The sequence below is a fragment of the Artemia sp. Qi Xiang Cuo genome, chromosome 13 (assembly GCF_049724085.1).
Source record: "Artemia sp. Qi Xiang Cuo chromosome 13, ASM4972408v1, whole genome shotgun sequence".
Classification (NCBI taxonomy): Eukaryota; Metazoa; Arthropoda; class Branchiopoda; order Anostraca; family Artemiidae; genus Artemia; species Artemia sp. Qi Xiang Cuo.
In genome coordinates, this window is record NC_142806.1 from 12,332,956 (window position 1) to 12,401,803 (window position 68,848).

At 36.2% G+C, this 68,848-nt stretch overlaps 2 protein-coding genes across 5 annotated transcripts in view; both read left to right on the plus strand.

The window, feature by feature from the left end:
* ced-6 (PTB domain-containing adapter protein ced-6) overlaps nucleotides 1-8,757 on the plus strand; it is a 123,578-nt gene extending 114,821 nt beyond the window's left edge. For both annotated transcript variants that reach the window (XM_089099630.1, XM_089099631.1), the window contains exons 8-9: nucleotides 1,814-1,974; nucleotides 8,295-8,757. In XM_089099630.1, the coding sequence (XP_088955756.1) occupies nucleotides 1,814-1,974; nucleotides 8,295-8,348 (215 nt within the window). In that variant the 3' untranslated portion in view covers nucleotides 8,349-8,757. The remainder of the gene's footprint in view (nucleotides 1-1,813; nucleotides 1,975-8,294) is intronic.
* Nucleotides 8,758-17,681: 8,924 nt separating this feature from the next.
* On the plus strand, nucleotides 17,682-60,432 carry LOC148944964 (heparan-sulfate 6-O-sulfotransferase 3-like). Of its 3 annotated transcripts, none has more exons than XM_089099416.1 (6): nucleotides 17,682-17,725; nucleotides 38,472-38,738; nucleotides 45,074-45,243; nucleotides 50,215-50,439; nucleotides 53,853-54,001; nucleotides 59,135-60,432. In XM_089099416.1, the coding sequence occupies exons 2-6, from the start codon at nucleotides 38,613-38,615 to the stop codon at nucleotides 59,647-59,649; spliced, it is 1,185 nt and encodes a 394-aa protein (XP_088955542.1). In that variant the 5' UTR covers nucleotides 17,682-17,725; nucleotides 38,472-38,612; the 3' UTR covers nucleotides 59,650-60,432. The 3 variants fall into 3 exon arrangements, with proteins under 3 accessions (XP_088955542.1, XP_088955541.1, XP_088955543.1); XM_089099415.1 differs by having other exon boundaries at nucleotides 17,691-17,780; XM_089099417.1 differs by lacking the exon at nucleotides 17,682-17,725 and adding an exon at nucleotides 25,585-25,938.
* Nucleotides 60,433-68,848: the final 8,416 nt, after the last annotated feature.

Sequence of the window (68,848 nt, forward strand, 5' to 3'; positions counted from 1 at the left end):
AAGTAAAGAGTGACCCTTGTCAATAGAAACCAAAACTCTAAAGAAAATAATTTTCTGTGTAATATATGTTGTTTCTAGTATTTAATATCTTGACTTAAACCAAAATTTTGTCGTAGGAAAATTCTCCTGCGTCTCCCCCCTCTCATCCGCTCATATTCCTTTGCGCAAACTCAGAATTTTAGGTTTTCTAAGCATTTCTCTGGGGTTTCTCTGGATATTTCTTGATTCTTGTTAAATAAGATTCAAAAGAAACGGTGCTAGTCCTGCAAAAGACCCTGTTTGGTGCAGACCCATTCATAATATTAAAGTAGTACTTTTCTTGTTAAATAAGTTTTAATTCCAGCTGTACCGATAACTCAGAGATCCTATAGAAATGTTGCTAGTCCTGCAAAAGACCTGTTTGGTGCAAATCCATTCTTAATATTAATATTAAAATAGTACTTTTCTTGTTAAAAAAGTATTATTTACACCTGGACCGGTAACTCAGAGATCCTAAAGAAATGTAGCTAGTCGTTCAAATGACATGTTTGGTGCAGATCCGTTCTTAATATTAATATTAAAATAGTGCTTGTCTTGTTAAATAAGTATTAATTCCAGCTGTACCGATAACTCAGAGATCCATAGAAATTGTGCTAGTCCTGCAAAAGCTGTTTGCAACCATTCTTAATATTAATATTAAAATAGTACTTTTCTTGTTAAAAAAGTATTGTTTCCAGCTGTACCGGTAACTCAGAGATCCTAAAGAAATTGAGCTAGTCGTGCAAAAGACCAGTTTGGTGCAGATCCATTCTTAATATTAAAATTAAATTAGTAATTGTCTTGTTAAATAAGTTTTATTTACAGCTGGAACGGTAACTCTGAGATCCTATAGAAATGTTGCTAGTCCTTCAAATGACCTGTTTGGTGCAAATCCGTTCTTAATATTAATAATAAAATAGTACTTTTCTTGTTAAATAAGTATTAATTCCAGCTGTACCGGTAACTCAGAGATCCTATAGAAATTGTGCTAGTCCTGCAAAAGACCTGTTTGGTGCAAATCCATTCTTAATATTAATATTAAAATAGTATTTTTCTTGTTAAATAAGTATTAATTCCAGCTGTACCGGTAACTCAGAGATCCTATAGAAATGGTGCTAGTCCTGCAAAAGACCTGTTTGGTGCAGATCCATTCTTAATATTAATATTAAAATTTTGGTACATTTGTGCTTAATGGTACACAGCGCTATAGATTATCGAAGGAATGCAGTGATGGAGACCCGTAAAGCGGGTAATTGCTATCTAAATTGATCGAAGAGCGTGGTTTCTCATTGAATTTACAATATTTAAACTGTTGTTTTTTGGAATTTAGGAGGGGGAAAGGTACCTAGGTTAGGTTAGGCTACGTATTTAATATATGCTATGCTTTACCCCCCCCCCCTAATGTGCAAATATATAGCCCTAATTTGTTTCTAAATTATTATATATTCATCCTATTTTTTTTATTGGCATTAACCAAACTTGACTTCTTTCGTGTGTACCATTAAGCGCAACAGTACCATTTTTTTCTTGTTAAATAAGTATTAATTCCAGCTGCACCGATAACTCAGAGATCCTCGAGAAACGGTGCTAGTCCTGTAAAAGACCCTGTTTGGTGCAAACCAATTCATAATCTTAAAATAGTATTTTTCTTGTTATATAAGTATTAATTCCAGCTGCACCGATAACTCAGAGATCCTCGAGAAACGGTGCTAGTCCTGTAAAAGACCCTGTTTGGTGCAAACCAATTCATAATCTTAAAATAGTATTTTTCTTGTTATATAAGTATTAATTCCAGCTGCACCGATAACTCAGAGATCCTCAAGAAATGGTGCTAGTCCTGCAAAAGACCCGTTTGGTGCAGACCCATTCTTTGCTGGTAGTTTTGAAAAACAGGTTGATATATTTGGTATGAATAATTTCGGCTCTGAAGCAAAGCTGTCAAAGAAAGATGTGCCGGTAAGATAATGATTTTATTTTTTTTCTGGAAAAAAAAACTAAAATTCTGCGTCCGTGATTTTTATGCATTTTCAGAACATAATCTGCACTTTAAAATGAAAACAAAATACATTTTAAATGTTTTCTATTTTACTTAAATAAATAAAAATTATCAGTACTTTACGGAATAAATATCAGTATATGTATGTTAAACTGACGATCCACGGTTATTTTTTTTCAGTAAAGTGAAACTTATGTTCTTGTCTTGAGAAGATTGGGGGGTTTCTAGCCCTAATAATGTTAATTTTCGCTCTTTTTTAGCTTTAATGGGTTATTTATTTTTATTTCTGTTCGTTTTGGGTTTCATTTATTTATTGATGGTGATTTGGGGTAGTTTTACGGTTGGAAGATTATTTGAATTTATTTTTGCTCAGTTTTGGCTTAATGGAGCTCATTACTTTTCTTTGAAAAACTTGTTTTGTGGAAAAAGTGTATTAAGTTAATCTACGGAAAAACCATTAATTTATTATCTGAACAGGTATCAGATAATACAGCAACGATATTATAATACGGGAGTTGATAAACAGCCGCCAGGCATTGAACTCAGATGGTGTTAATATGTAAACTGGTAACTCATGGTAACTGGTAACTAAGATGTAAATGGTACCTCTTATGATGGCAATCAATGGGGGTAATAGACATTAAGACCTTTGAAACCGATTTTGCCCGGTTGAAACGCCTTATGAACCCTTTGTTGGGGCATGAAAGAAAAGCGGTTGGCTATGACAGAAAAGTGGGGAGTGGGGGTTTGATTGGATCTTCTTATTGGGGGGGGGGAGGGTATCCAGAACCTTGGAAAAGTTTCTTTTCTAGTGTCATATTGCCTTTCATTTCATGAAAGAAAAAGCGCAAAAAAGTTGCAAAAAAATGCAGAAAAGTTGTGTTGGGGTATGGATGTGAAAGTGTCTTCTAAGCTGCCTTTGAGCTTCCTTGATGTTATGCTACCTCCAATACCTTTTACGCTTTTCTTCTGTCCAACTGTATCTAAAATTTGCAAAGATTTAAGGATTGAAAATAAATCACTTAAGCATTAGGGCTATAATCATGAAATCCATTGTCCCACTAGATAGGCCTATTCTTCATCCTCTCGATTTACCTCTGATCGCAACTAGTAAATTTCGTACTAACTTTTCTTGTCGGGTGGTATATTTGGTGTCTAAGAATTTTGTTGGTTTTTTTCTAAATTTTTTGCCTGTTTAGACGTCCAACCTTCCTTCTTAAAGAGATAAAACGACAGGTATTAAAATTTACTTGAAGGATCCGCACAACTTTATTTAAGACTTGTTTTATAAGTGACTTACTTATAAGTGACTAAAAAAGTCCACTGAACGATTTAGGATGTTTTTGTTCTTGCTGTCTTGCGTTGAAAATAGAATTAAATCAATAGGGGCCAAGGGCTAGACTTTTTATGGAAGACAAACGCAATGCTTAATGATACAACACTAGAGTTCATGATTACAATCTTAGGTAATTAAAAGGAACAATTAATAGACAATTTAGATGATTTCTTAGGATTTGTAGATGTATTGCTCCTTCTCCCATTCTTGCATGGAAGCAATACCGTACCCAGGATTACTTTTTGAGGGGTTTTACTGGGAAAAAAAATTCGGGGGGGGGGGTAAACAAAAACCTCAAAAAACGCATACAAAATTTGCTCATATCCATTTTTGTTACGTTTTTACGAGTCAGACAAACATTTCGGGGGGGGGGGTTCAAACCCCCTAAATCCTCCTCTGGGTACGGCCTTGCATGGAAATTTCCTCATCTACTTAAATACATTGGGGAAATAAAATTAGAGCAAGGAGACAGAAGATGCAGATTTTCATAGGAATATGCGAATACCGGGCGTCGTGTTCATTCCACATGACAGTAGCCACATCAGGTTAGAGTTTGATGGGAATATAGTGACGTTGAAGCAGACTTTTTGCAAGACCTCTTGGGACCGCTGTTTTTTCTGGTCAAGGAACTAGTCTATTCAAAGTTTCTAAAGTTGGCAGTTCCTCGAACTGTGCAAATTTCAAGCTTGCTAGTGCTTGGACTGTAAGGTTCAGTGGTTTAATATTTCGTTTGAAAAATCTCTTAGGATTTAGGTACATTTCCACTTTATCTAAAGCTTTTGTCAACAACATCATAGTCTACCTGGCTATTGGCTTGGAAGCTTTAATATCTTATACCCTGGTAGCTTTGCTGTCTCCCACATTGACCCAAAACTATCCTTTTACGGCTTTGACATTTGATAAACTGATGATTCTACTGTATGGTTGCAGAAACAGTGCCTAGCCTCCAAACCCTGCCCCCTTCCAGCATCAACGATACCGTTTAATGACTATCATTACATTTTTAATAATAAGAAATAAGTAGGAATTTAATTTAGCTTTTAAAATATAATAATTATGTATTATGTGTAACTGTGTATTATGTATAAGTGTGTATTATGTATAATTGTGTATTGTGTATAGTTGTGTTTTATGTCTGCAGCAAAAGCCATCATTAAGATACTTTAAAGATTGTATTTAAAGTAAGCATCCTAAAAAACCTAAATAAATTTTTTTTAAATGTGTAAACTTTGATTGTTTCTGTCCGTTTTAAGTCTTAATGTTGCTCTATACTTTCTGGCTTTTGGTTACACTTGAGTGTTGCTCTATAGTTTCAGGCTTTTGGTTACAATTGAGTGTTGCTCTATACTTTCAGGCTTTTGGTTACACTTGAGTGTTGCTCTATACTTTCTGGCTTTTGGTTACAATTGAGTGTTGCTCTGTACTTTCTGGTTTTTGGCTACACTCTAGTGTTGCTCTATACTTTCAGACTTTTGGTTAGAATTGAGTGTCGCTCTATACTTTCTGGCTGTTGGTTACAATTGAGTGTTGCTCTATACTTTCTGGCTTTTGGCTACAATTGAGTGTCGCTCTATAATTTCAGGCTTTTGGTTACAATTGAGTGTTGCTCTATACTTTCAGGCTTTTGGTTACAATTGAGTGTTGTCCTATACTTTCTGGCTTTTGGTTACACTTGAGTGTTGCTCTATACTTTCAGGCTTTTGGTTACACTTGAGTGTTGCTCTATACTTTCAGGCTTTTGGTTACACTTGAGTGTTGCTCTATACTTTCAGGCTTTTGGTTACACTTGAGTGTTGCTCTATACTTTCAGGCTTTTGGTTACAATTGAGTGTTGCTCTATACTTTCGGGCTTTTGGTTACACTTGAGTGTTGCTCTATACTTTCAGGTTTTTGGTTACAATTGAGTGTTGCTCCATACTTTCAGGCTTTTGGTTACGCTTGAGTGTTGCTCTATACTTTCAGGCTTTTGGTTGCAATTGAGTGTTGCTCTATACTTTTTGGCTTTTGGTTACACTTGAGTGTTGCTCTATACTTTCAGGCTTTTGGTTACACTTGAGTGTTGTTCTATACTTTCAGGCTTTTGGTTACACTTGAGTGTTGCTCTATACTTTCAAGCTTGTAGTTACACTTGAGTGTTGCTCTATACTTTCAGGCTTTTGGTTAAAATTGAGTGTTGCTCTATACTTTTTGGCTTTTGGTTACACTTGAGTGTTGCTCTATACTTTCAGGCTTTTGGTTACACTTGAGTGTTGTTCTATACTTTCAGGCTTTTGGTTACACTTGAGTGTAGCTCTATACTTTCAAGCTTTTAGTTACACTTGAGTGTTGCTCTATACTTTCAGGCTTTTGGTTAAAATTGAGTGTTGCTCTATACTTTCTGGCTTTTGGCTACACTTGAGTGTTGCTCTATACTTTCAGGCTTTTGGTTACAATTGAGTGTTGCTCTATACTTTCAGGCTTTTGGTTACACTTGAGTGTTGCTCTATACTTTCAGACTTTTGGTTACAATTGAGTGTTGCTCTATACTTTCAGGCTTTTGGTTACACTCGAGTGTTGCTCTATACTTTCAGGCTTTTGGTTACAATTGAGTGTTGCTCTATACTTTCAGGCTTTTGGTTACACTTGAGTGTTGCTCTATACTTTCAGGCTTTTGGCTACAATTGAGTGTTGCTCTATACTTTCAGGCTTTTGGTTAGAATTGAGTGTTGCTCTATACTTTTTGGCTTTTGGTTACACTTGAGTGTTGCTCTATACTTTCAGGCTTTTGGTTACACTTGAGTGTTGTTCTATACTTTCAGGCTTTTGGTTACACTTGAGTGTTGCTCTATACTTTCAAGCTTTTTGTTACACTTGAGTGTTGCTCTATACTTTCAGGCTTTTGGTTACAATTGAGTGTTGCTCTATACTTTTTGGCTTTTGGTTACACTTGAGTGTTGCTCTATACTTTCAGGCTTTTGGTTACACTTGAGTGTTGTTCTATACTTTCAAGCTTTTAGTTACACTTGAGTGTTGCTCTATACTTTCAGGCTTTTGGTTACACTTGAGTGTTGCTCTATACTTTCAGGTTTTTGGTTACAATTGAGTGTTGCTCCATACTTTCAGGCTTTTGGTTACACTTGAGTGTTGCTCTATACTTTCAGGCTTTTGGTTGAAATTGAGTGTTGCTCTATACTTTTTGGCTTTTGGTTACACTTGAGTGTTGCTCTATACTTTCAGGCTTTTGGTTACACTTGAGTGTTGATCTATACTTTCAGGCTTTTTGTTACACTTGAGTGTTGCTCTATACTTTCAAGCTTTTAGTTACACTTGAGTGTTGCTCTATACTTTCAGGCTTTTGGTTAAAATTGAGTGTTGCTCTATACTTTCTGGCTTTTGGATACACTTGAGTGTTGCTCTATACTTTCAGGCTTTTGGTTACAATTGAGTGTTGCTCTATACTTTCAGGCTTTTGGTTACACTTGAGTGTTGCTCTATACTTTCAGGCTTTTGGTTACAATTGAGTGTTGCTCTATACTTTCAGGATTTTGGTTACACTCGAGTGTTGCTCTATACTTTCAGGCTTTTGGTTACAATTGAGTGTTGCTCTATACTTTCAGGCTTTTGGCTACACTTGAGTGTTGCTCTATACTTTCAGTCTTTTGGTTACAATTGAGTGTTGCTCTATACTTTCAGGCTTTTGGTTAGACTTGAGTGTTGCTCTATACTTTCAGGCTTTTGGTTACAATTGAGTGTTGCTCTATACTTTCAGGCTTTTGGCTACACTTGAGTGTTGTTCTATACTTTCAGGCTTTTGGTTACAATTGAGTGTTGCTCTATACTTTCAGGATTTTGGTTAGACTTGAGTGGTGCTCTATACTTTCAGGTTTTTGGTTACAATTGAGTGTTGCTCTATACTTTCAGGCTTTTGGCTACACTTGAGTGTTGCTCTATACTTTCAGGCTTTTGGTTACAATTGAGTGTCGCTCTATACTTTCAGGCTTTTGGTTACGCTTGAGTGTTGCTCTATACTTTCTGGCTTTTGGTTACACTTGAGTGTTGCTCTATACTTTCAGGCTTTTGGTTACAATTGAGTGTTGCTCTATACTTTCAGGCTTTTGGTTACACTTGAGTGTTGCTCTATACTTTCAGGCTTTTGGTTACACTTGAGTGTTGCTCTATAATTTCAGGCTTTTGGTTACAATTGAGTGTTGCTCTATACTTTCAGGCTTTTGGTTACAATTGAGTGTTGCTCTATACTTTCAGGCTTTTGGTTACACTTCAGTGTTGCTCTATACTTTCAGGCTTTTGGTTACAATTGAGTGTTGCTCTATACTTTCAGGCTTTTGGTTACACTTGAGTGTTGCTCTATACTTTCAGTCTTTTGGTTAGAATTGAGTGTTGCTCTATACTTTCAGGTTTTTGGTTACACTTGAGTGTTGCTCTATACTTTCAGGCTTTTGGTTACAATTGAGTGTTGCTCTATACTTTCTGGCTTTTGGTTACACTTGAGTGTTGCTCTATACTTTCAGGCTTTTGGGTACACTTGAGTGTTGCTCTATACTTTCAGGCTTTTGGTTACAATTGAGTAAAAACAAATGTTTTAAAAATGCTGAAGAGGCAGTGATATTGCATAAAAGAAACTTAGTTCATAGTTCAGTCACTCCTCTAAATCCCAGCTCAGAAAATTTAGATGGTAATTAGCACACATGAATATCACAATATTCACTAGAAAAACTTTACTGTGTACTTTCAATTCGTGGTTGTATTTGTGAACTTGATTTAAATATTTTTTAAATATTTAAATATTTAATATTTAAATATTTTTTTAATAATATTTAAATTTATTATATTAAAATATTATTTAAATATAATATATTAATAATATTTAATATATAAAGTTTTTTTAAATATTTAAATAACTTGATTTAAATATTTAAATGCTTTTAAATATTTTTTTCTTTTTAGAAACCTTCAGTAAAGGACTTTTCACTAGACTCGTTGGATCCACTTAAGGCGTGAAAACGGTTTCTACCTTATTTTTATTTGCTGAATTTAAATCGGAGTTGCACCATTGTGCGCGTTATTTTTTGTGGTTTCGTTGTAGCAGCTCTACCATCAAGAGACGTGATTTTTGGAAGTATCAAAGATGTTGACTTAGTATATGTTTATTCTATTAGTTTTATCTGAATACCTTCTAAGAAAGCTACGGAAAGTGCTCTAGACTGTTACTTATCTTGACTTTGGCAAATTTGTTAAGAGATCTAAAGCCAAACTGGCCAGTCATGACGAGAGAAAAATATCTCAAGATGAAGGAAACAAACGGACTAGGGCCAGTAGAATGAAAAGACGAACTAAAATGACGCGGATATTTCGCCTGTATTGAACAAGGCGTCCTCAACGCTAAGAACAAAGATAAAATCTAAAATAATCTAAAACCTAAAATTAAGTAAAATCTAAAGCTAAAAAATTAAAGAAAGCAATATGCCAGCGATGCCACTGTGGCTGAGCAGCACAGAAGCTAAACAGAGTTAGTTCAATGAGAACAATGAAGCGACTCTACTGGCCCCTTCATCTTTAGATTTTTTTTTTCTCTCTTGGTTTTTGAAAATGTTTTGTATAAGAAAATTTATTTAAGAGAAGTTTCAAAAACTTTTACCAAAATAATCTAAATCAAAAGCTAAAAGAGTTATCTTTTTTATCTTGAAGTGTATTTTTAAAATAGTCTTATTTCTTATGTACATTGTTGGGGAGGTTTTAAAGAAAATCTGAAACATTCTTTTTAAAATTCAGTTTTTGATTGCAGTTTTATCTTTCAGGAGAGGGAGGGGGGTTGGTAAGTACCTTGGAAATTCAAATTTCATGGAATTGGTCGCAGTTTTTGGGGTTTAATCTCCCTTGCCTTTTACAATATCCTATTTTGACATTGCGTTTGTTTTAACTTTGTGGATCCCAGGATTTCGGCGATACTTATGTTTCATAGAATTAAATGAGTGAAATGGATTTATGGAATGTTGTCATGCATTTTAACAATAAATATGATTTTTATTTATTAAGACTTCGTTTTCGTTTTAATTAAGGGTAAGATATTTCTTTATTTGAAAACAACAGAAACTTGTCATTTAGCAAAATGAAATGTGCATCCTGATGGTGACACACCTAATGTGATGTCCAAGTTTATATTTGTACCCCATCTATGACTTGGTGTGGTCATTAAGTATCCAAGGATTCAAATTAACTTGGTAATTTTGGGGGATTTTACTCCGAGCTTCATGTATCCAACTTTCAGTAGGGTGTATTTCCGGGGGGGGTGTTTTTCAGGGGGTATTTCCCGCGGGTGGGGGGTATTGTCCCAGGGGGAGGGTGTCTTCCGGTTGGGGTATTTTCTGGGGTTAGGATTTTTCCGTGGTGTTGGGGGTATTTTCCAAGGAGAAGGGGGGGGGGTAGTTTTTTTCGGGGTGTTAGATGCCCAGAAGTCACAGCTTCCAACTTGAAAGTTCCATAGCCCAGTCTTTTTCCTGCAACGACTTATATCCAAATTCTTAGGATAGTAGTTCATTATATAGTATGCCCTATAACGGAAACTTGGTAAAGACTTATAGCCTCTGGTTTTTTTCTGGTCTCATTAGATTGTAATGTTATGATATAGCCCCCTTTTTCAGCGGTACAAAGCATTTAGGGTGCACAATGGCTATTTTTTCACTCTTCATCTCCCAGGGCCCTGCAAGATATCAGACTGGCATTTTAAAATAATTTTTAAGTAGATTATTTGTAAAGCCTCAAAAATACCTCTAGTTGTTACATAATTCTTGCAGTGCTGGGGACAAGATTATCAAGTATTTGTACCCCGTATTTGTGAAATAAGGTTACATAGACACAGCAAGCTCTGCAGAAAAGTGTAGACTTAGTGAAATGTAGTGCCTCTACATTTTCTCTCATTTTTAACAAATTAAAGTAAAAATTTTGGAAGGAGCTAGTTTGATAACAAAATCTGAACCCTAGACTCTTTAAGAGAGCTGACGTCTTCATAATTTTAAGAGAGCTGCATCTTCATAGTTTCGATTTGCTTATCTGGACACCTTTCTGGTTTCTGGTGTCTTGCTTGTCGGGACCTTTCTAGACACCTTTCTGAAATCAGAATCATTCTAGGATCAATAATTTTCCCTGCCTATTGGCGAGTGGTAAAACCATAGCCCCTTTTTGGTCAAACTTCTTTTATATATACTTTTTACAGTTCTATCAAACAGTTTATGGTAACGAACTGTAAGTAAGGAGCGACCCGGCTCAATGGTAACTAAAACTCTAAAAAACGGAATTTTTATACCAATAGTTTCATCAAAAGAATCAGATTTTAATTCTTATTTCGAGTATATAAGTTTCATCTAGTTTAATCTTACCTATCAAAAGTTACACGCCTGAGAAAATTTGGCTGATTTTTGAAAAAAGGGGGAAAGACCCCCTAAAAGATATAGAACCTTAATGAAAATCACACCATCATATTCAGCGTATCAGAGAACCCTACTGTAGAGGTTTCAAGCTCCTATCTACAAAAATGTGGAATCTTCCATTTTTTGCCAGAAGAAAGATCAAGGATGCATGTTTTTTTGTTTTTTTTTTGTTTTTTTTCCCAGGGGTGATAGCATCGACCCCGTGGTCCAAGAATGTTGAGTGAGGGCTCATTGGAACGGAAATGAAAAGTTTTAGTGCCCTTTTCAAGTGACGATAAAAATGGAGGGCAACTAGGCCCCCTCCCACGCTCATTTTTTTCCCAAAGTCACCCGATCAAAATTTTGAGATATTCATTTTCTTCAGAATGGTTGAAAATATTATAACTATGTCTTTTAGGATGACTTAATCCCTCGAAGCCCCCAGGAGGAGGGCTGAAAGTTATGAACTTTAGCAAATGTTAACATATAGTATTGGTTATTGGGACCCGGCTCAATGGTAACCGAAACTCTAGAAAACGGTATTTTGATACAAATAGATACATCAAAAGAATCGAATTTTAATGCTGATTTCAAATATATAAGTTGTATCAAGTTCAATCCTACCCATCAAAAGTTACGCGCCTGAGAAAAATTGGCTGATTTTTGAAAAAAGGGGGAAAGACTCCCTAAAAGCTATAGAACCTTAATGAAAATCACACAATCATATTCCGCGTATCAGAAAACCCCACTGTAGATGTTTCAAGCACTTATCTACAAAAATGTGTAATTTTGCATTTTTTTCCAGAAGAAAGATAACGGGTGCGTGTTTATTTATTTTTTTTTCCCAGGGGTAATCCTATCGACCCAGTGGTCCTAGAATATTGAAGGAGGGCTTATTGGAATGAAAATTAAAAGTTCTACTGCCCTTTTAAAGTGACCAAAAAAATGGAGGGCAACTAGGCCCCCTCCCAGGCTCATTGTTTTCCCAAAGTCACCTGATCAACATTTTGAGATAGACATTTTGTTCAGCATGGTCGAAAATAGTATAAGTATGTCTTTTAGGATGACTTCATCCCCCAAAGTTCCCGGGAGGAGTGCTGAAAGTTATGAACTTTACCCAATGTTAACATATAGTATTGGTTCTTGGGAAGTATACAGTACAAACGTTTTCAGGGGAGATTTTTCCTGGTAGTGAGGGGGAAGGGGTCGGGCAGGAGCGTACGCAGGGAGGGGGCCTCCGGGCCCGCTCCCCCCCCCCCGAAATCTCACGATTTTTTTCATTTTCACATAATTTTCTGATTTTTCTCACAGAATAATGGGTTTGAAGGATTTCCCCCCCCCTCGAAAAAAATTCCTGCGCACGTGCCTGGGGTCGGGGGTTATGCAGGAGGATCTTTCCATGAAGGAAGTTTTCATGGGGGAAGGGACATTGCTATGAAGGGGACGCCGGACTTCCAGCATTATTTAAAAAAAGATCAGAAATTAAATATAAAAAAACAAGTTTTTCAACTGCAACAGCAGCAACATCAAAACTTTAAACAAACAGAAAATATTACATATATGATTGGGTTCACCCCCTAGTCAATACCTCACTCTGTAAACCAAAGATGTTTTTGTACTTTCATAAGAGCTATTTATTCCAATTAAAAGCCTTTGTGATTAAGTGGTAATTTTTAAAGAATTGGAACAAAATTCGAACTTTCCCTTAAAGAGCAAGGTATTGACTAGGGGGCGAACCCCCTAATATACGTATTAAAAATATATGAATATAGAAGTTCGTTATGTAAGTTAATTCGTAAGTTACGTATATTTATTACTAATAAAAATGTTCGTAAAAAAAGTTAAACAAGTGTCGAGAAACCCATTGAACCAAATAAAAGTAAATTAATATGAAAATTTTGTTTTAATTATTCATGTACTGTGAACCAAGATCAAAACCTGCATTTATTCAAAAACGTTCAAAAATTAAATAAAAAACAAATTTTTTTAACTTAAAGTAAGGAGCGACATTAAAACTTAAAACGAACAGAAATTATTCCGTATATGAAAGGGCTTGTCCCCTCCTCAACGCCTTTCTCTTTACGCTAAAGTTTGACTTTCTCACAACTCTATTTTTTTAAACAATAAAAACGGAAATTAAAAGTTCTAGTGCCCTTTTTAAGTGACCAAAAAAAATGGAGGGCAACTAGGCCCCCTCCCACGCTCATTTTTTTCCCAAAGTCACCCGATCAAAATTTTGAGATAGCCATTTATTCAGCATGGTCAAAAATATTATAACTATGTCTTTTAGGATGACTTAATCCATCGAAGCCCCCAGGAGGAGGGCTGAAAGTTATGAACTTTACCCAATGTTAACATATAGTATTGGTTATTGGGACCTGGCTCAATGGTAACCGAAACTCTAGAAAATTTTTTGCCAGAAGAAAGATCACGGGTGCGTGTTTATATTTTTTTATTTTCCCAGGGGTGATCGTTTTTACCCAGTGGTCCTAGAATATCGTGGGAGGGCTCATTGGAATGGAAATTAAAAGTTCTAGTGCCTTTTTTAAGTGACCAAAAACAAATGGAGGGCCACTAGGCCCCCTCCCACGCTCATTGTTTTCCCAAAGTCACCTGATCAAAATTTTGAGATAGCCATTTTGTTCAGCATGTTTGAAAATATTATAAGTATGTCTTTTAGGATGACTTAATCCCCAGGAGCTCCCGGGAGGAGGGCTGAAAGTTATGAACTTTACCCAATGTTAACATATAGTATTGGTTATTGGGAAGTATACAGTACAGAAGTTTTCAGGGGAGATTTTTCCTGGTAGTGAGGGGAGGGGGGAGGGGTCGGGCAGGAACGTACGCAGGGAGGGGGCTTCCGGGCCCCCCCGAAATCTCACGATTTTTTTCATTTTCCCATAATTTTCTGATTTTTCTCACAGAATAATGGGTTTGAAGGATTTCCCCCCCCCCCCTCGAAAAAAAATTCCTGCGTACGTGCCTGGGGTCGGGGGTTATGTAGGAGGATCTTTCCATGACCGAAGTTTTCTTGGGGGAAGGGACATTGCTATGAAGGGGATGCCGGACTTCCCAACATTATTTAAAAAAACATCAGAAACTAAACATAAAAAAACAAGTTTTTCAGCTGCAACAGCAGCAACATCAAAACTTTAAACGAACAGAAAATATCACATACATGATTGGGTTCACCCCCTAGTCAATACCTCACTCTTTAAGCCAGAGATTTTTTAGTACTTTCATAAGAGCTATTTATTCTAATTAACGGCCTTTGTGATTAAGCGGTAATTTTTAAAGAATTGGAACACAATTCGAACTTTTGCTTAAAGAGCAAGGTATTGACTAGGGGGCGAACCCCCTAATATATGTATTAAAAATCTTTTAATATAGAAGTTCGTTATGTAAGTTAATTCGTAAGTTACGTATATTGATTACTAATAAAAACGTTAGTAAATAAAATAAACAAGTTTCAAGAAAGCCATTTAACCAAATAAAAGTAAATTAATATGAAAATTTTGTTTTAATTATTCATATACTGTGAGCCAAGATCAAAATCTGCATTTATTCAAAAACATTCAAAAATTAAATTAAAAAAAACAAGTTTTTTTAACTTAAAGTAAGAAGCGACATTAAAACTTAAAACGAACAGAAATTATTCCGTATATGAAAGGGGCTGTCCCCTCCTCAACGCCTTTCTCTTTACGCTAAAGTTTGACTTTCTCACAACTCTATTTTTTTAAACAATAAAAAACTTTAGCTTAATGAGCGAGGCGATGAGGAGGGGACAGCCATACTTCATTCCAGATTATCGCAGGAAAAGGCATATTTTAATTATATTGGCTATTTCCATGTTATATTCTCTTTTGCAGCCAATTATATCCTTATTAAGCTAGAAACGAATAGGAAAAAGAGAAAATAACAAATTTTTGATATTAGTCTTTGTCAAATCTACGCTTAAAAGCTATTGTATCCCTCTGACGTACAAAACTTGCCTCTGGTGCTATGGGGGTTATGCCATCCTTGGAAGCATAGTTATTTGACTTTCCGACTATTTTGAACTATATGGCCCTGCCAAAATTTTGATCAGACGTCTTTGGGGACATTGCATCTAAAAAGGGCATGGAAGGGGGGCTGCTTGTCCTCCCATCTTTTTCAACATCCCCCTCAGAATGAAAGTTTAAGCTTAATATTTTCAGCTGTTCTCGAGATATGGCAAATACAGTCTTTTTGAAAAACTGGATGCACATAGTATCTTTGGATTTCGTTAAACATGCCCCTCAATATTCCCTGAAGTTTCGATTTAATATACATAAGCTTTTTGAGCACAATTAGAATCAGACATTACTCCTTTTCTTAACGACAAGTCTTGTCATTAGAAAAATAATAAATTGTACAATTTACAATCCTTGCCCTGGGGTTTTGGGGGGCATAGTTACTAGACCTTTTGAACGAAATTGCCTATTTTGAACAAAATCACTTTTTCAAAATTGTTATCAGTGTTGACGGGTTCAAAACCCCCTCAACATACCCTGTAAGCTTTAAGTTAATACCCTTAGCTGTTCTTTAAATATTACTGATGCGCCCTTTTGCCTACCAGCATACACATAGAATGTTTCGATTGTGTTCAGCATTCCTCTCCAAAGATGTAAAGGATCATGACATTCCAACGCATATAATTATTTAACCTTTAAACTATTTTGAACAAGATGGCTATTTCAAATTTTGACAATTTTTATTTGGAGATAGGGCAGTCAAATAGAGCATGGGAAGGGGGCTGGAAGCCCTCCAACCACTTCAAAACATCTTTCAGCACGCCCTGAAATTTTCAACTTAATACCCTCAGTCGTTCTTAAAATATTGCAGATCCACTTTTTAATGAAGTAAATGTACATAGTGCCTTTTCATTTAGTTTAAGATACACCTCAACATTCACAAACATTTTACTTAATATCCTTGGCCTTTCCGGATACACCCAGAAGCAAAGCTTTTCCGTTTTCCAAATGATAAATCATGCGTTTAAACAATTTATAAATCGCATAATTTACATTCCCTCCCCAGGGCTGTGGGGGTATGGCATCCCTGGAGGCACAGCTATTACACCTTTTGACTAGTTTGAAGAAAATGTTAGTTACAAAATTTCGACCATTCTTGAAGAGAGGGGGCACACAAAAAGGACAATGAGGGGGGAATCTCTTCAATCTCTTTAAACATCCCCTCAACATGCTTTGTAAATTTCTACCTATTACTCTCAGCTGTTCCTTAGATATTGCTGATATTCCTTTTTCACAACCGGCAAGGAAAAAGTGTGTTTTGATTGTGTTTTGTATCCCTTCCAACATTTCCTTAAAAGTTTCGCCGTAATACTCCAAGTTTTTTGGAGATCCAGGATCAAACATGCCCTCTTTTCTTGATAAAAGACCTTATATATTAACAATGGGCAATTTGCATAACTTACAGCCGTTGCCCCAGAGGCTCTGGGGGGGGGGGGCTCAATCTTGGATTCACATTTTTTTTACCTTTGGGATGTTGTGAACAAAAAAATCTATCTCAAAATTTTGATCGGATGCATTTGGGGGAAAACGGCGTAGAGGGGAGAAGGAGAAGGAAGGATTTATAGTTGCCCTCTGCTCAATTTTTACTCTTAAAAAGGGCGCTAAAATGTTTGATTTCCAATCAAATGGGACCCCTACAAAGTTTTTACGACCCAAAACCTTAAAAACCTCATGTGTTAACGATGAGCAACTAGCATAACATAGCCCTCGCCTTGGGGGCTGGGGGGAGGGTTGTCAATATCTGATGTAGCTATTTAAAATTTTTGATCTGATCCATTTGGGGGAAAGGTGTATGTATGAGAGAGTGCCCTCCAGTCACTTTTTACTCTTAAAAAGAGAACGAGAACTGGCGATTTCCAATCAAATTAATTTCTTTCAAAGTTTATACTACCACCCCTTTTACAAAAACTTATGTGTTAATATGGGCAACTTGGGTAACTTACAACTCTTACTCCAGGGCTATGGGGGGGGGCTCTTTTAACCTCGGAACCATAGTTATTTGAAATTTAGACTATCTTGAACAAAATGGCTATCTCAGAAGTTTGATCGGAGGCATTTGGGAAAAAAGTGCGTTAAGGGGGAGTGGGGCGTGTTGCTCTCTGATTATTTTTGACTCTTAAAAAAGGCACTAGAACCTCCGATTTCCAACTGAATGAGCCCCCTTCAAAGTTGATACGATCTCCCCTCCATATGAAGTGCATCTGGGGAAAAAATAGTAAAACATTGAAGCCTTATGGTTCTTTGCTATTGACAACGCTATAGCGTTACCTCTAAAAGATAGGCAATGCTATAGCATTGCCTCTAGAAGCTAAGAATTATATTTTAAATAGGCCTAGCTATCCAAGGAAAATGTAAGTCAGCCCTTTGAATGTTCTTATTAGCTTCTGGAACTTAATTTAGCCTATTCCAATGCAAAGCCTTTCCTAGGGTTGGTGACAACTGGGGAAAAATTAGTTATAATGCGACTCAAATATAACCGAAAAAAAACAAATCAAAAGGAAAAATTGTATCAAAGTGGGCAAACCCCAACCACTTCCCTTCCAGCAACGGTGACCGGGCAGTTGCCCCCCTCCTTTAAACGGCTCTGTTCCTATTCATATGCTGTTCAAGTATCTCATAAAATTTTTTGCCTTTCAACGGCTTCAGTGAATGACTGCTGTCCTAAGTAAATAAAAGGAACAATTATTAGACAGTATATTTGACTTCTATAGTATTAGTGGAATATAGCACATCTTGCTTAAATTCACAATTCATGGTATTCTAGCTTCTGTCCGTTAAGAAGATACATATTTAAATCCCTTAAGCTGGTTTTGGAGAGTTTTGATTTTTCAACTGACTAGAGAGGCATCTGAGTCATAAACATAGCGATTTTCGCAATCAATTTGAAATAATATTGCAAGCTATCGTTCATATTCATTAAGTAGGCTAGTCCTTATTTTCTGTATAGAGAGCATAGTATCTTAAATGCTTTGAAGGTACAAAAGTTACTATGAGTATTATAAACGGAGTTGGTTATTCTGAAAAAAAAAATTATAAATGTTTTTTTGGCCTAAGGTAAACTAGTCTAGAGGATAGCCTAGGCTATTAGCTACTAAGGCCTAGGCTATTGGCCACTAAGACATAGGCCTAGGTATTGTTTTGGTAGTACTATTTTATGTAGCCTGGGGCATAATCTGCTATGAGACAGGGAGGTAACTACCACTCCCAGACCCAAGTTTGCCTCCCCAGCTGATACTTAGTTTCTTGAAAAATCTTGTCAAAAATATGATAAGCCTGCATGATTCATGTATCCACAGCAACAATTCAGTTTTCTTTAGTATATCTTTTCCTTTATGGCACTATATGGCTAATTTTTCAGTTGTCACTGTCATTTTCAGTTGATTTGGAAAAACTAGCTCTAACCTTGTCCCCCCTGATTTTGATGAAATGATAAATTTTTTGCAAATCATATTATTGACTTACAAATAAAGTAAACATACCAATTGATGCCTTTTTATGCTCTTTCCAAATATAATAGTCATTTTTGTTAGAAATGAATTTTACCCCCACCCCTATATATACCAATTCAGGGTATATATTTGCACATTGGGGGGGGGGGGTAAAGTTTAAACTTACCTCTCATTTACATCAGAAATGAAATTTACCCCCACCCTCCCTAATGTGCAAATATATATGCCCATGTCTTGTTTTGAATTAAATGAATTTGAATTAATAAACAACTATGAAATTTAAACAAAAACATGTATTATTTCTCAAGTTTTATTTGTAGTAGTTAAGGCTTATGAGCTGTAAGTTTGCTGAGTTTCTCAAACTTTTAGTGATCATTGCCATAGGGCTATATCTGGGACCATTAGGGGAGAGGTACATTTCCAGAGTGCTTAATATCACATTTGAAAGAAGTAGCATCTCTTATAGGGCAAGTAGAGCTATCAACAGGATAAAGAGAATCTGATTATCAAATGTCTTTTCTCTCTGCATCTAACTTAAACTTTTTGATAGCAATGTTTTGTTGATTCTGATGTATGTAGCCAAATCATGGCATATTAGTGGAAAGCAAGAGCATTGGATCCTGATGTTTAGAAATGGATGTCTCCAAACAATCCTTAATATACACTGGCAAGATCAAGTCTCAAATGTTGAGATTCAAAAAATGACCAAATAGCCTTTTGTGACAAATATCATCTGCCAATGTTGATGGTGATTTCTTGGCCATGTCATAGAACTCCTAAGGCAATCTTGCAATGGCAACCTGTAGGATCAAGAAAGAAGGGTCATCTCAAGAATATGCTACACCACACTTGCAAGTCAGATCTCCACTCTTGTAACATGTTCCTGCAACCCAAGTGGGAAGATATATTGGTGGCAACAGGATATTGCAAAGAATGGAGACTCCTTGTCAATGCCTTTGGCGCTTATGAAGGCACAGGAGGATCTAAGGTTTACTTAGATCCTCCTACTAAATTATTAAGTTTACTAAGATTTGTTATTAAGATAAGTTTATTATAAGGTAAGAATTGTTATTAAAATACTAAGATTTGTTACTAATATAAGTTATTAAGGTTTACTAAGATTTATTGAAAAAAATGACCATGGATTGTCAGTTTAATTTACATATACTGGTCTTTATTCCTTAAAGTTTTAATAACTTTTTATTTATTGAAGTGAAAAAATTAAAAATGTAATTTGTTTTCAGTAAAGTGCAAACTATTTCCTAGTCTTGAGAAGGCATGGGGGTTATCAGCCCTACTCAAGTTAATTTTTGTTTGTCATGAGTTTGACTTGGCTATTTATTGTAATTTCTGTTTGTTTTAAATTCCATTTATTTATTACTAGTCATTTGTGGTAGTTTTACCCTTGGAAGATTACTTGACTTTATTTTTGCCCATTTTTGGCTTAATGGAGCTCTACTTTTCTTTGTGTTTTGTGGAAAAAGTTTTTTAAATTAATTTCTTCTTGTTTTTATTGACATAAGTTTTTTTCATTGAAGGAAAACTATATTTTATATCTCTTGGGTTTTTTCCCATAAGAATCCTTAGTATGGGTTGCTGTTTGTATGTTGGAGAAAATTTTTTACCCATTTTTAATCCTGACAAGTAGTATTTTTTAATTTAATTTTATACTTCCTCAAGTTGACCTTAAAAATAGACCTTAATATCATGCCCAAAAGATTCTATCTATGCTCTTTGACAACCTGGATACACTTACACTCTTTTTATTTATTTAAATTTTAAAGAGCAGAAGTAGTAATTGTGCTAGCCCCAAAAGTTTCAACTTAACACCCCCAGTTGTTTGTGATATATTGCCAAGGTGTCTTATTGGCAACCATATACACAATGCTTTTTGAATTAGTTTTAAAGCAACATTTATTATTATTATTAGGAGGGGGTGTACCCACAATCAGTGAGTCAAGGCTCAGGCCATCATGGCCCATTGCCTTTACATCCCAAATACTAAGCTCTATTTATGGTTGGGGGAGGGACTTATGATGGGTTCAGCCTCCCCACCATTACCATATATCTTGCCAGTTGTTCAACTTCTCCTTCCCTTACTATGTGCTCTAGCTTAACAATAATATTATGAAAGATCTCAAGCTGGTGTCTAATCCTAGCTGGACATTCTTCTAATAGATGCCTTCTTGTTTCCAAAGTGGCCATCTTGCATTTTTGGCATAAGGCAGATTCACCCCTCCCTATTTGGGAAATATTTTTGATAAAATTCCCAATTCTTGTTATGGCTTCTGAACCATTCTTGTCTTGGACCTTTTCAGTCATAGAAAATGTTTAGTCAAGGTAGGGTAGGGTTGAACTTTACCTTAAATCGCATTGTCCAGTGAAATAAGGAAAGATCCTGTAGAGTCGCTGGTCAGTGATGATGGGGAGTCACTGGTTCGGGGGCGTCCCACTCTGTTTTCCAGGGTTTGGTGGACCAAATCTTATCAATGGCAATCTTGAATGCATTGACAGAGGGAGTAGTGACAGCTGCATTGGGAAGACTGTTCCAGGGGCCCACCACTCTATTGGAGAAGTAGGGGTTGCGGAGTCTGCTGTGAGCTCTCTTCCTGAACAGCTTCTTACTATGCCCTCTTGTCCTGAATGATTCGTCAAGTTGTAAAGGACTCTGAGAAGAGGAATCAGCATGCAGTAGCTTGTAAGCCATAATGACATCGCCCCTCTGCCATCTGTAGACGAGTGTTGGGAGCTGTAGCTTGTTCAGGCGGGATGGATAGTTGAGGTTCTTGCATCCATCAATAGCTTTGGTTGCACGCCTTTGAACAGACTCTATTTTCTGTTGGTCACTTATTCAGAGGCGTGGCAACACACATCCCAAACTCCAGCAATGGTCGCACGAGACCCTTGTACAGCTTCGTCATAACTTTAGATGATCTGCTATGTACTGTACACTTAATTATTCCAAGGGTCTGAGATGCTTTGGCAACTGCTGTTTGGGTGTGTTTGTTGAATTTTAATTCTTCATTGACAACTATTCCCAAATCTCTTTCAGCTACCGAGGAACCAATTGATTGTCTAGAGCCATCCCCCCCACTCATATGGTACTGCCACTTCTCATTCTTTTTCCCGAAATATACCGCCTTGCACTTCTGGATGTTAAACTCAAGCTTCCATCAAGCAACTTTGGGAGTAAATCTTTTGTTTCCTTACACCCCACCTTCTTGTGCCATTTTTTTTCTGCTCTCTCATTGCTCCAACCCCTCAATGTCACCTGTGAGCAAATCTGGAAAATTGGGATGATAGGTTCTGGACCATAATATCTCAGTGAGCCTAAGCTACTTCATCTGCCATCTCATTACTCTTTATTCCAGAGTGCTCTGGGACCCAAATCAGAGTAATTTGGTTTCCTTTGTTTGCAAAGCTAAAAGCAACATTTAGTTTTTAAGTATAATGGACCAATTGCATAATTGTGGGATTTGACATGTCCAATATCCCTAGAGACATAGCTTCTGGACTCTTCTAATATGGTTAACAAATTGACTGTCTAAAATTTTTGACTGGATATGTCTGGAAAATTAACAGGCTTGGGAGAAGGGCTGCCTGCCCTCCAATCTCTTTTTCCTTTTAAAAAGGGCACTAGAACTTTTAATTTTAATTGTATTAGCTCCTTTAAAAGTTTTAATGATATTCCTAGCTATTATAGAGTGGTAGTGCCTATGATATTGCTTAAATCCCATTTTAAAAACATGCATGCATACAATTTTATTGTTCAATTGAAACTCCTTAACATTCTCACCTTAATACCCTTAGCATCATTAGTTAAGCAGTGTTCACAAGCCTGTCTAGCTAGAATCCCATGTGTAGACACATGTCTAGCCAGAATTCAATGTCTAGGCAGTAACCATTCACAAGTAAAATTTGCTGCTTAGATAAAACTACAAATTGTCATTTCTAACCAATCAAGAGAGCTTATGCTGGCAAAACTTTCAAAATTGTAATCCCTATTTTTACTCTCACAAGATACTGGATGAGATAAGCAAAACAGTTGCCTTAGTGTGCTTCACTATTATGTTTGGTGTTGCATATTTGCCTAAAATGAAAAAAACAATTAATGTGAAAACAAAAATTAAATTTCAGTTTAAAAATGTAAACAAAAATGATGAAAATAGTGGAACTTGACACCAATGTCTAGCCAAGCGCCTTGTCTAGCATGTCTAGCTAAGCGCCAAATTTTACTTGTGAACAGTTGTTGCCTAGAAATTGAATTCTGGCTAGACACATGTCTAGACATAGGATTCTAGTTAGACATGCTTGTGAACACTGCTTTACTGGTAAGGGTAGGATTAATACACATAGTGCCTTCTGGCTAATTCAAAATTTGCACCAGTGCCTTCTGGCTAATTCAAAATTTGCACCAGTGCCTTCTGGCTAATTCAAAATTTGCACCAACTAACCCTTAAATGTCTAACTTAATATTGTGAGCAGTGTTTGAGATGTTGCTTTGTCGCCTTTTTGAAAATCCACATGCTCATAGTTTGTTTTGATTTATTTCAACATCCGCCTAAATATTCCTTAAAAGCTTCACCTTAATGTCCTTAGCTTGCACAGTAGCAATAGTTGTAGCAATGTTAGTAGCGGTATGCACATAGCAACTTTGGTTTTTTCAATATTGCCTTAAACACACATTGCAAGTTTCAATTTAATACCATCAGCCATTCCTGAAGCATTTCTGATATTTCCTCTTGACAACCTTTGTGGGCATAGTGTGTTTTGATTTAGTTCTATACAGTTTCAATATGTCCCAAATTTTTGCCTTAATACCATTAGTTTTAATAGCAGTAATAGTAAGAATAGAAATAATAGTTGTAGCCTTAGCTTTAATGGCAGTAGTAGTAGTTCCCACACCAAACGGCTCCTAAGATATTGCTGTTAAGCCCTTTTTTTTACAACCTGCATACAGATGGCGTGTTGTGATTAAGTGTATCTCCCCCCTCAAAATTCCTTGGAAATTTCACCTTTGTATCCTTGGGCATAGTTGTAATAGTAGTCCCAGTAGTAGTATTGATATTACTATTAATAGCAATAGCAGTAGTACTAGTAAAGGTAGTTGTATTAACACATTGACTTTTGGTCAGTAGAACAACCCTCTCATCAAGTCCTGGAAGTTTCAGTTTAGTAGAATTAGCCATTGCTATGACATTGCTGATATATTATTTCAGAAACGCATCCAGGATTTTTGTTTGAGGGGGGGGGGTTTACTAATTTTTTTTTTTGGGGGGGGGGGTGGGGTACACAAAAAACCTCAAAATGCGCATACAAAATTTGTTTATGTCCATTTTTGTTACGTTTTTACGAGTCAAACAAACATTTTGGGGGGGGGGGTTCAAACCGGGTAACCCCCCCCCCCCCTGGATATGACCTTGTATTGTTTTGATGACCTGTATGCTCATATACTTCCTGAAATTTTCATCTCAATGCTCAGCCTTAAAAGTAGTTGCAATAGAAGTAGCAGTAGTAAATGTAGCAGTGATAGTAGTATTAGCGGTAGTGTGCTCATATAGCCTTTTGGTTAGATGATGCTCCCCTTTAGGTATTCTCTGAAAGTTCCAGCTTAAAACCCAAATCAATTCTTGAGATATGCTCTTTTGACAATAAATATGCACATAGCATCTTTTGATTCTCCTCAATATTGTAACTGGAGTAGCGTGGTAGTGGTAGTTGTAGAAGTAGCGGTAGCATGCAAATATTGACTTTTTGATAATCTTGCTTATTATTTCCTGAAAGTTCCAAATTAATATACTCAGTCATTTTTGAGTTATGTCGCTTTTGAAAATCCAACTACACATAACATGTTTTGATATAGCTCAATACTACCCTCAACATTCCCTGAAACGCTCACCTGAATGCCCTTTGTCTTGTTGGAAAGTAAAGTTCAAACATGTATACCTTTCTCAATAACATATAGTATATGTAAACAATGAATGATATTGCCTAACTTATAACCCTTGCCCTGGGGACTGTGGGGAGGTTGACATCCCCAAAGGCACAATTATTGGACCTTTCAATAATGATGAATAAAATAGCCCTCTTACAATTTTGATCAGATGTATTCTGGGGAATTATGGGTATGGGGGGGGGCTGATTGCCCTCCATTCAATTTTGATTCTTTCCCAATTTTGATCAGATGCATTTGGAGAGAAGAAGATGTCAGGGGGGGGGGGGAGGAGGCTAGTTCCTCTTAATCATGTTTGACTTTTAAAAGGGAACTAGAACTGTAGATTTCCAATCAAATCAGCATCCTCGAAAGTTCAAACAGCCACCCCTTCCATAAAAATTATATATAGGGGAAAACTGGGTACCCTGGGACATGTTCAGCTTCAAGATATATATCTCAGGCACTTTTGACTTGATTTTACTGAATCAACCAGCTCTGAATAGCCTAATCATTTGCCATTTTAATATAACTTTTTCATTTTTTATAATTTATAACAGAGCTTGAGCCCATTTGTTTTCTGAATGCACTGGTTTAGTCCCATAGTACCCATGAGCTGGGAACTATGGGACAGTTGCATGGTACTTTGGGACACAGTTGTAGATACAATTTTAGTTTCAGTTATTAAGAAAGATACAAAACATGTAAAAACTTTTCAGTTTCAAATCAGAAAGGTAGGCACTACAGCAACATAATTTTGCCAGTTTATCTCATTCAACCAAATATCTAGATAGATCAATATAAAAAATAATCTTCTTTGAAACGCGTTCATTCCCACCTCAGAGCCTAGGAATTTGAAGACTTAATTTGACCTCTCCAGTATCCACAAAGGCCTCACCTTTTTCACCAGGGAACACAAACTTCCAAGATGGGAGTTGCCTTTTCAGGAAGTTGACAAAGTGACCATAACCTAGTTCTTCTGGGACCTCATCAGTATAAAATTTTGAACACTTCTTGCCTTTGTACTCTACAAAAACGAAACCACCAGGTTTTATTGCATCTATTTTGTTTTGCTCCATAGCAGCCCTTAGGTCTTCAGATCCGAAATAGTCTTTTGAGTTATTGTCACAAACAGTATCCTGCTCCTCTTCACTTATGTCACTGAGGTTATATATATTTTTGGTCATGCCTTTTTTTTGGCTTGTGTTTTCGATTCTTGCACAAGGATCCTGTCTCCTTTCAGTTTCTGCAGCATGAATAGCATCTTTCACCAGTGTAGATGTAAGTACCTTTGACTGAACAGGTTTTCTGCCTCCCTTCTGATTTGCAGCTTCTCTCTTTGGTAGTGGAGCTATATCTTCTCGTTGAACAAGTAAGGACCTGGATAAATTTTGAAACTGGCAAGACAAGTCACCCAAAACTCTATCAGTCTCTGGCAAATCATCCTCACATGCAATCGACTGTTCCTCTGGTGTAGGAGGAGGTGCTCTACTTTTAGTTTGCAGTGCTGGGAGAGAATCACTTTCTTGCCAGACATCAGTGTCAAAAGGGAAGATACCAGGGTTTGAAAACCCACTGACAATGTTTGTGGGAGTGAATACTTTCCAGAAGGATTTTCCAAGCAACTGACGTATTTCGTACTCAGTCACTGCTCTGCCAGGGTAAGATCTCAGCCACTTCTCAATTGCTTGACACCAGTAAGTTTTTAGAGGGCCATGAGGTTGCAGTTTTGAAGATGTATGTGGTGGAAAGGTAAGTAGATTTATTCCTACTCCTTTAGCATACAACACTGCATCATAACTTGTTTGGCTCTCATGGTTATCATCCATAGAGCTAATGTGTCTATCGCCCTCCTTAAGCTCCTAAATAAATTTAGCGTCCCCCCTTCCCACTCGTTAGGATTACTAACAGCTCGTAAGTATTTGGGTGCCCTATGACACAATGCACTAGACGTGGCCTAAGGTAACGTGAACCAAATGTCTCAGAGTACCCGTTAGGCACTGTTCTAGAAAAAAATTGCTTCTCTACCAGTAGATGTCCAGCGGCGAAATTGAAGAATATACCAACAGAAAGCCAAGAAATCTTAAATAACTTCAAAATCTTGCACACTGAATTTTTTTTTAATGCACAGAAAAACTTCTCACCTGAATAATTCGAAAAAAAATTCATCTAAGAGCCATCATTTTTGTCCAAGGTTTTAGCGATAGATGGCAAACGCAATGCGCCTAGACAACTTTGTTTTATCCCGTATTTTCTGTCGGAAGTGCACATGTTTCAACGTACCCTTGTCCGAACGTACCCACTTCTCCCCTACCCCCAGGGCACAACTTAAAACCCTTACCCCCTGATTCTGGGGGGTTTTGTCAACCCTGAAGGCCTTGTTATATGACCTTTGGACTATTTTTGAACAAATGGTTATCAGAAAATTTCTCTTGGATGCATTTTGGGAAAATATGACGTGGGGAGGGGGTTGCTGCCCTCTGATCACTTTGACTCTTAAAAAGGGCACTAGAACTTCTGACTTCAAATGCAATGAGCCCCCTTTGAATTTTATACAACCACCCATTCTATAAAAACCTTACGCCCACAGGGCTCAACTTACACCCTTTGCCCTGAAGGCTGTGGGGAGAGGGGGGAGGTGTCTTCCTCAAAGGCATAATTTCCAGACCTTTCAACTACGCAAAACAAAATGGCTATCTCAAAATTTTGATTCGGTGTATTTGAAGAAATTATGGGCGTGGGGAAGGAGGGCACTGGTTGCCCTCCAATCACTTTTGACTATTAAAGAGGGCACTAGCCCTTTCAGTTTCCAATCGAATGGTCCCTCTCTGAAGTTTCTACGACAACAAATGGCCATTCCAAATTTCTATCAGATGCATTTTGGGAAAATATGATATGTGTGTCTGTGTTGGGGAGGGTATGTACTCTCCAATTACTTTGACTCTTAAAAAGGGCACTAGAAATTCGTATTACTAATCCAATGAGCCCCCTCCAAAGCTTATACAAACACCCTTTCTATAAGAAAAAACCTTTATGCCCCCAGGGCATAACTTACGACCTTTGCCCTGAGGGCTGTGGGGAGTTGTCCTCTTCAAAGATATAATTTCCGGACCTTTCAACTATGCTGAACAAAATGGCTACCTCAAAATCTTGAATGGATGTGTTTGGGGAAATGATTGGCGGGGGGGGGCTGGTTGCCCTCCAATTACTTATGACTATTAAAAAGCATACTAGAACTTGCAATTTCCAATTGAATGAGCCCCTTTGAAGTTTCTATGTCAACCCCTTCTATGACAATCCCTTCTATACAAAGTGCTTAGGTCTAAACAAAAATATAATAAATATATACATAATACATTGTGCCCATTAGGAAGCGATTTTGTGCTGCCAATGGTATATACCTTTTTGGATTGCCGTTGTTTCTGAAAATAAATAAATACAAATTAAGAAATTGAAAACGGTTCAAAAAAGAAATAAATTTGAAAAATAGCAAAGAAAATGTTCTTAGCGCGCCAGTAGTTGATTGAATACTGATATGGTAGTGCCTGGAGAAATGGGAGCATACTAGTAAAGAGTCCATTGCCTTGTGGGGTGAAACAGCAACTAGGTAGTATTACCCCACTTACCAGGGTAGTATCGTAGGCAGCGCAATAGCGCTGCCTAAGTTAAGAATGATGTTGGCAAAATGTATTATTTTTTTTTTGTTCGTTTTAGACCAGGGTACTTCGTATGGAAGGTGTTGTTGTAGAAACTTGGAAAAGGGCTCATTTCGATTGGAAATTTGAAGGTCTTGTGACCTTTTTAATAGTCAAAAGTGATTGGAAAGCAACTAACAGCCCTACCACGTCCACTATTTACCTAGACACATCCACTCAAAATTTTGAGATAGCCAATCGATTCAATGTAGCTGAAAGATCTAACAATTAAGTATTTTATGAGGACACTCCCCCCACAGTCCTCAGGGCACGGGTTATACTTTATGGCCTGGAAGCATAAAATGGTTTTTATTGAAAGCTTTGTCGTAGAAACTTCAAAAAGGGCTCATTAAATTGGAAATTCAAAGTCCTAGTGCCCTTTCTAATAGTCGAAAGTGATTTGAGGGCAACTAACCCCCCTCTCATGCCCCCCATTTCCCAAAACACTTCCAATCAAAATTTTGAGGTAGCCATTTTGTTTAACGTAGTTGAAAGTTCTGGAAATTAGGTCATTGAGGATGAACCCCCCCTCCCCCTACAGACCTCAGGGCGATGGTTGTAAGTTATGTCCTGGTGGTATATGCGGCTTTTATAGAAAGGGTTGTTGTAAAAACTTCAAAAAGGGATCATTCAATTGAAAATTGAAATGGCTAATGCCCTTTTTAATAGTTGAAAGTGATTGGAGGGCAACTATCCCCCTCTCACGCCCATCATTTCCCCAAACACATGCAATCAAAATTTTGGGATATCGATTTTGTTCAACGCAGTTGAAAATTCTGGAAAGTAGGTCCTTGAGGGTGATAAACCCCTCAGAGCCCTCAGGGCAAGGGTTGTAAGTTATGCCCTGAGGGCATATAAGGTTTTTATAGAAAGTGTTGTCGTAGAAATTTCAAGAAGGACTCATTTGATTGGAAATTGAAAGGGCTTGTGCCCTTTTTAATAGCCGAAAATGATTGGAGGCAGCTACCCCTCTCACACCCACCGTTTCCCAAAGCACATTGAATCAAAATTTCAATACAGCCATTACCTTAAACATATTTGAAAGTATCGTGAAATTGGTCTTTGAAAAATACAGACCCCCAACACCCCTCAGAACTAGTGTTTCAATTTACTTCCTGGGTGCGCGTAAGGTTTTTATAGATAGCGCAACCGTAGAAACTACCAAACGACCTCTTGCGGTTAAAATTTGTAAGGGCTAGTTCCGTTTCTAATAGTCAAAAGTGAATGGAGGGCAACTAACCCCCCTCTCACGCCTAACTATTTCTCCAAACACATGCAATCAAAATTTTGAGATATCCATTTTGTTGAACGCCGTTGAAAGTTTTGGAAATTATGTCTTTGAGGATGACAAACCCCCCGCACCCCTCAGGGCAAGGGTTGTAAGTTATGCCCTTGGGCCATATAAGGTTTTTATAGAAAGCGTTGTTGTAGAAACTTAAAAAAGGTCTCATTCGATTGGAAATTGAAAGGACTAGTGCCCTTTTTAATATTAGAAAGTGACTGGAGGGCAACTAACCTCCCCCCTCACGCCCACCATTTCCCCAAACACATCCAATCAATATTTTGAGATAGTCATTTTTTTCAACGTAGTTGAGAGTTAAAGAAATTAGCTCTTTAGGGATGACGACCTCCCCAGCCCTCAGGGTAAAGGTTGTAAATTATGCACAGGGGGCATATAAAGTTTTTACAGGAAGCAGTGTTGTAGAAACTTAAAAAAGGGCTCATTCGATTGGAAATTGAGAGAGCTAGTGCTCTTTTTAATAGTCGAAAGTAATTGAAGGGCAACAAACCTCCCTCTCATCTCCATTATTTCCCCAAACCCATCCAATCAAAATTTTGAGATAACCATTTTGTTCAACGTAGTTTAAAGTTCTGAAAATTAGGGAATAGATTGCGAGGTGTTAATGTCCCTAGTCAAAATTTGTAATAAGTATTCAATGTATTTTTAGTTCCGTAATTCTTTTTATCTATAAAATTTGGTCTCCTTATGGGGGCACCACTTTTCGGGTTATTAGCGAAGACTTATGTAGAACACCTTGAAAATTGGGCCTCAAATTCATACTTTTTAAAACATGTCTATTGGGGGCGTTACATGGATGACGTAATATCGCTCTGGAATTATGGAGAAAATGAATTCAGGGGCTTTCTAGATCACCTTAATACATATGACCGAAATTTACAATTTACCTTAGAACTCTGAAAATGCAAATAAATTACCGTTTCTGGATGTATTAATTATGCGTAGCATTGATAAACTGGATTTTAGAATTTACAGGAAACCCACACAATATAACAGATATCTACATTTTAAATCTAATCACCCCTACAAGTTAAAAGAGCTGTTGTTACATCTCTTGTCGATCGTACCCTACACATTTGCTCTGAATCTCATATCACAGATTAACTAAATTTTATTAGAGACATACTTTTGGAAACAGTTATCCTATAATACAATTAGCCAAAGATTGGCAAGACACTCCCGTAAAATCAAGGGTCTTTTAACATGTGAAGTTCCCGCCAAGCCCTCATATAATTTACCTTCCATATATTCCAAAAGTCACTACAAGTTTAAAAAAGTGCACACAAAATAATTTTTATGTAGTATTTACTAATAATTTTAAAACCATGAATCTCCTGAACTATGGTAAAGATATTACCTTAAATTACCTTAAATCACAGCTTGGAGTGAAATAAGGACTTTCGATCCTGTTGAATCACTCCTTATAATGACTGTTGTAGTTGGTTAAGTTCTGGTGGAAGATTCTGGTGCTTCCCAGTCAAACTTCCATGGTGTATCTTTCCACTCAGCATCCAGATGGCGTTTGAAAGCATCTGTTGATTCAGCAGCCACAGTGTCCTCCTTGAGGTTATTCCAGAGGTTCTCAATCCGATTCGAGAAGAAATTGCATCTTGCTCCAGTTGTAGCGTGATGTTTGCGGCACTCCGCAAACATCACGATTGGCAAAGATTGGCAAGACACTCCCGTAAAATCAAGGGTCTTTTAACATGTGAAGTTCCCGCCAAGCCCTCATATAATTTACCTTCCATATATTCCAAAAGTCACTACAAGTTTAAAAAAGTGCACACAAAATAATTTTTATGTAGTATTTACTAATAATTTTAAAATCATGAATCTCCTGAACTATGGTAAAGATATTACCTTAAATTACCTTAAATCACAGCTTGGAGTGAAATAAGGACTTTCGATCCTGTTGAATCACTCCTTATGATGACTGTTGTAGTTGGTTAAGTTCTGGTGGAAGATTCTGGTGCTGCCAAACTTCCATGGTGTATCTTTCCACTCAGCATCAAGATGGCGTTTGAAAGCATCTGTTGATTCAGCAGCCACAGTGTCCTCCTTGAGGTTATTCCAGAGGTTCTCAATCCGATTCGAGAAGAAATTGCATCTTGCTCCAGTTGTAGCGTGATGTTTGCGGATTCGTCTAAGGTGTCCTCGTGTTTTGTGGGAGGTGTCGATCTCCAGGATCTCATTTTCTCAATTGGTTGAGAGGAGTTTGTGCGCCTGGATCATGTCTCCACGTTTCCGTCTGTATACTAAGGAGGGGAGGTTGAGTTCCTTCAGCCGTTCACTGTATGTCTTGTTTTCCATGCCGACAATCATCTTAGTGGCCCTTCGTTGGATTTGCTCAAGAACTGCCTTGTCCTTTTTGAATCAAGGGGTGGCCAGTATCGTCCCCACCTCCAGTGTAGGTCTTACTAATCCTTTGTAGAGTTTGGTGATTACATGTTTACTCCTACTGGTGATGATGTGTATGATGATGCCTAGGGCTCTACTAGCATTGGCTGAGATTTTCTGTGAGTGGGAGCTGAATTTCATCCGGGAGACAACAATTATGCTAAGGTCACTCTTCTCCTGGACATCCTCAATTGTGTGGTGACTTCCAGAATTTTGGGTCATGAGGTACTGATGTTTGGGGTTTTTGTGTCTGAACTGTATGACCTTGCATTTTTCTGCGTTGAATTCCAGCAGCCATCTTTTGACCCAGGAGCACATGTGGTTGATTGGATGGAAGAAGAGGTGTTGGCAGGACCTATGAGTTTCAAATCATCCGCATATAGGGTGGTTTTGTTGCTGGTGATGACGGGTAGCTCATTTATGTAGATGTTGAACAGGGTGGGGCCCAGGACGCTGCCCTGGGGAACCCCACTAGTGACTTTGATTTCGTCAGAAAGGACATGGCTGTTTGGTCCAGTTATCACTTTCACTTGCTGTGTTCTGTCCCTCAGAAAGTCCTCTGTCCAACTGACCACTTGTGGACTAACAGATAGAGTAAGTAGCCTGTGAATGAGGTATCGGTGACAAACCTTGTCACCGATAACCCCAGTTACACGCCAAAGAGGGGTTTATCAAATACCATGTGACTGTGACAGCTACTATGTTGTTAGAACCCATCAAAATTTAGAAAAACGCCTACACCAACACAAAGATGACATTACTAAAGCCTTAAATTCTAATAGTACAAATATTTCTTTTGATTCTGCTTTAAACAGTCATATCTATGATAGCCCTAGCCATAAAATGCTTTTTGAAGATACTTGAATTATTAGCAATGATTTAGGCATAAAACAGGTTGTTTGAGAGGCAATTGAAATTAAGATCAAAATAAATAGTAATATTTCTTCAAATAGGGATTTGGGGGAATATTCGCTTAATGCCTTATATACAAATTTAATTAGAAATCATTTAACTAACTATATTAAAAAAAAACAGTAAACAATTCCACTCAACCTGTTACGGATAGACCTTCTAGGCTGGCTGCCAAAAAGGCAAGATTAGCTTTAAGATCTTGTCTGTAAGTGTTTTTTATTCCATTTGAATGTACTGTCTTTTTTCACTTCGCTTGGTGTACCAGTCCTGGTTGAACTTCTTTGAAGTAATGACGCTAGGGCAGTTTTAAAAATTTGTAATTTTTTTTTCAGTTTTAATGATTGAATATTAATGTGTTTCTTTGATATTGGTTTTTTCTTCGTTTGTTTTGCTGAGGACGGCCCTTGGATATAGGGTCGGTTTATTCATTTTAAGTTGCATTCCCCTGTCTTATATAAAAGTTTTCCTGTTTTCACTTTTAAAAGTGAAATGTTTACACTTTTATAACTTTAAGAAATCAAATATTAATTAAGATTTTCAGCAATAAATATCAGCATACGTATATTAAACTTATGCCCTAAGGGCATGTATGGTTCTTATGAAAGGGATGCTCGTATAAACTTCATAGAGGGCTCATTTGATTGGAAATTGAAAGTTCTAGTTCACTCTTTTAGAGTGAAGAGATTTAAGGGCAGCTAGCCCCCCCATGTGATTTTTTCCACAAACCCATCCGCTAGAAATTTTGAGATAGCCAGTTTTTTTGAAAATTGTTAAAAAATTAGATAACAAAAACTCCGGTGTCAACACAACCCCCCCAGGGCCTAAGGAGTAGGCATTGTAAGTATTGTCCTGGGGGCATGCACAATTCATATGAAAGGGATGCTTGTATAAACTTTAGAGAGGGCTCATTTGATTGGAAATTGAAAGTTCTAGTTCACTTTTTAAGAGTCAAAAGATATCCGAGGGCAACTACATGTTTTTCAGTAAATTCATTTGAATTTTTTCAGTGAAATACAAATTATATTCTGGCTTTCAAAAAGCATGTGATTTAGAACCCTAGTCATGTTAATTTCTGCTCATTTTGAGTTTGAGTCTGTTATGTATTTTAATTTCTGTTTGTTTTGGGTTTCATTTATTTATTGATTCTGAATTGTGATAGTTGTATGCTTGGTACATTATTTGATTGTATTTTTGTTCATTTTTGGTTTAATGGAGTTCTTTACTTTTTTTGAAAAACTTATTTTGTGGAAAAGGTTTTTTTTAAATTAATTATTAGTAAAGATGGTGGATGCGGAGACAATGTAAAAAGTAGAACAGCCAAGGTGCAGAACTTTTTTGTAATTGAAAAATTTTGGAAGAATATATTGGAAGCCAGTAGTGACAGTGGTGAAGTATTGCGCTGAAACACGGCTTTGAAAGGCTAAAGAGGACATGTGTACTGGTTTGGCGAAGCCTACATATCAAAAGTTGCTGACTCAAATCCAAATTTATTGAGATAGGTAGTACAACTATCTTCAAAGAATTTTGCCAGTCTTATGAGTAGGAAAGCACTGGAGGTAGGGACTTGAATATACCTCTCCAGGCACAAAACTTAGATTTGTATTCAGTCTTGAAAGTTTCATTCACAGGCACTAGAATCTCTGAGGCAGTGATAAGCTGATAAGCTGCCGCTTTGACCTTTGCAAACACTATTAAGAAAATTTAGTGCATAGAGTTTAATTAACCTTCTGAGGGCGCAAAGTTTTTCTTTGTGAAATCCTTTGTCTTTGTGACATTTTCTTGTCTCTGTGTAAATATTGTGACAATATATTTTGTCTTTTTGACAGTTTTATTGTCAGAAGGAATCATTGCTCCTACTTGATGGAAATGCCAAAATAAATCATAAGTTTTTTCTTTGGGTGCAAAGTTTTTTCTTTGTGAAGTCCTTTGTCTTTGTAACAATTGTTTTGGTTTTGTGTGATAATTTGTTTTGTCTTTGTGACAATATTATTGTCAGAGGGAATCATTGCTCCTACCTGATGGAAATACCAAAACAAATTTAAAATTTTTCCTTTGGGTGCAAAGTTTTTTCTTTGTGAAGTCCTTTGTCTTTGTAACAATTGTTTAGTTCCTGTGTGATAATTTGTTTTGTCTTTGGGACAATGTTATTCTCAGAGGGAATCATTGCTTCTACCTGCTGGAAATACCCAAATAAAGTATAAATCTAATATTTTGTACAATAATATGTTTTTCCTGAAGAGAAAGTAGGCATATGGTTGAACCTTCCCCCTCTGTAGGGGAAATGGTTAGTTGATGTGCATGTATGGTGATGTTGATTCATCATAGAGAAACTTTAATCTATATACGCAATTTATAAGTAGATCCTACTTTCCCCTAACCAACCTTTTTCTAACTCTGCTCTTTAAAGAAAAAGTTCAATTGAAAAGCTTTTTCTTCTTAAAAAAGAACCATTTCTCTGCCAAATCCTGCATTAAAAAAATAACTATCCATTAACTTGTTTCACTCTCAGGGAATGGTTTTGTTTTTCCTGTCCTCACTAGCTGCTAATTGACCATTCAACCCAGATAATTTTCCCTGCGTTCTGGGAATTTCAAACTTGTTCATTGCTAAGGGCCATACTAAGCATACTCACAAAACCAACAGAAGTGGGACATATCCCCTGCAGCTCCATGATCATGTACCCTAAATTATTCGTTCTTCATACCCTAAATTATTCGTTCTTCATAGACACATTTTAGTAGAAGAGATTGGCATGCTGTAGGGGTGCCGGTTGGGTGGGATGGGGTAATGGCTCCTTTAGATTTGGAAAAATAGTTTTTCGTATTTTCATTGAAAGATACAAAATGTATCAAAGCTGCTTACTTCCTCCTATATTTTTTAAATACGTATTTCTGAATATGTATTTTAAAAATTGGAAAAAAAAATCCTTGTCCTTCCCTTCCCATCTAAGCTTTATTTAATTGGTGTCCCTTATATATTGGATCAGGTTAACATTGGAATTGTATCAAGAATTTAAATCTTTATGACTGGAGATACAAACTAGGCATGGGCGTAGGGAACGGGGGGCAGGGGAGGGCAGCTGCCCCCCCCCCCCAAACTTCAAATTTACGCTAAACATTAACGAGAACTTCTCGTATATTGGAATTTTTTGTTGGATGTTATCTGGTAAATGGTTAAAAAAGCTGGAGACAAACAGAAATTTCCAAATATCGCTTGCGATATCAACATTTACGTTTCGATCTTCAATATTGATTTTCGGTCCGATATATAGATGGGAGATTGGCCCACGATCGGCTGATTTTGACTTGTTTAATTCTCTATGAGTTGATTCAAGCGATAAGAAGTTGTTGAGCATGCCAAAGCAAAAGTAACTCATTCAACACCACCCTTGAAAGGCAATTAGAAATACTCCGCTATTTTTCCACCTGGATGCCTCTCTATCCAAGTAGTCAAGAATACCAAACCGTGGCCACTGCGGTACAGTTTCGGCCGTCTTTGGCTCACGTTGTGCCACTGAATAAAGAAAAAGGAAAGTAACCAGGGGAACATTAAAGCTTGTTTTTCAGCTATAAAATTAAAAAAGAATATGGTCAGCATAAAAAATTACAAAATGAATTTCATTAAGGTTTAAAAAAAAACTGAAGAGTATTAATTTCTAAGTATACATTGACTGATCAACATCAAAAGTAAGCCGCTCCGCTAATCTTGGTGTTCTACCTGTCAGTGGTGGCAGTTTTATTTTAACTTCTGTCTTTAAGACAATATACATCTCGTCAGTTAGCGCAAAGTCTCTTGCTCCAGTCTCCTTCCAAAAGTGGACCTTAAGTTCTTCAGTTGCTACTTTTTCAAATGTCTTTTGGTCTGAAAATGTGTTTATATAGGCCTCGCTCCAAGTGGTCAAAGAAAGCCCCTACACTGTGACGGTTGAAAGCAGTTGTCCGTCATAGGCTTGTACTTTCTGGCGTTTTTACTGATAAGGCAATCCATAAAACAACGGTACCAATCTTTACCTGTAATTCCTCCACTGTCTCCACTGCCTTTGCATTTCCGTTATCCGGTAGGCCTACTTTTATACTCTTAATAATGGCATAAGTGTAGACAAATTTACACGCTTCCATGGGAATACAGTCGAAAGCATATCAGCTATCGTTTTCAAGTAAGTTTTTAGTCCTTTTTTTTGTTCCTCTGTAAATATTTATCATGTGTTGTAACAGGGTGTAAGGAAACTTAGGTCCAGAGTTTTTAGAGGGATATTTAGCTTCTCAACTTTTTTTTATGTAGTCTTGCAGCGTTCCTCTAGGGACAGCCATGGCACTTCTATAGAATCCAACTGACTTCTTGTAGAATAAGACAGAAACAACTACTATTTTATTTTCTTCTGGATCACAGCCACCTTTCTTTCTTTTCTCTTCTGTTTTACTTTTAAGCATTTTTTCTTGAATGAAATTTAACAGGAAAAAATGGAACTTAATTTCACCTACTGTTCTGAGAGGATTAAACAACGACAGAATTAACACAGTTTTGGGTTTTAAGCTTGCCCTCAACCTTTAAATATGCTGTTTACACAGCCTTTACAAGCATAGCCCACCTTTGGACACCTTGGTAGGGCATGCGGAATTTACCCCAGGTATTGTGGCCGAACATGGGAGTTTGCTATCCCGCAGGATGAAAAAATACTAACAGCAAAATGGCAGGCACGTCTTGGAAGCTGGCAAAAACAGGCAAATAATAAGAGAATACAGTGTGAGTTTTCAACGCGAGTTTTCTAGTATTCGTAATTAGGCATAGGCTTTCAAACAAAATTGAACAAAATTCCAGAGTTAATCACCTTAAAACCTGATCCAATCTGATATTTTTGGTAGAAGTATTAATTAAGGTCAGACATTTTAAAAACATAAACTGCCATCTGTCAGAGCTTTTATAATCCACCCGAAGCCCCATAGGTTCTTATATTGAAACCGTTTGCTTTGGCTAAACGTGGGCCAGTCTCCCCTATACCAATTTTGATATTTAATTTTGCACACCTATAAACTTTTGAACTGAATTCTTAGAAGAAGCTGTTATCTAACCATAATTTGATTTGTGTCAAATCGCTTATATGGTGTTTATATTTTCTGGAAATTGGAAGTTGGATAGTGGGTCTCTTATATTACACTGTTGCAGGAAAAGTAGAACATGGAAAATGTTAAAGGCCGAGTTTTAGAGAAATATAGAATGACTAGTTTCTAAAGACCTTTATTCAAAGGACCTTGGGAAGTATTAGTAAGACCCCTCCCTCCCCCCTCCATCACAGAAGCGGCTGCCCCCCTCTACACAAGATGCTGCCTACGCCCATGAAACTAGGTCCATGACAACATGGCAAAATTGAAGCCTTTTTTTGTATTACAAAACCTTGCTTAACATAACGTGGCTGGGCTGACTTGACCACATTGCTGTATTCTTTTTTTTTAATTTTATTTGTAGGTTTGGTTCCCCCGTATAAATTCCTGCAGATTTTTTGCCTTTGCTCTCTCCCAAAAATAGTATTTTTTGTTTTTCTTAATAGTTCCACCATCTTTTTTTTCTTTTCCCATATTATTTTGTTCAATGCTTTATTTAATTTTTTTTTGTACCTGAGTTAGATTCCAGTCATAGTTTGGCGTATTTTGTATTTCGAAAGAAATTGAAAAAATTTGCGTATTGCGATATTTTGAAAAAATTATAATACAATGGGGTGGAAGCATGTCGTAAGGAACGATTAAAGGGAAATTGTAACTTCTTGCGAGGGTGTAAAGAGGAAGGCTTTGAATAAATTGGGATGGAGGAGGAGTGTGCGTAGCTTTGTTGGCCTCAATTGCCTTGGTATTGCAGTAAGTTGTTAGTAGTAGTAGTATAATACCTTTTGTTGACAAATCTCTGCTTTTTATGACATTTTTTATTTCACATTTAACCCATTGAGTAAATACAATCAAAACTAACTTTAATGGAGTGTCTTTTTATAGAGAAGTTTCTAAGAGATGGGCATAGAAATGCCAAGACAAAGTGGTTTTAAAGATAGACGAAACGAATGAGAGTAAACCCTCAACATCTGACACTAAACATGACAACACTGTGACTGACTCCACTTCAGTGTACCCTTGACAATGGGCCTGTGTGGATATAGCTTGCGAATACGTTTTTTTGCCTTCTTATGTATTGGACTCTCTGTCCTGGGTATCCTGATTGGGTCTTATTGTGGTGACAGATATTGCTCCAAAAGTGATTTAAAGGTATGTTTACAGAAGTTGAAACCCGATTTATGTTGTAGATTGTGTTTGGTGTAGCAGGATGATACATATTCAGACCTTAAAAAATGAAAAATTGTTTTAAACAAATGCATGGTTTCTATTTGTAGTAGCTATTCAATAATTTGTTTCAATTCGTGTTACCTTGAACTGTTTTAAGAAATATATATATCATACTGTTTTTCATCCTTTTATTGTTTATGGCTGCTTTATTGTTTTTATTGTTTATGGCTGCTTTTATTGTTTATGGCTGCTTTTATTGTTTATGGCTGCTTTATTTATGCATCTAATTTTTCTTTAAATACTAAAAGACTGCAGATTCTTCAGAATAAGGCGCTTCGAGAACTGGGTGAGTTTGTTCAGTATGAGCACACGCGTGAATGTTTTATGAGTTTTAGAATTTTAAATATTCATCAGGTGAAGGACCATCAGGCGGGAGTCTTTACTTACCAAGTGCTTAATAGATTATCTCCTGAATATTTTAGAGATATTTTAAGTTTAATTCTGATTATCATCATCATAGGACTAGAGGTCGTGGAAGCTTAGTCTCAGAAGTAAGGAGTACGAGTCGATCCAGTTTTGTAATTAAAAATTATGCAGTTAATTTGTGGAATGGTTTCCCGGAGACCATTAGGGAGTCAGAAAACCAGTTTCAGTTTAAAATTAGACTAAAAAAGATTTTGTTGGATGGGAATTAAATAATTTTGATTGTTGTTTGTTAGGTTTTTTTTCAGGAGAGATAAATAGTATTGAATGGAATGAAAAGAAAAGGAAGAGTGAATGAGTTTGGTTTATGATGAAAGATTGTGTAATGCTGCTCAAGCCACAATAGTGGCTTAATAAAACGTCATGCGCTCTTACCATTTCTACGTTTGTTCATAATGTTATTTAAAAAATGTGGTAAGTGCCAGTTAAGTATGGTGTAATTAGTAGTTGTAAATAAAAGTCATCTCATCTCAATTAAAATCCGAAATTTAACCAGCAGCATACCGAAAGTTTCGCTTCCAAGGGTATGTTAGTAAATAACGACAGCAAAAAAAGTAAATGAAAAGAACTTATTAAAAATTAGGGGGTACAATTAAGTAGTGAGGTAAACTCACACTTGCAACTAGATTCGTTCATGATATTTTATTTCATAACCTGGAAAGATGTTACATTTCTTTTTTTTTTTAATAAATAAATTTAGACAAATTGAATAAATATGAACAGAACATTAAATTGCTAATCCTATACAGTCTATTTAAAAGACATGCTTGTCCAGCAGCTCCATATGTAACTCAGATTTAAAATGATCAAATATAATAACCAGAGCCCTCACTTTATAGTTACAGCCAGAAGAGCTATTTATCAATGTCTTTTCGGGGGGGTGGGGAATCTAATTTACCAACTAGATAATCTTCTGTTTTTTTATCAGCTCAGAGTATTTCTGTAAATACAGTAAAAGTGACAAAATTACAGTGAAATAATAGTAAAATCTTTAGTATGAAGTCAAATAAAGTGAAATGAAATAGTAAAATTACTATTTAGTAAAAAATAGTAAAATGGTATTTATTTCAATAAAGTTAAATAAATTTGTAAAATATTTAGTAATATATTCGTACCCCCTGTTTTTTTTATCAGCCGTTCAGGAATGAATATCAAAATACTCACTCTGCATTAGTTAGTATTTTTTAGCAATCCTGGTTGCTATGGTAATTTTACCAACTAGATAATCTTTTTTTTATCAGCTCAGATTCTTTCTGTAAATGCAGTAAAAGTGGCAAAAGTGCAGTAAAAGTGGTAAAAGTGAAATAATAGTAAAATCGTGGTACTTTCTTTCTCAATATTTGGGTTTTAAATTTTTTACTGACTAAAAAATTACCAGTTAGAAACTAAAATTCTTATGAGACATGGTTTTCTAGCAACCTTAACACAAATATGAAGTCATCAAAATGACTCTCACTTTTAGTCATGACTGTTGAAGTTTCAATTGGGTAGTGAGAGAGGCAACCACTTTTACTAACTAGCATGTCCATTCTCTGGTGGGTACTTGTGTGTTATACGCCACTCAAGTGCTTCATTTAATTAGAACCTGTTTCTTTGACGCTCATTCATAACGAAATATCACAAAATATGATGAAAATATAATACTTTAGAAACGAATTTAGGCTATATATTTGCACATTAGGCTGGGTGGGGGTAAAGTAAAGCGGGTCTGCATGCAAAATGTGTTAGGTACAATTATTGTGCATATTATGAAGTAAGATTTGTTTTCTAACTTCAAACTGTCCAAATACTTTACCACCACCCCTCCCCGCCCCCCGTGTGTGTAAATATATAGCCCAAATTATATATTTCCCATCTATTCTGTCACTTGTCTTTGTCTTGTCTCAAACTTAGCTGAAAGAAATTAATGGAGAAACCGGTCTGTTCTCGAGATTTACACAGCGCAAACTTGATCGAGTGGCGTAGGCGTATAATGCACAAATACCCTCTGGTGAATGCAGGAGTGAACTTGTGGGACCATTACTAGAAAATCATCATAGCCTCTAGATCAATAGCCATGATAACGTACTTAAAGACTTATCCACAGTCATTCCTACTTAAAGACCTATCCACAGTCATCCCCCCTGAACAAAAACTTTGATATCCCTGCCCAACTTAAACTGGATTCCTGACTGTTCCTCTGAACTCTTTTCCCTGATCCTACCTTTAAGAGGGGGAGGAGTCAGCCAGTTTTTGAATTTATTTCTAGGATAATCCAGAAACATGTGGAACAGTTTGTCTGCTTAGTTTCCCTGGAATGGATAACCAGTAAATCCGGAAATTTTAACCACGTTCTGCATTGCTTACATTAAGCTTGGTTCTGGCAAGTATGTATTAGCCGGAATGATAAAGCAACTCTGGCGATAGGAGTTACAGGAAAAATTAGCAAGAACATAAGGCATTTCAGGTTTTATAAAGCATTGGGCTTGGAGCTTTTAATACAAGTTTTATTTTAGGCAAAAAATACAGGATCCAGGGGCGTCACGTACGTTGCGGAACACTCCTCCCAATGTTTTAGCCAATCCGTAAAATAGTGGCGCAATTAAAAACCTTTGATTTTTTCTAGTATAGTTTAGCAAACATAATGTTGACTTTTGGGGAATAAGTCAACATTAGATTACACAAATCTTTATTAGCTGTTGTTGTCTAAAGGTAATTCTTCACTAATTTGAGTATTGAGATAAACTATTCATTACCGTACTGGCAATTGAAAGAGTCCTATCAATCTCTGGAATTTTTATTACAAGTATTCTTGAGCATGCGTTGGGAAAATAAGTGGTTTTTCTGATGTTTAAAAATATTATAAGATACTGGCAAAGTGTGAATAGAAACGGCTTGGGTATTTCCACTTGTGAAGTGACACGTATCATATGTGGGTAAAGCATTGCAATAGGTGCAATCAAGGCCGTATCCACGGGGGGGATTAGGGGCGTTTGACCCCCCCATCTTCTTCTCTGAAATGTTTATCTGGCTCATAAAAAAACGTAACAAAAATGAAGTTGTATAAATTTTGATGCGTTTTTTTTAACCCCCCTCCCGCCCCGAAAAAAATCCTGGATACGGCCCTGTGTGCAATAATAGAATCTTGGTTGCCTCTTTGCCATTATCTGATAAATAGACAAAGACCTAGTTAGGCAACAGGAAGTAACTAAAAAAAAAATCAAAGAAGAAAAAAAATAATAACAAATTTTTAATATGTATTCTTGTGAGGATTAGAGAAAGAATTATTTGCCCCTTTCACTCCAAACAAAAACTCGAGAAAAAATTAGAATAAAGGTTCCTTAAACCCCTTCCCCACCCAACAGAAATGTGTATCCTGAAAGTTACAAAAGCCACCCTTGACATAAAATAGGGTAAATTGCTAAAACTACGCATAAAATTCGTCACCTCTTAACTAAACCTACTGACTATGCAATCTCCATGTTGGGAAGCCCTTGCTTCCCTTCGGCCTTTACACATAAAAACGATAAAATGTTCCGAGGCAACATCCGAGGCCTGTACCGAGGCCGCATCCAGGATTTTTTTTTTTGCGAGGGGCAGGGTTTAAAAATCAGCTTCAAAAACTTATTTATATGCATTTTTGTTACGTTTCCACGAGTCGGGCATAAATTTTAGGGAGGGGGGTTCAAGTGCCTCGTTCCCTTGGTACATATTTAGAAATAATTAAAATCGTAGGGATTAATATGAGTAAGGAAAAACAGCTTTGCTATTTATACATTTCTACATGCAAAGTAATAAGTATAATCTAGAGTAATGGTAATGGGCCGCATTCATATAAGCTTCGGTCGCACTCTTTAAACTTAGTGATTTAGGATTAAGAGCTGATATGACTTATAAAATTCGTTTTTTTTTCTTTGGTTAATATTGTTTTAAATTGTCCTATTGAGCGTATCAGCTTGTTTCTCAGTGTTCTCTCTAGGGTTGTTATCTCCGTACTGGAATGAAAATTCCCATAAATCAAGCTTGTCAGATAACTAAAAAAGATTCTAGACTTACTACCGATATGCTGACCGACAAAATATTCACCAAATGCTTCAAGTTGCAGACACTATAAAAAAAACTATAATAAAGATAACTATACAAACCTGGTGGCTCGTGGCCACGGAATTCAGGCCAACTGCCCTGGAGCAACCTGGGCAGTTGACCTGAATTCCGTGGCCCGGGAGCCTTTTTTGTTTATATTTGAGTTGGGAGGGGTTTGTTGTAATTAATTTTGACCCGGGCACCACCAACTCTAGGAACGGCTCTGTTCCTGGGCACCAAACTACTCAGATCTTGCTTCTCTATTAAAATACTAAAAGGTTTATTTGTCCTAGGCTTTAGTGATCAGGCGTGTATGTGAAAGCTTCATAAAAACTAGCTTAAAAGCTATAATCAGCTTAAAATGTATTTGCAGACACTATAAGAAAAATGGAGAGGGATAGAGATTAAGAGTGGAAACAAGGCAATGAATATATAGGAGGATGAGAGAGAGAAGTATGAGATCAAGAGAGAACGTAAGAGAATCTCTAACCTCCTTTCATGCGAACTGATTGGTAACCTCCCCAGCCTCTTGGATGATGTTAAAGTGGCTCAGTGTGCTTTGGTTATATGTTGCAGTCTGGTTACTCTTCTTCCATTATATTGAGAATTTCAGATTATCCTCTTACTCGGTGTTTGTTCTAATGTTAGATTCTGCATACTTGTCTCAAGTAGCTCTGTTTGAAGAGTCGAGCTTGTGAGACAACTTTTTGAGTTTGAAGTAATTTGCTGACCTTGTCGTGATAGACGTCTGCTACCGTTAGTGTTTTTTTCTACCTCATGTTGTAGATCTTCAATTATTTATAATTTTTTGACAGACATATTCTTCGTAGAATCCATCAAACTAGAAACACCATGGAAAAATAAAACAGAAACAGAGAAGGAGGTTTTGATAAAGAGATACAGAGTGTGAGAATGAATGAGTATGAGAAAAGTGTAGGTTCAAGAGAGTGACAGATAGAGGGATCCTCTGTATTAATTTCGTGTAAACTAATTAATAAACTCCCTCCCCGGGATAGTATTAGATGGTGCTTGCTTACCTTAGGGTAGGTCGAATGTTTGTCCTCTCACAGGGAAACCTAAAAGGGCGACATTTGCCTTTCTCAGAGATGGTGAATTAGACTCTCAAATGCTAAAAGACATTTTCTTGCGATCTTGTTGGTGAATACTCATTTGAAAGACGCTGACGACCAAAAGTCTGTTGCCGCGTTCAGCAATTGTCGGCAGAAACAACCATTAGATGAAATTCTTATTCGGAGATATAGAGATACCGAATTGACCTGATCTATAATTACTCTTTTATGGAGTTGTTGGAATATGTGTCTTCTTTTCTCTCTAGTTATATAGCTGGGCAGTTCCAAACATTAGAAATATAACAATAAAAGTGTAAAATTGGCAACATTGAAGGAGGAATTAGTAATATTTGGAGACCATATTTTTGAATTGTCACTATTAAAGGCTCGAAGACTTGAGTTATATACCTCGTTTGCATAAATTTGTAATAAAAAAAGCAAATAGACATCGAATTACTGTTGGCAATAGTTGGCAGTTGGCAGTTGTTGGCAGTATAGCCTGAGGTAAAGGAGTCTGGCTCCAACCATTAAGAAATTTGGAATATTAATCACATAAAATAATAACTATTTTTTGTTTGTTCTACTTTTATTTTCAATTTTTTTTAATGTAAATGCTTTTTATGGAGTGTTTGAAGCTGAGGGATCTGTTTTATTTCAACATCATGTTGTTTAAAGGTATTTTTTTATATGTTTTTGTTTCAGGCTAGCTGGATGGCAAGTATGTCCAGAAATTCAAAAAGTCTCGTAAATTCTCTTGAATTTAATTCAGATGTCGCTTTTTTAAATATTTGCGATGTGGAAAATGTAAATTTTAGCATAAAAGGAAACGACGTTATGGTTTTTCTTCATATTCAAAAAACTGGAGGGACTCAGTAAGTATTTCAATGTAAGTTTGAATTTTCAGTCTTTTTGATAAAGAAAACTTTATCATTGAAATTACTACTATCTGTTTAACTATACATTCGATTTCGACTTATTATATCTTAATGTACCAAGGACATCAACATTGAAACTGTAAGCTTTTTGAACATATTTTAGCTATGCTAATCCCTGAAAACCGTATTTTCCTTTGGGTATTTTAGCTTCCCGAAGCTTTTCAGGCAGTGTCAAATTTTCGTCAGCATTGCCATGTTGAACCGTGAAAATAAATAAGCAAAATTATTTAGTTAAATTCGACAACGCTTTTTGTCCGTAGAACTTCAAATTTTAACAATCTGTCATTCCCAAAGACAAATATGCCCTAAAAGGTTGTTAGGTACCTTGTTTTTAAAATTTTTTTTTCTTATTTTTCGCCCACATCTTTTTTTTTCTTTTTTTTCACCGCTACTACCAAGTAAATTTATAACAACGAATGGAGGTCTTTTCCCTTGAAATTGACTTCCCGGTTTTTCCTTATTCTTCAGAGTACTTTTTTTTGTGGACGTGCCTCTTTGTCACCTAGATTTGCCCTTGATTTGCCCTTGATTCCAATTCTATTTCACTCCAAGGTTTGAATGCTTGGAAAGTTTAATGGGAGCGTAACTCAGAAAAGTTTCAGGGACAAAGCCTTTTTTTGGCATCCACTACTACCAAGAAATGCATAACAACAAATGGAGCTCAATTTTTAAGGAAAAATACTTCAATATGCAGTTAGAGAGTTTTACACTAAGCCGGCGCTAAGTTTGAAAATAAGAAACGTGTGTGAAAAATCAGCAGAAACTAAGCGAAAAAACTACCAAAATGGAGGTCTAGAAATTGTAACTTTTCTGGTTGATATAGCAAAGGAAAAACACTGGCTTAAATCTAAGCTATGCAGTATTATGGATGTTACTAAAATTTAAACATTAAACATGTAAGCAGGCGTCAAGTTTGAAAATAAGGAAGGTATGTGAAACATCAGCATAAAATAAGCGAAAAAAACTATCAAATTGGAGCTCTAGAAATTGTAACTTTCCTGATTGCTATAACAAAGGAAAAACACTGGCATAAATCTAAGCTATGCATCATTATGGATGTTATTAAAATTATTCAAAATTAAAAACGTAAAATAATTAGTTAAGTGACACCTACAAAATCATCATTTTAGAAAGACAAATTAGGCTATCGTATTCTTTTATATTCATTCCTGTAGTTGACTATTGACATATCAATAGAATCCTTATTTTCTTCTGATCCAAACAATGTCAGTTTTGTTAACTTAATTTTTATTTTTTCCTACTAGACTGTATTTCTTCAGTAGCCCTATTGAACATAACGGTTGTACTATCCTATTGATTGTTATATTGCTCAACAATCCCATGCAAATAAATTGGGTGTTACAACTGTTTGGTTGAGCTCGTTTGTAAACAAGAAAAGTTTCTGTTTGTTTATTTTTCGATTCAGCGTGGCAACAATGGAGAGAATTCAAGCAATGAAAAAATCGTAATAATTGTATAACAACCAAAAGAAAAATCAAAGAAAATCCCGGGTTTTCAGGTATGAATAGACTTAAGAGGGTAAAAAATGTTTTAATTTTGATGTCCTTGATACTGAAAGACACTTATGGTTGTGCATAGAAAGTTTCCGCTTTACCAATTAAAACAATCAGATTGCATTTACACTGTCCTTGGTACTTCAATATTAGCAGACTTTTTATATATTTTAAAATAAATCTATTAATATGTTTGTAACATAATAATATAAAAGTGAAAAAAAGGTAAAGAATAGCCATTGGACTTTACAGCCAGGAAGTGCAATGGAGGGTTAGGGGCCAGTATTCCTGTGCTTTTGCACACCCTTCCTGTTAACCTTTCTCAGATTTTACCAGGTACGCCTCTGGGTTGGGTGGACTCTGGCTGAGCTTACAGAGATACCACTGACCCCCAGTTCAAACCAACTTGATCCCCTGTCCTATTGGAAAAAGGGTCTCAAGTCAAGCGCGCTAACCACTTAGGCCGTAAGTACCTTGAGGTATACCCGTTTACCTCAAGGTAAAGTTTCTCAAGGTGCACATTTAGAGGTGTCGACAATTCACAATTAATGATTTACTTGAAACAGCCGAGATCGAACCTCAGCCCCGAAATTTTCCAGGTGCGGCTGTATCCACTACGCTGTTACAGAAGTATTGTACAGACTACCTTGTAGTAGAGTGTGTAACAAATATTGCATATTAACATAATACAAGAGAGAGGAAATTTAGGGGTCATAGGGTTAACCCAGTCCCTTGTCCGATGTTTGGGGAAGATGATGAGGATATTTTTCATTTTTGGGGAATGGTAAAGAATTGGCGAATCTGAGAAATGAGTGTTTTTCGTTATATTGGTAGATAGAAGGTGGGTGAAAGGGATTGTAGGATCACGAGTTAAAATAACATTAAGGAATTTGGCTAAGTATGTTGATGAGGGGCTGATACATCGTGAAAGATGTATCCCTTTATAAATATTTTCTTGAAGATTCATATATAAATCGTACGTTTTTTTTAGATTTATTTGTGTTTTTTTGTTGGTTTTGTTATGTTTATGTTCTGTTTTTATTTTCCTATGGCCCGATGGCTTTTTTTGTAAATACATACATGCTAATATAATAAATTGTGTAGGAAATCAATGTGTATATGTGCACTTGTTCGTTCGCACTCAGGAATAAACTAAATTGATCAAGCGATAAACATGAACTTTTATGCAGAATTATACTGAACCATAAGAGACAAAATAGATTGTACAGTCTGAAAAATATAGACAGAAAGAGAAAATGTGATGTCTGGGTAACAAATGTACTGAGGGAGGTTGAAAAGAAAAATTGGTGAAGCCAGTTTTTATCTGTTGTATTAGTATGATTATGTTAATTTAAATCAGTTATCAGGTAATATAAGGATATAATAATATAATAAAAAGTAATATAATATTATTAATGTATAAATAATAAACTCGTGTTATAAGTTTAATATGTGTAATTAATTCAGCGATATAATAAAATACTAATCTAGGTGTTAAAAAATAATTTAAATTTGTTTTGCATATTACGATACTATATATTTGTTTTGTGTGTGGAACGATGATCGAAATTAGAATAAAAAACAAACAGGAATGATGCAAGTTAAAATTAGGGTAGGGGAGGGCGCAAATACCCAATCTGCATTATCCCCTGGTGTGGTGGCCCGTAATAGAATTCAGCTCAATTAGAAGAAGAATGAATGAAAGAAGAAATTATAAGTGTATGAATGATATTTCTTAGCTTTAGAACAAGACTCAGAATAATACAAAATAATTTTCAAATCCATCTTTGCTGTCCTATTCACTTAAACAGCACTATTTAACTTCAGAACACCACAAAAAAGTTTTCGTAGATTCGTCTTTGGGTCCATCTTTCTGGAGGAGAAGGAAACGCCAAAATTTTGCTGATGTATGTACCTAGTCACCTAAAAACTATCCTATTCTTAAACATATAAATCTGTATTCTATTTTTCCTTAAAAATATGTGGCGAGCCCCCCTTTCAGAAAAATACTCTTACTCCTCGTAACATCTTGCTACCTGTGAATATCTGTGGCGATCAGTTTTCTGTCAGTTGGTGACCTTTAGAAAACTAGATGTTTCCAATTAATTCTTCTCTTCATATAGTATAACATTGATTTTTTCACATTAAATTTAGCAACTTAGAAACTGTCGTTGTTAAAAGAATTATTTTGTACTTAAGTTATTTTGATTTTGCATGATGGGGCTATATTGGTGGCCCTCAAGTGCTTTCTTTACACAGGTCGTTTGCCTATAACAAAGGGGCTTCTCGGGAATTTACCTCCTCTTTCCTGGGGGCTACGGTCAGAATTCCTAATGAACCCTCCGCTAAAATATTACGTGTTTGGAATTGACAAAAAAAGAAGAAAATAACATACGGCTGTGTCCGCGGAACATTTCCAAGTTGCGCTGCTATTAAACCATCCAAGTATTCAACCTCGGGGTGAGCTAGCATTGAAATCATGGGTGGATCTAGGGGCAAAGAAGAACGTTCACTAACCACAGGGACGGAGGGGCGAAAAATGCTAATATTTTACTGTTGTCTCCCCCAACCTAACATAAATTCTGTATCCATCCTGATCTAGAATTAAAATCAGGGTTGAGTTTTATTGTTGTCTCTCCTAATCCACCTAACATAAGAGCTGTATCCACCCCTGATTCGGAATTAAAACAAGTCAACCCTTGTATGTAACAAAATCGAAAAGTTCAATTTAATCCATAATTTGTTTATACATGTTTTTAAGTTTTAGAAAATTTGCCGAATTTTTTACCTTTTGGAGTCGTGCCGAGGGGGAGGGGAGGAAAGGAGGTAATAAATTTTTTTTTTATATAAAAAGTTTTTTTGAAAATGTCAGCAAAATTGTTGTTAAAATTTTCAACACAAATTTTAAAAAATAGGGAAAACTGTTCATAATTGAAAAATTGTGGCCTTAAGAAACGGTGTTAGCCCCCTCCCTCCCCTCCCCCGCCGACTCCGAGAAAAAAACTTGGATATCCTGTAAGGACTGAACCTTTTTACATCTATCAGTGTTTCTGTATCAGTTGAGAGTCTCTGCAAAGTGACCTTGAAAAACTAGATGCCTCTTTTTATTTTGTCTCCATTTTAATATAATATTTCTCATTTTCTCTACATAACCTAGTGAGCATCATAAAACTGCAATCATTCAAAATCTATTTTATGTTCAGTATGCACTGGTTTTGATACAGTTTGATTCAATAGATTGAGTTGGTGGAGGAGCGTACGCAGCTCTGATGGCCCCAGGTGAGCTGGTGCTGTCGTGAGTTGTTGTTCCCAGTAGTAGAAGTAGTGTTCTTGTTCTTATTATCGATCTGGAAAAGGTTCATGAATCCCTGATCTAAAAAGGTTTTTTTTTCAGATTTGGAAGACACTTAGTAAAAGATTTAGATCTTGAGCGACCATGTAGTTGTCATCATGAGAAGAAAAGATGTGATTGCCTTAGACCAGGAAAGAGTCGTGAAATTTGGCTTTTTAGTCGCTATTCTACTGGCTGGAAATGTGGTTTGCACGCGGATTGGACGGAATTGACAGAATGTGTAGATACAAAGCTGGATCAAATTGAAGGGGAAAATAATAATCGAAGGTTTCTATTCTGATTTTCATAAAAACTTCAGACGGTGGCAGTTCTGGCCTCTCTTACGCCCGGGACAAAATCTTGATTAGTGCCACCCCCTCTCCCCTGTCTTCCAAAAACTGTCAGGCCAGATTTGAGCAAAATTTTGTTTATTAAAAATAAAATTTAAAAAAATCGAAATGGTTATATCCATTAGATTATTTGTTTGAAATCTTGCACCCTTAAAGTTTCTGCACCTGGGGCAAGTGCCCCCTATGTCTCCCCACTAAAACCGCCTCTGACTTCAGAGGTAGATTTGACCAAGTCCATAAAAAATAGTGGAGAAAAATCAAAGAGAAATATTTTACTGGTTTTGATTTTAATGCATCAATCATCAGGAAAAGTGTCTAGGATTTTTATTGAAAATTTGAGTAATTCTGTATTTTTGCACGGACTTACTCAAATTGGCTATTAAAAAAGTAAATTGTGTTCTGGGGCTTTTTTTTATCAGTCCATATTTGAATCACAAATTTACCTTTGAAAACAAATTTGGCTGAACCATTCAGAACGGCGATAAAGCGAAACAGTGGAGCAAATTCAAAAATTATCTAATTATCGTTTTTCATTTTGAAATTTAAATCCACTGATGGAAACATTTTTTGGATGTTTTGGTGCTGAAATTTAATTTGATGTCAAATAGTTTTGCATTTTGGTATTGACTTACTCAAATTGGCCACTAAAACAGAAACAAAAACTGTGTTCAGTGGCCAGTATTAATCCTTATTTTCAAAAAATACCATTTTGAAGTACAAATTTAGCTTTGATAATTACCCTTTCATGAAGCATTCAGGACTAAATTTTTCATTTTGAAATTTTATCAGATTACTTGTGAACCGTCCAATCTCACAAGCTCTTGGATCGAAATATAAACGCACAAATATCTAAGTCTGGCCCCTTTTTTGTGTGCTGTTGTGCTGCGAATACAAATGTGAATGCCAATGTTACCATGAAAAATAAAGAATTTTTTTTGGATATTCTGGGTAGCTAGTTATTTTGGCAGTGGTATATATCGGAAGGGTTCTCCTTTAGTGACAGAAGCAACGCGCCCTTGTCAGGTACGTAATTTGCTATAGGCCAGGGGGTAGGGGGGCAGCTGCTCCCTCCAGACCCCAGTTTGTCCCTCCAGACCCCATCCCCCCCAGCTGAAATTTAGCTTCTTCAAAATATTTTCAAAACTAAGATGAACCTGCATAATTCAAGCATCCAGCGAAACGTGTCAGTATATCTTTGCCATTATGGCACTGTATGGCTTATTTTTGACTGTTATTTTCACTTGACTTGGGAAAAATGGCTCCAACTTTGCCCCCCCCCCAGGATTTTGATGAAATTACGCCACTGGTTCTTGTCCCCTGTTGTGGCTCTAGAGTACTTCCTTTACACAGGTTTTTACCTTAAAGTGTGACTTTTAAGGCCACCTTGGCACCTTAAAGGTGGCTGTAGAAACTATACTTTAAATGTCACCTACTATAGATTGGGGGGTGTGGCTTCGTGTAAATGTACCTTCTCTTTACTGAGGGCTAATATGGGGATTTTAGGCACGTGTCAAGCTATGTTGTACCTGCCTTTTGTAAATCCATGCATGGAAACTTGAACTGTCCCTCATCTTATTGACGAGATTTGTCTTACTGATGCATATAATATAATAGTTGTTTCAACCGAACTCACTAAACAAAAAAATAAATAATAAATAAATAAAGTATATATATATATATATATATATATATATATATATATATATATATATATATATATATATATATATATATATATATATATATATATATATATATATATATATATATATATATATATATATATATATATATATATATATATATATATATATATTCAAAATTCAAATTCAAATTAATTTATTTAACATAAAAAAATTCAAACAAATTTACAGCGGCCATCTATAAAAACCCGAAGGTTTGTTTACGATGGCTGCAAATCCATTATTATAAAGCTCTACATCCACATAAAAACTATCTCTTTACGGGGAAAAATCAGCACTTGAACTGAATCAACATAAAGAACATCTCCTACTCTAAAAGGATTACACTCAAGAAATCGCAAATTAGAAATATCACATATTATCCTTAAAACATAAACTCGAAAAAAAAAAAAGAAAAAAAAAAAAAAAAAAAAAAAAAAAAAAAAAAAAACATCTAACTAAATCAACTATGACAAAATCAGTAAGTATCAGCTAGGCTATAGAGCCGACTCCGTGCGCTTTGGCTGGGTAATTTTATATATAATATAAAATTAAACATAAAATATTCTGTGCCAAACTGTACATATTTAATAGATCAGCCATGTGTTGCTCTGTATTTAAATATTTGAGATTAAGCTTATTTGCATTTTTATGGACTAAGAAATAATTATTGAATGTAAATTATTTGTCTTTAATCGTAATTTTGTTAAACTATCGGGTAGTGTTATAAAACTCGGGTAGTGTTAAACTATCGGATAGTTTGAAAAGTTATGATATATTCAGATAGTGTAAGATAGACCTGTCATACCATGGTACCCCTTTTCCAGTCTACTTCTAATATTGCTCTGTGTTTGAATATTTGAAATTGGACTTGCATTTTTATGCAGACTGAGAAATAATCTATGAAAGTAAATCACGTGTCATTAATCGTCGTTATGACTACCGGGTAGTGTAGAGAAGTCTTAAGTCGTCTTAACATACAGCGAAAGCTAGACCCGTCATACCCTGATACCCGATTTATAATGCAAATTAAAGAGGATAATGAACATCTGAATTCCGAACCTTTGTTAAATTTTCTGTAGACTAAAAAATAATTATGAGAAAAATAAATTACTTAGTGGTTGATTGTTATAAGAATAAACTCCAGGGTTTTATGAAAAATACCCAAAATATCAAGATAGTGTAAGATAGACCCGTAATGCCATGATAACCTTTTCTGATCTACTTCTGATATTGCTTTGTGTTTGAATATTTGAATTGAACTTCTTTAACACTATCCAGATAGTGCTATATAGTGACCTGTCATACCCTGACACCCCGTTTGTAATATGCTGCTAATATTGCTAAGAGCTACGTGAAGATTCGCAAATCGGGCTTTTACCCCCTCGTTATTATTACTATTTTAGTTATTATTAATAATAACCATATTCTCTTTAAGTATAAAATGCTCAACTATTCTATTCCGTTTAGTGTATCGACGCCGATAGTCCCCCCCCCCCGAAAAAAAGATTGTGTATGCTCTTTTACATTTGTAACATTGTGGTGCAACCCTATGATTCGTAACTATATGTATCTCTCGTTTCTAGGTACTTTCTATGGTGTATTGTATGCGGTATATTTATATGATGCAACCCTGTGAAACGTAACTATATGTATCTCTCGTTTCTAGGTACCTTTACGTAACGTTTCTTCGGGATCCTGTCTCTCGGTTCCTTTCAGAATTTCGGCATGTTCAAAGAGGGGCAACATGGAAGAATTCGAAACATTCTTGTGACCATCGGCTAGCCACCAAAAATGAATTACCCCCTTGTTTTGAAGGTTAGACCTTTTTTTCTTTTTAACAAATACCTGACTGGTAGGGTATTTTCAGGACGACTTCTCTTCCTCGATTTTTTAGATAGCTACTGGAAGGTCACCTTGAGATTTCTTGTATCTTGATTAGGAAGATATGATGGCAGCATTACGAGAAGACCGGAAACTCCTTGTGGATGCCCTAGGTTTCTCTGGCTGCACAGGAGGGTCTAAGGTAATTTAAAATAGAAAAATCTAATCAGCATTGAATAACACACAATATCAAGCCATAGATATGTGGTATGATATTTGTCGTTTTTTGATGGAGTTTTCAATGCTGATTACATAACTGAAAACGTGTAATCAGCAACGTTTTCAGGTTTCACAATAACGTTTTCACTTTTTTTGTCTTAATTTTACTTTATCACGTCGTGTTTTCAAGATATATTTTATATTTTGACGAGCGGTTGGACAGTGGTTCGACTCCTAGGGTTACCGGTTATTTGGTTTGAACGGGGGTCAGTGGCTTGACTCTGTGAGATCAGCCGAGTCGACCCATCTATAAATATGGGTAAAATAAACAGGGAGGGTGTGCGAAAGCACAGGATGGCTAAGCCCCATCCCCCATTGCACTTCCTGGCTGAAGGGCCATGGAATGGAGATCTGCACCGCCTGTAGGGATTGTAAAAACCAATGCCGTATTTTTACCTTTTTTTTGGGGGGGGGGGCGGGATTTCATCGTATGTAACATAACAGAGAGATATTTAAGAGCTCATTTGGGATGGAACTACAACTGTTATCAGGGGCGAATCTCCAGCATTTTTTGGGGGGGGGGCAAGAGGAGTCCATATCTGGATAGTCAAAGGGCATGGGATGTTTAATATTTTTTTCTTCACATCATTGGGGGGGGGCAACTGCCCCCCCCCTCTTGCCACCCCAAACGAATCCCCTGTCTGTTATGGAGCTTATTGTTTGATATGTAGTCAATTGAGTACCCAATAATCTCCTTGGTCGGTTCCTCGGGAGAACATCTAGTATTTCTTGACCTTTCGAAGTACTATGTTTCAGAGCTATACTTGACTACTAGAAGGACCATGTGTCGATTAGTATTGACAATAGTCAGCCATTGATATCTGGCATGATATATGCTGTTTTCTAAGGAGTTATGCATGCTGATTTAAATTGTTTTACTATAACACATGACGCCTTCAAGATATCTATAAAAACATATGTTCTCAAAAAATATACATTTCTTAATCCCCTTTCGCCGGAATTCCAATGTAAAAATAGAACATGATTTTTTTTTTTTTTTTTTTTTTTTTTTTTTTTTTTTTTTTTTTTTTTAGAAAGCTACTTTAGGTACTAGACGGTGTGTTTTATTTTAATATGGAACTTCATAATAATTAATTTTTGCTATAATTAATTTAATGGAAGTTACCATTAATGTTGCCATAATTATTCTGGAAGGCATCCATACATTGGAGAGGGAAGTGGGGTTTATCTTAGTGACGTTTCTTGTTATTGATGACGTCATGACGTATGACGTCACATGTTCGAAAGCCATATGCTCATGCATGCACACATGGAGAGGATTATCCCCCTCACTCGACCAGCTCGGTCAGAAAGGACTATTGAGCATTTCCCTTTAAGTTTGAAGAAGAAACAATGTTGAAACACATAAGGGTAATAACTCACCTAGTAATACTTGTTGAAAAACCATAAATCCATAAAGAAAAACACATAACATTTTGTAAAGCCTATTTGACATAGAAGTTTTCGCCCGACCTTGTGTCTCAAACTCTTTAATAAGTCATTAGAGATGATTCTAAAGAACCAAGGACATCAAAAGAAAATATTTTTTAGACCCTTCTTAGATTAATTTATTCCAGAAAATCGGGATTTTCTAATATTTTCTTCTATTAGTTTTATAATTATGAAGTTCAAATGCAGTGCCAGCTTTGCCACGTTGAAAAGTGAAAATGAATTACCGAAACAAATCGGTTAAACTTTTTGTCCGTAGAAATTCAAACATGAACCATCTGCTGATTCCCGGAGTCAATTATTTTTCAACTACATTTTTTTTTATTTTTTTTAATTTGGCACCCGCTACTGCAAAAAACTGTGTAACCGCACGTGAAGGTCTTTTTTATTAAGAGTTGAGCTCTCATTTTTTCTAATTTTTTAAAGATATAGACGGTTGTCTAAGTTTCCACTTAACCAATACAGGTTTCATTGTCACTGTCTTTGGTACTTTAGTTGGCATTAACAGCAAGTTCTTGGCGCGTAAGAGCATCAACTGTTTTGTTAAATCCTTAGTTGAAAGTTGTCTGAGAAAAATTTCAGCTCTCGTTGAAATTACCAACAATTTCAAAACTGATGAAACGTGTGATCATATGCCTTTTCATAAAGTTTTTGGGGGACCTGGAACTTATTTGAATGGTCTATTACGGGATTGCAATGCCACTGCTAGAATCTGGTCATTAAAAAATGCACTGCTAGATTGCCACTGCTAGAATCTGGTCATTGAAAAAAAAAAAAAAATATAACAAGTAAGTCCAATTTCACTCATGTCGGAATTTATCGCTGTTTTTTAAAGATAACCTCAAATTCTGTGCTTTGTGTGTCATTTTGGTGTCAGAAGCTTTTCTATTATTCGATATAACATTATGGTATTTCAGCTAATAATGAGGAATTTATTTTATCCAAATAATAATAGTTGTTAGAAAACTTGTTTTGCCGCACTTTAAGTTGCAGTTACCTAAGGGTTTAAATGAACACTAAGTCAACCAATCAAATATCCTTACCACAGACTTCTTCAAACCATGCCCCCTTTTGCCTGCCCTATTCTCTCTTATATGGCTGTTATTAGTACAAAAAATCTTCTGTGCTACTCTTTCAACTGATCTCGAACGGGGTATACTCACTATATTATAGATAAGCAAGCCAATACATCGCTGTGCTTGCTTAAATTAGTAAATTTAAGCGCCATAGAGTGCATTTTTCCTGTGTTTGACTATGTTTCATTGACATAAGCGTGTTCCCTGTGTTTTGACCAGATTTAATGACACTATTTAGTGATCTATTTTAAGGGATCTCAACTGGACTATACATATTCTAATATTGTTAAGCAAACTATGTCTATATCCTCCATGTATACCTTTCATCTCTGAAAAATCGTCCTTCTATACCCTTCATGCACTCTTTCATTGGACTTTGGTGGCTTGAGGGTGGGTGGTGCTTACCGCGCCAGTGTAAGGTGGTACATAGTCAGCCACTGACTCACTATGTACCATAGCATTATTTACCATCTAAAAATTTATTGTTACCTTTTGTAAATGACAAAATACTCAGAATAGATTAAGAAAACAAGAAAAACAAACAAAATTAGGCCTACAAATATTACCAATGTCTATAAACAACTTAAGACTTTTAAGCCAGTCCCTATCACAAGCCGTTTCAAAATAGGGTGGATATGGTAATTTGATGATCTGGACATCCTGACTGATATAGGTAAAAAAAATAGTCGGCCTAAAGTTACGTCAGCCAAACGAGACCCTCTAGTTACAATGATTGGAACAGTTGCAGAAAGTGGAAATTTCTTACCGCCTTATTTTATCTTTCCAAGAAAGAACTTCTATCCCACCATGCTATAATTTGAGAGTCTAAATAGGTCAGCTGCTGGAGCAAACCCCTCTGGGTGGATATCACAAGAGCTGTTCTGCGAGTACTTGCACCATTTAGTGAAGCATTCGTGTGCCTCACCTGAGCAAAAAAAGCTACTGATCCTTGATAATCATGAATCATATATTTCGGTAAACACTTTGAACATAGCAAAGAAAAATGACATTGTCCTTCTTACCATTCCTCCTAATATCAGCCATAGGCTACAACCACTAGACGTCAGTGTTATTTCCCCACTCAAAGCTCACTACAACCGAGCGATGGATAATTGGATGCTAAGCAATCCGGGAAAAACGGTTACCATCTACAATATAGCAGGATTGGTTGGGATTTCCTTCCTACGTACGTTCACCCCTTCCAATATCCAGAGTTGATTTGCCAATTCTGGTATTTGGCATTTCAACCCTGACGTCTTTACCAAGGAAGATTTTTGTCCTTGTATGTAAATGACAGACCAAGCATGTCGCCTGATCATATGGCTGATGAAAAGGACAAAGACGAACCTCAAGGACTGCCCAAGTTTGCATACCCGAAAGGGGGTTTTACAGGCTTCACTGGCGGTGAATAAGCTTCCTCTTCCATTATCACTCCAGAGCAAGTCACAACTTTTGCAACAGTTGTGACTAGAAAACAATCTACTAGGGGAAGGAAGTGTGGCTCAATAAAAGTATTAACTGGTACTTCAGTTAAAAAGCAAATTGAAGCGGGGGAGAAAGCAAAAATGGGAAAAAGAAGCAAAGTTGCAAGACCAAAAGCAGTCCAGCAAGTAGTGGTGAAAAAAAATATTGAAACATGATCTGGAGAGCGATGAAAGTTTTCAATGAATGATGACTCATCTTTTCACCTAGGACGGGAAGAAAATTATCAGGCTACAGAGGATGGAGTAATTTATACTATTCCAGAGGGAGATTGTGTGAAAGTGGTCTATGAAGGGGAATATCATCCCGGTGTTGTTCTAGGAAAGAGTCATAACCCAGCTAAAATAAGCGTAGACATGATAGGAATAGGAATACGTAAAAGGAAGTGGACTGAAAACGAAGATTCCATAATCTATCCTCGCGAGTATATTTTGAAGAAGATCTCAAACCAAGTCCCTGCAAAAGGGACCATTAAATTAATTACTACTTGTATGCATCTTTCAGTGGCCAAGTATGGACCGTAGGCTGGCTCAATTTGGACCACCCCATGCCAGATGGTACATAGTAAACCATGAGAAGTTTTAATCAGCTAGGGTAAAGGTTAAAATTCATCAATATACTCATAAAAACTATTCACTAAATACTACAGTTTGGTATAAGGAAAGCTACAAAATACGTAATTGGCTAAAGTCAATTTAAAAAAAAAGTTGCTCAATATGGACCACCTTCCCCTATATATATATATATATATATATATATATATATATATATATATGTGTGTGTGTGTATGTATGTATGTATATATTCAATTATGCCATAACAGTAATTGCTATTATTACAGGTGACAGATGGGCAAATGTAACTCTGGATAGTTTCATGTCTTGTCAGTATAATTTGGCAGTGAATCGGCAAACAAGAATGTTAGCAGACCTAAAAGCAGTTGGATGTTACAATATTTCCTTAATGAGTAAGAGCGAGAGGGATCGATTGCTGTTGTCCAGTGCTAAACTCAACTTATCAAAAATGCCCTTCGTAGGCATCACTGAGCACCAGCAAATGAGTCAATATATTTTTGAACGAACTTTTAAAACGAAATTTCTCTTTCCATTTGAGCATTATAATAAGACAGTGAGTAGCGAAACATTGAAGGAACTTACGGAAGAACAGAAGCAAACGGTGCTGGAGTTCAATAGTCTAGATGTGAAGCTGTACGACTTTGCTCTGAAACTGTTTAATAACCGATTTGAAAAACTTAAAAAACTTGATGATAATTTTGAAGCTCATTATCAAGAATCGCATAATAGTGGACAAACGTTTGCGTGGGATCTGCTTTCTGACGAAGACGTAGATATTTGATTAATCTCTTCGAGAAGAAGAAAAGGAAACAATATATTTTGATATTATATAGTTTGCTTTAATTCACCATTGTATTATTTTTGTTTGTTAGGTTTTTTTTATTCTCTTCTAAAGCAAAAAAAAAGAAAAAACCGAGGGCATCTGTAACTGTTCCTTTCTTGTGTTTTGCCCAATGCCCGAGGGCATCTAACTTTGCTCTGAAACTGATCCATAGTCGATTTGAGAAACTAAAAATCTTGATGAAAAATTAACTCAAGGGCATTTTTCATTTTTGTGGTTTAGATCAAGAGTGTCATATGAGCCCTTCAAAACCCCAGCCCCTCACTAATTGTAATTTTTAATGTTATTATTTTCGTGGACAAATAAAAGGGTTGAAACTGTGATAAAACGTACACCACGATACTTCGAATTTATCACGATATTAATGTCGAAGATGTTAAAAGATTGCCTGATTCATCTCCTTAGAGCTCTTTAAAACTCCTTAGAACTCTCCTTAGAACTCTTGGAAAAAATATATTGTTTGTTTTTATCCTGTCTCGAGGTCATAAATACCCCTCAGAAGTCCAGCCCCTCACCAATCCCCCTTCTTATAGTTTTATTTCATTATTTTCGTAGAAAAAAAGGGGTGGAAACTGTGATAGAACGGACAACATAGGAATCCCCCAACGATTGAAGTTTAGGCGTTGCTTGAAGCTGAAAGTGAGAATTGAGGTGATAATGTTGTGGTGTTTGTTATATTAACCGACTTTTTTTAGTGCTTATTTTTGAATAAAGACGGAGAAAAGAAAATGGTCTTAATTAGGTTCAAGGAATTCCTTTCAACTCTTAAGAAGTTGGACTCACGAAGACATTTTTATTACATGCCATTATTTTCACAAACAAATAAACGAGATTTGAACCATGCGGCAAGAGAGGCCCCCCAAAGATAGAATTGAGACTTCGCTTTTACCTTAAGTGAAAACTGTGAAGTAATCAAAATATTAAACAGTTCTTTCCCTCGGGGGAAGGAACTGGTTAATATTACTGGTAAAATATTAACCAGTTCCTGGTTAATATGGAAGTGGTAAAATATTAACCAGTTGTAAAAACATGTTTTTTTTTACAATGGAATGTTAAGGGTGTTGAGCTAAATCAAAAGACACTATGTACATGTAGGTTCTCAAAAGGACGCATCTGCAATATCTCTTGACTGGCTTAGGGCAGTGGTTCTCAAACTGCGGTACGCCAAAAAAAATTTAGGGGTACGCGGCCGGCCAACAAAAAAATAAAACAATCTTTTAACGCTAGGACTGGCAATTTTATTTATATTTTAGCTATAGTTTACTTAGTACCGGTAACTGAGAAGGGGTATTTAAAATGTTTTGTGGGTAAAAAGGGGTACAGTGTCTAAATTAGTTTGAGAACCACTGCCTTAGGGCATTAAGTCGAAACTTTCAGGGAACTTTAAACTAAATCAAGTGACACCTTGTGCATCCAGGTTGTCCAAGGGGTGTATCTGAAATAGCTCTTGAATAGCTAAGGGTATTAAGTTGGAACTTTCACGGAAGGTTCAACTAAATCAAAAGAAATTACGTGCATCTTGGTTGCCAGAGGCGTATTTGCAATATCTCAAGATGGCCACGAGCATTTAGTTGAATCTTTCTGGGAGTGTTGACGGGGGGTGTAATATTGAACTAATTCAAAAAGACACTATATGCAACTAGTTTGTCAAAAGGGCGTATCTAAAATATCTCAGGAACAGCTTAGTTTATTAAGCTGAATCTTACAGAGAATGTTGAGGGGGATTCTGAATTAAATCAGGACACCCTACGCGCATCCTGGTTGTCAGAATCATCCCGTCTTCAATGTATCATGAAGTACGATGTTGAACTAAATAAAAAAATATTATATGCATCCAGGTTGTCAATAGGGCGTATCTGCAATATCTCTTGAATGACTAAGGGCGTTAAGTTGGAACTTTGATAGAAGGTTTAACTGAATCACAAGACACTATGTGGAACCTTTCCTAAAAATTCTTGAAATACTGAAGGTATGCCATTTTGACAACCTGGATACATAATATCTTTTGATTTTATTTAACATTCCCTGGAAGTTTTATCTTTATAAACGTAGCCATTTGTGAGATATTGCAGATAAGCCCTTTCGAGAACCTTGATGCACCATGCCATTTTTAAAAGCAGGATGCACTTAAGCTCTTTTGATGTAGTCCAATAGTTCTAGTTGTAGCAGTAAAAGAAGCAGTGGTATTTGCTGTCACATTAGTAGTCATAGTCGCAAGTTGTAGCAGTTGTAGTCATAATTTGTCGCACTCATAATTTGTCACAGTCAAAAGTCGCTACTGCGATAATGCTAATCCGGTATCCCCCCTAGGGAGGGGGGGGGGTATGTTATATTCGGAGGCACAGTTATTAGACCTTGTGATTGTCTTGAACAAAATTATTCTTTCAAAATTTCTATCAGCGTTCTGGGTTTCCCTCCGATCACTTTTCAACATCGCTCTTAACGTGTTCTGAAATTTTCAACTGAAAACCCTAATCCGTTCCTGAGATATTGATGACACGCCCTTGTCCCAGGGATTTTGAGGGGTCTTCTGATCACTTAAGACGTAGTTATTTGACCTTAGGACTATTTTGAACAAAATGCAATATCAAAATTTTGATCCAAAGTCCTTAAGGGAGGACAACAAGAATGGTGTAGCATTAGGGGCAGGTGGTTGCCCCCTGATCATTCTGGAATCGAATGTTTTGAGTCAAAGTCACACGTAGCCACAATTGCTACTAGCTGTAAGACTTCATAGCTATTTTGAACAAAATTGGTGTTTCAGAAATTCGGTAAGTTTTGGGAGGGGCGTCTAAAAAGAAAAAGGGGTAGGGCTTGTTGCCCTCCGATCAATTTTCAGCATTTCCAGAAGTTTCAAGTTAATACCTTTATTCTTTTCGGACACATTCAGGATGGAACATACCCTTTATCAGTAATAAAATTTGTATCTAATAATAGGGAAAATTGCATTATTTACAACCTGTCTCCCAGGGGCTGTGGGGGCGTATGAAAACCCCGGAGGCAGAATTATTAGGCATTTTGACTGTTTTGAACTAAATGGCTTCTTAGAAATTTAGATCAGGATCGAGGGAGGCATATAAAAAGGCAAGTGGGGTAGAGAGCTGGGTGCCCTCCGATCGCTCTTCGATATCCTCATCAACATGCCCTCAAAGTTTCAACTTAGTACCCTTCAGCTGTTCCTTAGATTTTTTAATGCACCCTTTTGATAACCAACACGCACAAAGTGTGTTTTGACTTTGTTCGACAACCCCCTCATCATTTCCTGAATGTACCACCTTAATATCCTAAGCCTTTTTGGAGACCCAGAATCAAATATGCTCCCTTTTCCAAGTAAAAAACCTTACATGTAACCAATGGGCAGAGCCACTCCTAGGGCTGGTGGTAACAGGGGGAAATTAATTACAGCCCCCCCTCCCGACTCAAATATAAGTAGTATCCATCTTTTGAATTCTACCACTTTATGTTCCTTCCGGTTTTTCTGGTAGGTAATTCTATTCTACAGGGGCATTACACCCTTTCAAAGAGAGTGAGTATCCTCTCACATGGCCTTCTGGATTCTACGGGACACATAGCAAATACTTCTACGGGACACATAGCAAATACCATGTTATTCTACGGGACACATAGCAAATACTTCTACGGGACACGTAGCAAATACTTCTACGGGACACATAGCAAATACTTCTACGGGACACATAGCAAATACTTCTACGGGACACATAGCAAATACTTCTACGGGACACATAGCAAATAATTCTACGGGACACATAGCAAATACTTCTACGGGACACATAGCAAATACTTCTACGGGACACATAGCAAATACTTCTACGGGACACATAGCAAATACCATGTTATTCTAACAGACATAGGAAATATCATGTTATTCTACGACTTTACGTTCCTTCCGGTTTTTCAGGTAGGTAATTCTATTCTAGAGGTCATTACATCTTTGCTAAGAGATTTGTTTTCTGGTAGGTATAATCTGGTTTGGTAGGTACAATCTGGTTGGGTGGGTATAATCACATTGCCTATTAAAAGGTAGCGTTCAATTTAAACTGTATCAATTATTTTATTCCAGTTTTTTTAAAAAACAGTCTTGTCTATAATTTAATTTACGTTGGTTAAACTTCTGATTGTTAAGACAGCATAACAGATAATAAAAGTATTAGGAATGGGATGCTCTAATTAGAATGATTTTAAGTTGAAAAATTGTGACGTAAAAATAACTCAGTTATTTGCTTGCGTGTCTAGGAATTCCCAGGTTATTTGCTTGCTTGTATTTTGTGTTAAAATAAGTAGTTTTTATATCTTTTAAAAGAGCTTTAAGGGGTTTGAGAGACTCAGTTGCCTATTTCGGTGTGGTTTTCCTTTACTTGGCTGTCATTAAAAACGAAATTTTTGTGTTAAATCAGCAGTTTTTGTATCTTTTAAAAGAGCTTTAAGGGGTTTGAGAGACTCAGTTGCCTGATTTCGTGTGGTTTTTCTTTACTTGGCGGTCATTTGTTGTATCTTTTAAAAGAGCTTTACAGGGTTTGAGAGACTCAGTTGCCTAATTCCGTGTGATTTTTCTTTACTTGATGGTCATTAAAAACGAAATTTTTGTGTTAAATAAGTAGTTTTTGTATCTTTTAAAAGAGCTTTAAGGGGTTTGAGAGACTCAGGTACCTGACTCCGTGTTGTTTTTCATTCATTGGTCGTCAATAAAAACGAATTTTGTTTGGTACATAAGTAGTTTTGTATCTCTTAAAAGAGCTATACGGGGATTGAGATACTCTTTTGCCTGATTCCATTTGGTATTTCTGTACTTGATTGTCATTAAAATCAAAACTTGTTGGTGCGTTTTTGTATCTTTTAAAATAGCTTTAAAGGGTTTGAGAGACTCAGTTGCCTAATTCCGTGTGGTTTTTCTTTACTAGATGGTCATTAAAAACGAAATTTTGTGTTAAATAAGTAGTTTTTGTATCTTTTAAAAGAGTTTTACAGGGATTGAGAGACTCAGTGGCCGGATTCCGTGTGGTTTTACTTTAGTTGGTTGTCATTATAAACTAATTTTTTTTGTTAGATCAGTAGTTTTTTTATCTTTTAAAAGAGCTTCAAGGGGTTTGAGAGACTCAGTTGCCTGATTCCGTGTGGTGTTTCTTTATTTGGTGGTCATTTGTTGTATCTTTTAAAAGAGCTTTACTAAGTTTGAGAGACTCAGTTGCCTGATTCAGTGTGGTTTTACTTTACTTTGTGATAATTAAAAAAGATCATTTTTTATTTATTCATTATATTTTGTATATTTTAAAATATATTTAAGGGGTTTGAGAGACTCAGTTGCCTGATTCCGTGTGTTTTTTCTTTACTTGGTGGTCATTTGTTGTATCTTTTAAAAGAGCATTACAGAGTTTGAGAGACTCAGTTGCCTAATTCCGCGTGGTTTTCCTTTCCTTGGCTGTCATTAAAAACTAAATTTTTGTGTTAAATAAGGAGTTTTTATATCTTTTAAAAGAGCTTTAATTGGTGTGATAGACACAGTTTCCTGATTTTTGTTGGTTTTTCTTTACGTGGTAGTCATTTGTTGTATCTTTTAAAAGATCTTTACATGGTTTGAGAGACTCAGTTGCCTAATTCCGTGTGATTTTTCTTCACTTGGTGGTCATTAAAAACGAAATTTTTGTGTTAAATAAGTAGTTTTTGTATCTTTTAAAAGAGCTTTAAGGGGTTTGAGAGACTCAGTTGCCGTATTCCATGTGTTTTTTATTTAATTGGTGTTCATTAAAAACGAAAGTTGGTGGTCAGTTTGTGTATATTTTAAAAGAGCATTACTGGGTTTGAGAGACTCAGTTGCCTAATTCCGTGTGATTTTTCTTTACTTGATGGTCATTAAAAACGAAATTTTTTTGTTAAATAAGTAGTTTTTGTATCTTTCGTTGAAATGCAAGAGTTGGAATAGTTCAGGAGTGGGGGGGTGGTGAGGTACGGGACACTGTTACTGTTTCGATAATGTTCAATTGACATTGTGAATTTCGGGCGTGGTTATTCAAGAGTCGGTATATTTCAGTAGAGTTGGGGTGTGGGTTACCTTGTCAGAGTTACATTTTCTTGATTTTTAAAAGTTTAATTTGAATTTCTTTCGTTGAAATGCAAGAGTTGGAATATTTCAGTAGTGTTTTGGTTGTGGTTTACCGTGTCAGAGTTGCAATCTCATATTTTTTCAAAGTTCATTTTGAATTTCTTTCGTTGAAATGGAAGAGTTGGAATATTTCAGTAGTGTTTGGTTGTGGTTTACCTTGTCACAGTTACATTTTCTTGATTTTTCAAAGTTCATTTTGAATTTCTGTTGATGAAGATTCAGTTTCGGACTATATCAGTAGTTTTCGGGCATGGTTTACATTGTAACAGATACTTGCTCTTGTTTGTTTAAGGATCATTTGAATATCACTTGTGGAAAAGCATGAGTTAGAATATTCCAGCAAAGTATCGCTATGGCTCACCTTGTCACAGTTAAACTTTCTAGATTTTTCAAGGTTCATTTTGAATTTCTTTCATTGAAATGCAAGAGTTGGAATATTTCAGTAGTGTTTTGTTGTGGTTTACCTTGTCACAGTTACGTTTTCTTGATTTTTCAAAGTTAATTTTGAATTTCTTTCGTTGAATTGTAAGAGTTGGAATATTTCAGTAGTGTTTTGTTGTTGATTACCTTGTCAAAGTTACATTCTATAGATGTTTCAAAGTTTATTTGAGTTTATTTCGTTGTAAAGCAAGAGTTTGTATATTTCAGTAGTGTTTGGTTGTGGTATACCTTGTCACAGTTACATTTTCTTGATTTTTCAAAGTTCATTTTGAATTTCTTTCGTTGAAATGCAAGAGTTGGAATATTTCAGTAGTGTTTGGTTGTGGTTTACCTTGTCACAGTTACATTTTCTTGATTTTTCAAAGTTCATTTTGAATTTCTTTCGTTGAAATGCAAGAGTTGGAATATTTCAGTAGTGTTTGGTTGTGGTTTACCTTGTCACAGTTACATTTTCTTGATTTTTCAAAGTTCATTTTGAATTTCTTTCGTTGAAATGCAAGAGTTGGAATATTTCAGTAGTGTTTGGTTGTGGTTTACCTTGTCACAGTTACATTTTCTTGATTTTTCAAAGTTCATTTTGAATTTCTTTCGTTGAAATGCAAGAGTTGGAATATTTCAGTAGTGTTTGGTTGTGGTTTACCTTGTCACAGTTACATTTTCTTGATTTTTCAAAGTTCATTTTGAATTTCTTTCGTTGAAATGCAAGAGTTGGAATATTTCAGCAGTGTTTGCTGTGGGTTGACCTTGTCGCAGGTATACGTTCGGGAGTTTTCATAGTTCAATTTGAATATCTTTTGTTGAAAAGAAAGAGCTGGAATATTTCAGTAGTGTTTGCTTGTGGTTTACCCTATCAAAGTTAAATTTTCGTGATTTTTCAAAGTTCATTTTGAATCATTCAAGAAACGTGATTAAACACGATTTTAAACTACTTGCTATGTGCATGCATTTCCTTGGCACCTGTCCAAACGAGTGGGGATTCCCCGCTGGGTCCTACACCTTGCAAAAAAGTGAGCAGTACGAAAACTCCACATTTTCAACCAGACTGGTTTTTTAGACAACACACCCACAGAGATGACACACACACAGAGAGACGAGACACGCACAGACACGACACACAAACAGAGTCTTAGTGAGCGAGATAACCAAAACGTGGGGTTGACCTAGTTTCACTTAGAGTGGCGCGCTACTCTAAGTGAACCTAGATCAACCCAACTTTTTGGATATCTCTCTCACTATGACTCGGTTTGTGTGTCGTGTCTGTGCGTGTCTCGTCTCTCTGTGTGTGTGTCATCTCTGTGGGTGTGTTGTCTAAAAACCAGTCTGGTTGAAAACGTGGAGTTTTCGTACTGCTCACTTTTTGCAATGTGTAGGAACCAGCGGGGAATCCCCGCTCGTTTGGAAAGGTGCCAAGGAAAGGCATGTAAATAGCATGTAGTTTAAAAACGTTTTTAATCAAGTTTCTTGAATGATTCAAAATGAACTTTGAAAAATCAAGAAAATTTAACTTTGACATGGTAACCCACAAGCAAACACTACTGAAATATTCCAAATCTTGCTTTTCAACAAATGAAATACAAAATGAGATTTAAAAAATCAATAAAGTGCAACTGCGCCAAGGTACACCAATACCAAACACTGCTGAAATAGTCCAACTCTTGCATTTCAACGAAAGAAATTCAAAATGAACTTTGAAAAATCAAGAAAATGTAACTGTGACAAGGTAAACCACAACCAAACACTACTGAAATATTCCAACTCTTGCATTTCAACGAAAGAAATTCAAAATGAACTTTGAAAAATCAAGAAAATGTAACTGTGACAAGGTAAACCACAACCAAACACTACTGAAATATTCCAACTCTTGCATTTCAACGAAAGAAATTCAAAATGAACTTTGAAAAATCAAGAAAATGTAACTGTGACAAGGTAAACCACAACCAAACACTACTGAAATATTCCAACTCTTGCATTTCAACGAAAGAAATTCAAAATGAACTTTGAAAAATCAAGAAAATGTAACTGTGACAAGGTAAACCACAACCAAACACTACTGAAATATTCCAACTCTTGCATTTCAACGAAAGAAATTCAAAATGAACTTTGAAAAATCAAGAAAATGTAACTGTGACAAGGTAAACCACAACCAAACACTACTGAAATATTCCAACTCTTGCATTTCAACGAAAGAAATTCAAAATGAACTTTGAAAAATCAAGAAAATGTAACTGTGACAAGGTAAACCACAACCAAACACTACTGAAATATTCCAACTCTTGCATTTCAACGAAAGAAATTCAAAATGAACTTTGAAAAATCAAGAAAATGTAACTGTGACAAGGTAAACCACAACCAAACACTACTGAAATATTCCAACTCTTGCATTTCAACGAAAGAAATTCAAAATGAACTTTGAAAAATCAAGAAAATGTAACTGTGACAAGGTAAACCACAACCAAACACTACTGAAATATTCCAACTCTTGCATTTCAACGAAAGAAATTCAAAATGAACTTTGAAAAATCAAGAAAATGTAACTGTGACAAGGTAAACCACAACCAAACACTACTGAAATATTCCAAC

What these genes read in the sequence shown, in the direction of transcription:
- LOC148944964 (XM_089099416.1), top strand. Translation starts at nt 38,613, where the DNA reads ATGGGCCTGTGTGGATATAGCTTGCGAATACGTTTTTTTGCCTTCTTA. An exon ending in GCTCCAAAAGTGATTTAAAG is followed by an intron (nt 38,739 to 45,073) that starts GTATGTTTACAG and finishes TTTTTGTTTCAG; the next exon opens with GCTAGCTGGATGGCAAGTAT. An exon ending in ATTACCCCCTTGTTTTGAAG is followed by an intron (nt 54,002 to 59,134) that starts GTTAGACCTTTT and finishes CTATTATTACAG; the next exon opens with GTGACAGATGGGCAAATGTA.